At 41.2% G+C, this 69,272-nt stretch overlaps 6 protein-coding genes and 1 pseudogene across 11 annotated transcripts; 5 read left to right on the forward strand and 2 right to left on the reverse strand.

The window, feature by feature from the left end:
* The first annotated feature begins 1,110 nt into the window (after positions 1-1,110).
* On the forward strand, positions 1,111-4,480 carry LOC115684830 (serine carboxypeptidase-like 40). Its single transcript, XM_030609712.2, has 7 exons — positions 1,111-1,558; positions 2,094-2,201; positions 2,300-2,574; positions 3,272-3,532; positions 3,659-3,870; positions 3,953-4,058; positions 4,192-4,480. The coding sequence occupies exons 1-7, from the start codon at positions 1,180-1,182 to the stop codon at positions 4,336-4,338; spliced, it is 1,488 nt and encodes a 495-aa protein (XP_030465572.1). The 5' UTR covers positions 1,111-1,179; the 3' UTR covers positions 4,339-4,480.
* Positions 4,481-13,144: 8,664 nt separating this feature from the next.
* Positions 13,145-16,820, forward strand: LOC115684829 (serine carboxypeptidase-like 40). The gene is made up of 7 exons (XM_030609711.2): positions 13,145-13,613; positions 14,086-14,193; positions 14,276-14,550; positions 15,282-15,542; positions 15,677-15,888; positions 16,046-16,151; positions 16,300-16,820. The coding sequence occupies exons 1-7, from the start codon at positions 13,232-13,234 to the stop codon at positions 16,444-16,446; spliced, it is 1,491 nt and encodes a 496-aa protein (XP_030465571.1). The 5' UTR covers positions 13,145-13,231; the 3' UTR covers positions 16,447-16,820.
* A 4,616-nt stretch (positions 16,821-21,436) lies between these two features.
* On the forward strand, positions 21,437-43,034 carry LOC115684831 (serine carboxypeptidase-like 40). Of its 3 annotated transcripts, none has more exons than XM_056308368.1 (7): positions 21,437-23,873; positions 24,518-24,622; positions 24,720-24,994; positions 25,402-25,659; positions 25,786-25,997; positions 26,085-26,190; positions 42,833-43,034. In XM_056308368.1, the coding sequence occupies exons 1-7, from the start codon at positions 23,492-23,494 to the stop codon at positions 42,977-42,979; spliced, it is 1,485 nt and encodes a 494-aa protein (XP_056164343.1). In that variant the 5' UTR covers positions 21,437-23,491; the 3' UTR covers positions 42,980-43,034. The 3 variants fall into 3 exon arrangements, with proteins under 3 accessions (XP_056164343.1, XP_030465574.1, XP_056164342.1); XM_030609714.2 differs by lacking the exon at positions 42,833-43,034 and adding an exon at positions 26,338-26,842 and having other exon boundaries at positions 21,443-23,873; XM_056308367.1 differs by lacking the exons at positions 21,437-23,873; positions 24,518-24,622; positions 24,720-24,994; ... (2 more) ...; positions 26,085-26,190; positions 42,833-43,034 and adding exons at positions 32,795-33,244; positions 33,674-33,781; positions 33,861-34,135; ... (2 more) ...; positions 35,579-35,684; positions 37,367-37,824.
* A 7,185-nt stretch (positions 43,035-50,219) lies between these two features.
* On the forward strand, positions 50,220-53,011 carry LOC115684833 (serine carboxypeptidase-like 40). Its single transcript, XM_030609717.2, has 7 exons — positions 50,220-50,622; positions 51,260-51,367; positions 51,466-51,740; positions 51,830-52,090; positions 52,173-52,384; positions 52,470-52,575; positions 52,725-53,011. Exons 1-7 carry the CDS (start codon positions 50,241-50,243, stop codon positions 52,869-52,871), a joined length of 1,491 nt encoding a protein of 496 aa, XP_030465577.1. The 5' UTR covers positions 50,220-50,240; the 3' UTR covers positions 52,872-53,011.
* Positions 53,012-54,142: 1,131 nt separating this feature from the next.
* LOC115684832 (F-box/WD-40 repeat-containing protein At3g52030) lies at positions 54,143-59,708 on the forward strand. Of its 3 annotated transcripts, none has more exons than XM_056308654.1 (9): positions 54,143-54,421; positions 54,783-54,983; positions 55,484-55,538; positions 56,327-56,425; positions 56,892-56,995; positions 57,679-57,768; positions 57,918-57,955; positions 58,824-58,908; positions 59,075-59,708. In XM_056308654.1, exons 1-9 carry the CDS (start codon positions 54,258-54,260, stop codon positions 59,427-59,429), a joined length of 1,191 nt encoding a protein of 396 aa, XP_056164629.1. In that variant the 5' UTR covers positions 54,143-54,257; the 3' UTR covers positions 59,430-59,708. The 3 variants fall into 3 exon arrangements, with proteins under 3 accessions (XP_056164629.1, XP_056164628.1, XP_030465575.1); XM_030609715.2 differs by having other exon boundaries at positions 54,144-54,421; positions 57,918-58,057; XM_056308653.1 differs by lacking the exon at positions 56,327-56,425 and having other exon boundaries at positions 57,918-58,057.
* A 2,661-nt stretch (positions 59,709-62,369) lies between these two features.
* Positions 62,370-65,806, reverse strand: LOC115684952 (uncharacterized). 2 transcript variants are annotated; one of them, XM_056308594.1, is made up of 6 exons: positions 65,684-65,806; positions 65,212-65,551; positions 65,153-65,175; positions 64,019-64,927; positions 63,264-63,497; positions 62,370-63,154 (listed from the first exon to the last, which is right to left on the reverse strand). In XM_056308594.1, the coding sequence occupies exons 1-6, from the start codon at positions 65,702-65,704 to the stop codon at positions 62,975-62,977; spliced, it is 1,707 nt and encodes a 568-aa protein (XP_056164569.1). In that variant the 5' UTR covers positions 65,705-65,806; the 3' UTR covers positions 62,370-62,974. The 2 variants fall into 2 exon arrangements, with proteins under 2 accessions (XP_056164569.1, XP_030465778.1); XM_030609918.2 differs by having other exon boundaries at positions 65,153-65,551; positions 65,684-65,805.
* A 3,125-nt stretch (positions 65,807-68,931) lies between these two features.
* The window catches only part of LOC115684951 (G-type lectin S-receptor-like serine/threonine-protein kinase At4g27290), a 6,009-nt pseudogene continuing 5,668 nt past the window's right edge, over positions 68,932-69,272 (reverse strand).

Raw genomic sequence — 69,272 nt, forward strand, 5'->3', positions numbered from 1 at the left:
TAAAACTGAAAAATAAGTGGTGAAATCTTTGAGTATTGAAAATGAAAATAAAAAGTTAATTGGATAACATATGAATTGAATAATAAGTTTTATCGTTCTTCTCATATGAAACATGGAATAGTGAGCACTATTTGAAGGTTTTGACAACGCAGTTATTAAGATTATGCTTTCCATTTTATGTTTTACACTTAATCAATTAAGTCATTCTTACTTATGAACAGTGTGATTTTTGACCTAAACGAATTGATTAAGTTGTGTGTATTTATTGGAAATATTAACTCACTTAATGATATTAGATGCTGAAAAGTTGTCCAACAAATCCTACTTAGTTTTATTAGAATAACCGGTGGGAGGAAAAAAAAGGTAACAAAAGGAAGCCTAAGAAGAACATCTTGCCATTATTTATCACTCCATTATTCACATGGTAACATAACACATTTACCTCATATATGTACTAATTGTACAGACATCATCAATATTAAGCCACGACATCCATATTTAGTAACAAATCATATATTATATTTGTTTTATCATTGATTCAATTCAATTAAAGTAAAGTCCGAATAGAATAAGTGGGAGACAATTACCAAAAAAGTCCTAAACCTATTAGACTTGTGCCGATTCAGTTCTCAATTTTTCAATTGTGCCAATTGAGTCTAAACCTTTTCACATTTTGCTAGTTGAGTCCATCCAACCAATATTGGATGGAAATCACTAACGTGGATGACGACCATCCTACGTTGTTTGGCAGGTGCTAACACATGGACATTTTACAATATTTTAATATTTTTTTCAAAGTTTTCTTTATTTTTTTTTGGACTGAGGGCTAGCAAGGGTCACCACAACGCCCTCACCTAGGCCTTCACCAGGCCAAAGCGAGGGCCCTCGTCCAGATCGGGCGAGGCCATGACCGGCGTTGCAAACTATATAGGAGTCACATGGCACAACATGATTCCGAAATTAAAAAAAAAATCTCAATGGCATAGACGTTATTACGTAAATCTAATCAAGCTCACTCTGGTTGTTGAGACTTTCCCGTTCAATCAGAATTGCTATCTACTCTTTCATCCGATTCTCTATATATATGGCTAATTCGAATCCAATCTAATATTTTTAAACGTCCATTAATCTCTCTCTCTCTCTACTGGCTCAAAGAGGAAGACGCTGAGAGCAAAGAGAATGGACAGAGACCCTAGAACCTACTCTTCTCTTCTTTTCTCTTTATTTATCTTGTCGTCCCTAGTTCAAATCCAGGGAAGGAAGCAAGGAGATGCTCTTGATTCTCTATACAAAGCGAAGTCGAAGAAGTCCGGGATCGACACGAGCCTTTTTCAGGCAAGCGATCACCATGGAATTCTCAACTCCAGGATTTATCGTCAAGAAGGACTGAGGGAAAAAGATAGGATCAAAAGTTTGCCCGGACAACCGCCGGTTAAATTCGATCACTATGGCGGATATGTCACCGTGGATGAGTTGGCCGGTCGAGCATTTTATTATTATTTCGCCGAGGGGGCGAGGAATAAGGACTCGATGCCGCTTCTTCTATGGCTTAACGGAGGTGTGTCCTTTAATTTTCCCACTTTCGGTTGAGCTCCAGCGTCTTTTTCAGCTTTAGAAAGCAATGTAAAAGTTTTCTTCTCTTTCAGTGCAAGTACATTGAAAGAGAAGAAAGCTTTACTTAAAAATTAATCACGGGTTTGATAGTGACTATGCATAATTGCATAGTAGTTTCGGGATCATATTAGGCTGAAATTAAACTTGATCAATCGATATAAATACTTAATGCTACAATAAAATAATGAATATAACTTTGTCACGAAAACTAAGCATATCTCTATTTGTTGCGGTTGGCTTTTTATCACTTTTGAAACACTTCAACCTGTCACATCGATATATATCTTTCCTATTTTCACGCGGTCAAAGTATATGAATACAAGTTATTATCATGATTTTCCATTTTCTAATCTACCTTATTCGATACTCTTGTCATTCAAGCACAGATGAGCTATCAATATCATTTCTTTGGTTATCGATGTATGTCTTTATATTGTAAACCGTCTTAAGATTATTCCCTGGTGCGGCTGTTTTTTCAGGTCCCGGTTGCTCATCCCTCGCCTATGGAGCAATGCGAGAACTCGGACCCTTCCGAGTCCATAGCGACGGGAAGACTCTCTACAGAAATAAATTTGCATGGAATACTGGTGAACTATTTTAAAAAATATAGTGTAGTCTTTGCAAAAGCGTTTCACCTTTTCTTGTTGCTGACACGGCGGAGTAATCATTTGTTTTGCGAGGCCAGCTGCGAACGTGTTGTTCCTAGAGTCTCCGGCTGGCGTTGGCTTTTCCTATTCTAACACGACGTCGGATTATAACACGAGCGGAGATAGCAAAACAGCGGCGGACAATTATGTATTCTTGCTGAATTGGCTGGAGAGGTTTCCCGAGTACAAGAACCGGGACTTCTACATTTCAGGCGAGAGCTACGCGGGTCATTACGTGCCTCAGCTCGCTCACACCATCCTATCCAACAACAAGAAGGCAAACAAGACCCTCATCAACCTCAAAGGGATTATAGTAAGTTGTTTCCGTGAATCGCATGGTCTCCTATCTATGTTGAATTTTGCAGGATGCGTGTTTGAGCATTGCAAACACCTAACTTCCATACATTCATAATTGGAAATGCTTTGAGCTTGCGTGTGTTTTTGCGTTGGCCTTTTGTGTTCTAGCGAATGATTAAAAGCTAGAAGTCATCATGCACGTCTTGGCTATTAAATTTATTTTCCACATCGAATCTCATCCACATGAAGAAAAATCTCTTTAGCTGTCATAATGAGTGGAACAAGTGTTTTTGGTGGTTGTGTTCATCATTGGAGTTGCTAGCTGCCACTCAATCGTTCTATTCGCTATAATGGATTTTAACTAACAACTAAGCATGTGCTAATTATGATCGTAGTCAACTCGAGGAATATTTGGTACCAATGCTGCATCTTTTAATATATAAATGATGGGGATGCTGCGTCATCATTGCCGTAGTAGGTATTGTACTGTAAATAATCAAGCCATAAAACACACATGTGATGCTTTTAGTCTTTCTTTTTGAGGGTTGAAGTTTGCGATTCTATGGCCAAATGGGGCCCTTGGGCCTAGATAAGCACACATCCTCATGACTCACGACATCTGTTAAATCATTGCGCATAGGCAGACCAATCCAAAGTAAAAGAGGATTGATTTTAACAGAGAAAGTATATGGACTAATCAAACACGCGCGCAGATTGGAAATGCGGTAATCAACGACGAGACGGACCAGAGCGGGATGTATGAGTATTTTGCTACGCACGCCTTGATATCGGACGAAACAGGGTATGCAATTCAAAAGTATTGCGACTTCTCGCCAGATGCCACCAGTCAAGTAAGCCAGTGCAATTCGGCCGCGCAGGATGCGGCTGTCGATGTTTCTCCTATTGACATTTACAACATCTACGCCCCTCTGTGCTTCTCTTCCAACCTGACCGCACATCCCAAGAAGACCGACGTGAGCTCAAAGCCATTTGCTTTTTTCGTTTCCTCAAACTTTTTGCTCTTTTGCACAACAATCCGAAAAACCTTAACTCAAATTAACATTGGCCATTCACTTTCGGGTCGCGTTTTGTTTTCGCAGATCATGGACTTAGACCCGTGTGGCGACGTCTACGTGCATGCGTACATGAACAGAGAAGATGTGCAAGAGGCACTTCATGCTAACGTGACGAAGCTCGATCACGACTGGGAAGGGTGCAGCGATGTTATCCAGACCTGGGGAGATAGCCCTTCCACCGTCCTCCCTCTCCTCCAAGAATTCATGTCCAATGGACTCCGTGTTTGGGTGTTCAGGTGAAAAAACAAATAAAAAAAAACAAATACATGGTTCGGTCACTGAAGTGGGGGTATGTCTAACGAATATCTGAAAACGCAGCGGCGATATGGATGGAAGAGTGCCGGTGACTTCGACCAGGAGATCTCTCAGCAAGATGAGCCTCCCGACGAAGAGTCCATGGCGTCCTTGGTTCCTCGGGGGCGAGGTGAGGCGGCTCATTTGTTTCGATGCCCATTTTAGTTGCATACATCGGATTGTTTTTCTTGTGGATCCCCTCTTACTATAGAGTGAACCGACTTGATTTGAAAAGTAATCCGCACCGTCTTCGATGCATGTAGGTCGGAGGGTACGTTCAAGTGTACAAGGGAGACTTGACGTTCGCGACGGTGCGAGGAGCGGGGCATCAGGTGCCGAGCTATCAGCCCAAGAGAGCTCTCTCTCTCATCTCCCACTTCCTTGCTGGCTCTCCACTCCCATGGCAATAGACCCTTCAAGAGCTTGAAGATGATGATATAATTAATGCTCGAGGACACATGTAATTGTTTAAGTTATTTAGGGATTGAACTTCTCGATTAGTTCTCTTTTAATAAAGAAATTGGTGGGGAGAGGAATGTGGAAGCGGGGAAAATTTGGTTCTTCGAGATTATATCATGTTTAAAAATGAGTTCAAAACAATAGTAATGGTTTCACATTTTTTTTTTCTTTCCGGGCAAATTCATTCATCCTATTCTTATTAGTAACTGGAATTCCTCCTAAATAAAATTCGACGATCTAGACACTATGAGCCTTAGTGGCTTAAGAAAGGCCCGGGGTGACCTTTTCTCATGGAAACAAAAAACAAAGAACCAATGCTGCTCCGATTATAACGAAGACTTGATTTTAGAACTGTTTTGTTGTTAATCCTAGGCGAATAGCAAGGGATAATGGCAGTCTTGTGAAGTGATGAGGTATCAATTACACTAGATATTTGTTACATCTAAAATCTAATTGCCCAATTAAAATTAATTACACAAAATTTACGAGTTATTTTTTTGACCCCTAAAACAAAAATATTTTTCATTTAATCGCATGGCTTATAGACATTAGGCATATTTGCATTAATTGCACTAATTAGAACATATCTTTATTAATTTTTTTATAAAAAAATTCGGATCGAATCGGGCCGGGTCGGGCCAACCCGGCCCTCTCCTTCTTCCCCCCGGCCCAACCAACTTTTCATTTTTCCTTTTCTTCTTCTCTTTTGCACTAGCCGGGCCCAGCCCACTCGCCTTTCGCCCGAGCCAGCCCGGCCCGACCTTTCCCTCCTCACTTCCTCTCTCCTTCCTCCTCCCCTGTTGCGGTGGCCGATCCACAGCCAAAGCATAGAGGCGGTCGGAGGACAACCAAGCGAATTTTGTGCGGCCAGGCTTGAAGAGCAAGAGGAGCAGAGAATGAGCGGCCTAGAGATGTGGAGTAGGTGGCCGCCGGCCGCCATAAAAGCCGAGGAGAGAGGAGAGAACACCAAAGGGCCATTTTTCAGAGAAAGAACAGAGATATAAGAGAGAAAACAGAGAGACAGAGAGCAAATAGAGCGAGAGTGAGTGGAGACAGGGCATGAGGGGGTCCCAGGCAGGCTTGCCATCGCCTACAAGTCGGCCGACGACCCCCTAGTCCGAGTCGAATGGGTAAACTTCTCGGTCCCCTTGTTTTGCCCTGTTATTTGTGTAGGCTGGCCGGAGCTCGCGGCCGTCCGGTTTGCGCAAACTCCAGCCCATGCCGTCCTCGTCCCCGGTCTAGGCATCACCATAGGGCGTATGTCGTGGTCGCCGACGCTGGTTCGAGCCCTAAGAGAGGTTGGGAACCCCTCGTTCTAGTCATGCACCCCACTTGATCGACGAATTGCCTGAGTGAAGGCCGAAGTTTTTGGTCCTTTGTCGGCAACGTATGGACCGGTTGGGGAACCGTGGCTCTGGTGGTGGTCGTCGGGTGCCTGGGTGAAGTCGAATGGAAGCCAAAAGTGGCCAGAGCTTGGGCGCAAGATGTTCGGGCTAAGGCTTGGCTGGTGGTCACTTTGGCCAGCCACTAGTAGGCCATGGAGGGGGCTCCTCGGCCTGAGGTACCGAGGCAGTCGCCGGCCACCGGCTAGGCGAGAGGCCAGCCAGACGTTGGTTCTCGGCCCTGGCTGAGCTTCACGTGCCTGAGGCACGTGAGAGCCGGGTCGGCCGGGCCTGCGGAGCCGGAGATCTGACCTAGATCGTTTATATATAATTTTATTAATATTTTAAAAATATTTTTAATTAAAATATAAAATTTTTAAAAAATCCGATTTTTTTAAAATAAAAAAATAGTATTTGGGCTTCGAAATTGCCATTTCTTGCCTTTTTGTGTGATTAATGCCAAGCTTGATTGCCTATTGTTTGCTTTGCATGTTTGAATTGCGTGTTTAATTCTACCTTTCATATGGTTGATTAAAGACATGTTAGGCCGTTACTTGTGCACTTCCAATGCATTGATTGTTGTATCTCTAGTTTGGTTAGGATTAGAACCCTAGGATTCACAAATCGATAGGAAGACTGCATGAACACTTTAAGTGGTGTTTGAATAAGGTTAGGTATCGAAAGGGCACTAATTAGATAATTAGTATAATCAAGTCCCGGGGCTCATTTGAATTTTTGCTTTGTAGGAGTAAGGCAATTCTCCTGTCGCCTTACTTGGATTTCTAATCGACTCACCCTAAACTGATTAGTGGCAACTCCTAGATAAAATTAATTTGCATATTAATAATTTGAATCTTAAATCGCGAGTTGATACGAGCATGAGAGAGCCCAAGTTAAGTCCTAGATTTAGTAATTCATTAGCCTTAAACCCCTTGGGGCTCTGAGAGCTGCTGCAGTGAGATCGCCACAATATTACGTCAAATGAGTAATTAACTTGGTTTGTGAAGATGAAAACCGTACAAGGCCAATGCGTGTTACTTTTGTGCACGCACCAAATACTTTCCAGAAAAAGACTTCAACAGTGGGAGGAGTTAAGTTAAAGCAAATTAACTCCCTGAACCATCTCCCTTGGTTATGTTTAGGATACTTTAATGAAATTCTTTTATCATTGGGAGAATGTTGGGAGAAGAATGGCCGAGCATTACAGGTTGACGGCATTTCGGGATTTCCTCAATGATTGTTCTTTACTGCAAGGGCTGTACATTTACTTGGGCAAACAATCGAGAAGGGAATGCCTAGGTGAGGGAAAGATTAGAACGGGTTTTAAGCAATATTGAGTGAAGGAGAGTTATTGTCAAATGTGAAAGCTTATGCCTTACCCGCCATTGGCTCATTCCGTAACCTAATTTTGCTATCGCTAAAAACTGAAAATGTGAAATGTAGAAAAGAATTTAAGTTTGAAGCTTTCTAGCTCGAAAATGAGGAGAATGGAGAGACATTGTTAAATCAGCCCGGAATTCACCTGATCTGGGAGATCAAGGTTTAGTGAGAAAGCTAAGAGCTATATCAGACTCACTGATTGCTTGGAGTAAGAGAAAGTTTTCGAATGCTCAATGGCAAATCAACCACCTGAAGATGGAGCTCCTAAATATCACTAATGACACATCTACCCATTATGATGGTGAGAGGGTTAAATAGATCAGTGACAAGATACAAAGTATGTGTAGACAAAAAGAGATGTATTGAAGAATGAGATCTCGAATTATGTGGCTGAAATGAGGGATAAAAATACCAAATACTTCTGTGCAATTACGATCTAGAGAAGGCAAAATTTTTTTTTTCTATGTTACAAATAGCTGAACGGAATGGAGCAGGGATCCTAGCCGACTTAAACAGGCGACAGCAAATTCTTTCAAGTCTTTGTATTGGACACTGGGGCCTCGGGACTTTCAACCTATCTTAAATAAATGTCCGAGGTTAGTTTTTTTTTTGGTCGAACTCCGAGGTTAGTTGGGGAGGAGATGAATATATGATACATTAACAACAGATTATCACTTTACAAGAAATTTAAGATGCTTTTCAGTTAGGAGCCACGAAAGTACTATGGCCAGATGGGATGAACGGACAGTTTTTGAACATCATTGGGTGGATATTCATGCAGATATACTATGATTGGCGAAATTCTTTTTCATGAAAAATAGAATTCTGAACCCATCTCTTAAACCGATTTTCCTTATACCCAAAGTCCCCAACCTAAGAACCTAAACCAGTACGGCCTTATCAGTCTGTTCGATTTTATGTATAACATTATATCCAAGGTGTTAGCATATAGTCTAAAACCTTGGGCAAATTCAGGATAATACACTAATTTTCCAGGAGGTGCTACACCAAGTACGACTCATAAAGAGAGAAGAAAGTTTAGGTCGTGCCAAAACTGGATATATAGAAAGTTTATGATAGAATTGAATGGGACTTTCTAGAAGCTAGTATGCTGAAAATGGAATTACGTAGGAAATTGTTTCTTGGATCATGCAACGTGTTACGGTAGTCTCCTTTAGCGTAAATTTAATAAAGAACATTTGCCGTGCTTTCGGCCATCGGGGGGAATCAGGCAGGGAGACCCCTTATCCCCATATCTCTTCATACTTTTTCGCCAATGTCTTTTCTTTCCTCGTGAAGAAGGCATCAGATGATGAACGCATTAAAGGAATAAAGATAAGTAGACATTTCCCAACTCTTACTCATTTGCTGTTTGCAGATGAATTTATCTTTTTCTTGTTAGTAAGTGTTAAAATGCAGCTGTTGTGTTCAATCGATACTGTTTTGCTACCGGTCAGGCTACTAATCCAAACGAGTCAGGGATCTTTTTCAAGCTTGGGAAGTCCGCTAAATTTAAGGAGTACGGCCCTTGAATTGTCAATGTCGGAGATTGACAAAACAGGGAAGTATTTGGGCATACCATTTGACTGGGAGTACAAATGTTTGCATCTTGATCAGGATGAATATGAAATTCGAAGGTTGGAAAGAAAAACTGATGTCCAAGGAAGGGAAAGAAGTATTACTTAAAGCGGTAGTTCCGGCTTTACCACATCATGCAATGTCCATCTTTTAAGGTTGCACTCTCCATTTGTCGAGCCATAGAGCAAAAGGATTGCTTTTGTTTGGTGGAGAAAACAGTGACTGGAAATCTAGAATACATCGGAAGAGGTGAGAGTTACCAAAGATGAGGAAGGACAAAAGTGATTTGGGTTTCAGGGACTTGATTACTTTCAACAGGGCTATGCTGGGTAGCAAGCCTGGAGAATAATGCAATCGCCATCAGCACTTTAGAGTCATGTGACATGGTCAATGGGTAATGGAGAGAAGACAAGTGGATAAAGTCAGGGGCTATCGGAAGTCCGGCAAACCACAATGACCCTCGGCTTAATTTTACTTGGGACGAATAGGTTATACGGGACCTATTTGAGGAGCAAGTTGCGAATGAGATAATGTCTATTCCCCTACCGATGAAAAATGGGAAAGATAGGGTTAAAAAAGGGTACAATCAACTCAGAGAGGTGGAAGCAACAACAACGGCAATCAGTCAACAGGCATCATCCTCATATCGGGTCCCAAAAATCTTACGGAAGAAAATCTGGACACTACATGTTTCGCCCAAGCTCTGTATGTTTCTATGGAATCTATGTTGGAATACGTTGCCCACAAAAGAGAATCAACTGAGTAGAAAAATTGTACTCGACCCACTGTGTCGAATTTGCAAGCAGAGCCCTGAAACCCTCGAACATCTATTTCCTCGTTTGTTCTTGGACCGAAGACATCTGGTCAGACCCGCTATTGGAAATTCAGATCTTGGATCGAGGACGTAACACAATAGATCAATGGCTACCGAACTACGATGGCACACAGAACGAACCGTGGTCGCTGAAGCTTGTCACTACGGTGCTATGGCACATATGGAAAGTGCCATTACACTTCATCTTCAGGAGAGCAAAACCAGATCCGAGGTACATGGTCGCAGCCGCCTTCGTGATGAACAACAGTCTCATCAGGTGGTACTCAAAACATTTAACATATACGTTTTTCAGTGTTTGGACAAATGACATTAAGAAACGGTTCCCTATATGTTTTTTGAGGATGAAGACAAAATTAAGAATTTCATGGCCATTCTCTGAAGTGTAAACATGAGAGGCAAGCTAATGCAGAACATCTCGACTATTAACTTGATATAACAAGTCTTTTTTGTAAAAAGTACTTTCCATGTTTTGTGTGACTAAGATAAGACCCTGTTCAAGAAAAAATAAAGAGAATGCGTCATTTGGTTGGCCTCGGGAAGTACTGTCATAGAACAACTCCGGAAACAGTCCTAAGGTTGAATAACAAATTTGAAAAGTTGTTTTTCAAGAAGTTTTATTAATGGTTGCTTAGCCTTCGTGAATTTCTTCATGAATGGAAGAGTACATCGAAAGTCATAATGTGATCGATCAATGAGACAAGAAGTTCCATTCAAGAAATGTGCTGTCTATTTTATACTACCATTAGCTCTGCAAATGCTATAAATCAGCGGGGAGATTGAGAATAGACAAATAGCCTTCTAATTTAGATTGCAGTCTACTTTTAATCAGTGGTTTTGTAGGTTTCGGTTCTCGGTTCCCCCGGGAATCTTGAACTGAACCACATATTCCCGATTCCTAAAAATATGGAACTGGGAATTAGACCGGATCTCACCAGAATCAGGAACCAGATCGGGTATCACCAAAACTTAGAACTGGACCAGTCTGATTCCCGGATCTACTTGAAACCATGCTCACTCCTAATTAGCACGTAAATCTAATCATGCCCACTCTATTTGTCGGACTTTCCATTAATAGACATGTATACATAGCCGCAGCTACTTGGATCTTAACTCAATAAACCACCATTAACTATCTCCCCCCCCCCCCCCCGCCCCCCGAAGGACCCTAAAGGACACAACTCTTGTCTTCACACTTTTTTTTCTCTACTCGTGGCGACGTCTGCTGTTCAAATCCATAGAAAGAAGCAATGAGAAAATCTAGGTTCTCTCACAAAGCAAAGTTCCAGAATATTGGGGTCGACAAGCCATTTTCATGTGATCGATCACCATGGAATAAAGGAAGAACCCAATTCTAGGGTTTATTCTAAAGAGGGATGGAAGGGAAAAGACAGGGTTCGAAGATTGCCTGGACAACCGCTGGTCGAGTTCGAACACTCGAACACTATAAATTGGCAAACCAAGCGTTTTCCTATTTTGCCGAAGCAACGCATAATAAGGATTCTCGTCCTTTTCTTCTTTGGCTTAATGGAGGTATTATGTGTTCTTAATTCTTGCATTTGCGCGATCTCTAATGTCATTGCCGGGTTTAAGAAATAACGTCAAGTTTGCTTCGCTTTCAGCAGAAGAATATATTGTTCATTACTTGAGCCTTCCTCTCCCTCCGCGCAAAGTCAACATATCTAATAATGGCCCAGCGACGGCGAGCCGGCCCTAGCTCTTGACCGGTCCGGCCACCGGGGAAGAAGGAAAGGCAAAAAAAAAAAAAAGAGAAAGGAAAAAAATAAAAAAAATTTCGAGCTCCACCATCGCTGGCCCTCGCCGTCGCACAGCCATGGCGAGGTCGAGCTCGCCCAGTGGTGGCGAGGGCGGCTCGCCATGGCTGGGTGAGCTTGACCTCGCCCAGATCTAGCGAGGTCGAGCTCGCCTAGCCATGGCGAGCTCCACCCTTGCCGAAGTTGGGCGAGGCTTGCCCTCGCTAGTGCCGGTGAGGGCGAACCTCCCTAGTGGCCGGCGAGGTCACCTTGCCGACGAACCTCCCCTTGGCCGGAAAGAAAAATAAAAAAAAGAGAAAGGAAAAAAATATAAAAAAAAATTTGAAAAAAATAAAAATATATTAAAATAATACCACATCAACCGGCCGGCGTCCACGTCAGCGCCGGCCGGCCAAAAGTAGCCGGATGGACTGAATTGACACAATTGCAAAAGGTTTAGGACTGAATTGGCACAATTACAATAGATTTAGGATTTTTTTGGTAATTTTCCCGCTATGCTCGCGGTCGATGGATCCTTGTTGACTCAATATTCAACTTTTGTGCATTCTTCGAGTGAATTGATTATCGCCGGGTGTCATTTACTTCACTTAAATCGGCCAATTGCAACTCTTGATATATGAGCGCATTAGGTATTGCATCGATTAGCCATGTGGGTATATATTGTTGTGTCCCTCATGATCAATGAGCTTATTAAACATTTCATCGATTGGGCCTTATGGATTAATTGTATTGTCATGACCTATTTTTTTCCATTAGCATCTTCATGTTGGGGCCCAAATTTTGGGCCTAGTGTCAAATAAAAGTGATAACTGAATAGAAAAGTTGCTATGTTTACATTATTTCCACCCTCTAAATGAGTATAAGACTTTCGAGATTGTCGAGTTGACGAAAATAACCTCAAGATAACTAATTAAGCAAAATCACAGATGGAAATGGTGAAAGTTGCTATGTATTGAAGATGTAAAAGCCACACATTGTCATGAAATACAGGACAATCCCTATTAATCAAAACAATGATATTTTATTCCACCACCACATATAATGATTTCGAAAAAAAAAACACATATAATGAAATTAAGTGCTGAAAATTTTAACTCTCAATAGTAAATATGGTTATCAAGGAAAGAAAAAAGGTAAAAAAGGGAAGCTGCAGAATAAGTTATTCTTACTTGCCATTCCATTGTTTTTTAATTTCTTTTTGGTCGGAGATTCCTTTGTAGATATACTTGGTAACATATGTACCTCATATATATACTAATCGTAGATACATATGTTCAGTTTTAAACCACGACATCAATAGAGTAACAAATCATATATTATATTATATTAGATTCAATTTAATTAAATTACAGTATATCTATAATAAGAGGCATGGGTTTCATTATGAGCAAACACTATATATATTGAGTCACATGGCACAATCGCGAAAATGATATAATCTTAAGTCTCCGTTTGTTTCACGGAAAATGAATTATTTGGAGCACGTTTTTCTAAAAACAATCATTTGTATGGTCTAAAATAACTAGTCAATAAAAAATGTTTTGATTATCGAAAATAATTTATATTTAGACATTTTCTTCGATAATGAATTATCGTTCATTCATTTTTGTGGATGATACAAGTCATCGCTTTTAAGGAAAGTGTATTACAAATCATTCGTTTTCCAACGAAATAAACGGAGCGCAATTACATGGATATCTTTGCGTAGGTTGTTGAGACTTTCCCGTTCAATCACCAATTGCCATCTTCTCTTTCTTCCGATTTTTCTATATGTACAGCTAATTCGAAACCAATTCAATACATTAAAACCTCCATTAAACACACAAACTCTCTCTCTCTCTCTCTCTCTTTCTCTTTCTCTCGCGGCTCGAAGAGGAAGAAGCTGAGAGCAGAGAGAATGGAGAGAAACCCTAAAGCACGCTCGTCTCTTCTTCTCTTCTCTTTATGTATCTTTGCATCGCTTGTTCATATCCATGGAAAGAAGCAAGGAGAGCTTCTTGATTCTCTATACAAAGCGAAGTCCAAGAAGTCTGGGATCGACGTGAGCCTTTTTCAGGCGAGCGATCACCAAGAAATTCTTGGTTCCAGGATCTATCGTCAAGAAGGACTGAAGGAGAAAGATAGGATCACAAGGTTGCCTGGACAGCCGTCGGTCGAATTCAATCAATATGGTGGTTATGTCACCGTCGACGAATCGGCCGGTCGTGCCTTTTATTATTATTTTGCCGAAGCGGGGCGAAATAAGGACTCGTTGCCGCTTCTTCTATGGCTTAACGGAGGTGTGGGCTTTAGTTTTCCCAATTTTGCTTGATCTCCAACGTCCTTTTCAGTTTTAGAAAGCAACATAAAGTTTTCTTCCAATGCAACCATATCACTCTCTTTACTTTGATATTTATCACGGTTTTCATAGCCAAGATATATTTGCATGGTAGTTTCAGAGGCATATTATGCAATACTTAAACTTGATCAATCGGTAGAGGTATTTAATGCTACTATAAAATAACGAATATAACTTTGTCACGAGAGCAAAGCATGCATAGTCAAAGTATGTGAATATAAGTTATGATCACGATTTGCCATTTTCCAACCTACCTTATTCATCTTGTCAATTGCAACATATACAAGCACAGATAAGTCATATATATCATTTTTATGGTTATCTATCTACGTCATTATATTGTAATTCATCTTTAGATTATTTTCTGGTGCGTTCGAGTGAGTAAAAGTTAGCTATTTATGCTGTTTTTTCAGGTCCCGGTTGCTCATCCCTCGCCTATGGAGCAATGCAGGAACTCGGACCCTTCCGAGTCCATAGCGACGGGAAGACTCTCTACAGAAATAGATTTGCATGGAATATTGGTAAAGTATTTAAAAAACACCAAAGTATTTCACCTTTTCTTTTCGTTGATAGGGCAATTAATCATTTGTTTTACGAGGGCAGCTGCGAACGTGTTGTTCCTAGAGTCTCCGGCTGGCGTCGGTTTTTCTTATTCTAACACAACGTCGGACTATAACGCGAACGGAGACAGGAAAACAGCCGCGGACAATTATGTATTCTTACTAAATTGGCTAGAGAGATTTCCCGAGTACAAGAACCGGGATTTTTACATTTCAGGCGAGAGCTACGCTGGTCATTACGTGCCTCAGCTTGCTCACAACATCCTATACAACAACAAGAAGGCAAACAAGACCCTTATCAACCTCAAAGGGATTATAGTAAGTTGTTTTCATGGATTGCATAGTCTTTATCTATATTAAATTTTGAAATCACTGGAAACACCTAAGGTCTGAACATTCACAATTGGAAAAGCTACTTTGCTTGCGTGTGTTTTTGCGATGGGCTTTTGCGTTGGGCTTTTGCGTTCTAATGAATGATTAAAAGCTGGAAGTTATCATGCACGTCTTGGCTATAAAGTTCTTTTCCATATTGAACCTCATCGACATGCTGAAAAACCTTTTTATCTGTCATAGTGAGTAGAACTGGTGTTTTTGGCTGTTGTTTTCATGACTGGAGTTACTACTTGCTAGTCAATTGTTTCATTTGCAATAATGGGATTCAACTAACAACTAAGCATGTGCTTATTGTAGTCAACATCACATTGGAATATTTGGTAAAAAAGGTGCATCTCTTGATAAATAAATAGTTTGGATGCTGCATTACCATTGCTGTAGCAGGTATTGTAATGTAACTAATCGCGTCATAAACATATTTAGATGTGATACTTGTTGTCTTTCTTCTTTTTGGGGGGTCACATTTTGATTCGATGGATGTAACATTGGTAGGTAATTCTCTTGTTATTGAGTAACCATTATTGGTTAGCACCAATCCAGTGCATTAAAGCCATTCCTCATGACTCATAGTATCTATTAAATCGTTGGACATAGGTAGATAGATAAGAAAAATAAAAGTATTGGTTTTAACTGAGGTTATGTATGGATGCATGCAGATAGGAAATGCAGTAATCAATGACGAGACGGACCAGATTGGGATGTACGAGTACTTCGCTTCCCATGCATTGATATCCGATGAAGCAGGGTATGCAATTCAAAAGTATTGTGACTTTTCGCCAAATGCCACCGATCAAGTACGCCAATGCAATTCAGCTATGTTGGAAGCGGATAATGACGTTTCTGCTATTGACATTTACAATATCTACGCCCCTCTGTGCTTCTCTTCCAACGTGACTGCTCTTCCCAAGAAGGCCGACGTGAGCCCCAAATTCATTTGCTTTTTTTTTTTAAATTCCACTCAAACTTTTGCACTTTCGAACGAATAATATGCAAAACCTTAACTCAAATTTGCAATGGTCATAGATTTTCGGGTTGTGTTTTGTTTTGCCAGATCACGGACTTCGACCCGTGTGAAGACGTCTATGTGCATGCGTACCTGAACAGAGAAGATGTGCAAGAGGCACTTCATGCCAACGTGACGAAGCTCGATCACGACTGGGAAGCGTGCAGCGATGTTATCCAGCAGTGGGGAGATAGCCCTTTCACCATCATCCCTCTCCTCCAAGAATTCATGTCCAATGGAATTCGCGTTTGGGTGTTCAGGTAAACATTCGCGCACCGTCAATGTTAGAAGTGAAAGATCCATGGTGACTAGAGTAAGATCATGTAGATCCAATTACTGTTGGGTCATTGACAACTATCGGCAGTCCTTTGTGTGTGATTGAAGTGGGATATGACTAACGGATAATTGAAAATGCAGCGGGGATACTGATGGAAGAGTGCCGGTGACATCGACCCAGAGGTCTCTTAGCAAGATGAACCTCCCTACGAAGAGTCCATGGCGTCCTTGGTACCTTGGGGGCGAGGTGAGGCGGCATATTTGTTTTCACGACATCGACCCCTTTCAATTACATATCCTTGATTATTCTTGTCTTGGATCCCCTCCTCGTAGAGGGATCAATTGGCTCGATTTGCTGAATGAAAAGTAATCCGCACCGTCTGTAACGCATGTAGGTCGGAGGGTACGTGCAAGTGTACAAGGGAGACTTGACGTTTGCGACGGTGCGAGGAGCGGGGCATATGGTGCCGTCCTATCAGCCCAAGAGAGGCCTTTCTCTTATCTCTCACTTCCTTGCTGGATCTCTACTCCCGTCAAAATAAGACCCTTCCAGTGTTTCAAGATGATGGATTGATGCTTGAGGACTCACTTTTCTCTCCATTATCTTGCTCTTTCTGTGGTTATTCACACGGGCGCCCATGTAAATCTCCAGTTATTTAGGAATTCAAGAACTACATTGTTTCTCAATTAACGCAGAAATTGATGCGGAGGGGAATGTAAAAAAGCATGGAAAATTAGCGAAGAGAGGGAACCACAAAGAAAGAGTTGAACTTGTTCGTTCTTTAGGGCTTAAAATTGTACATGGAATGTGTTCCACTTTGGTTTTGTTTCTGGCTCAATTAACAAAACAATATCAAGAATCTATGGAGCTCACACCGAGTCTCAAATATTTCAATACAGTTCTCTCTGTAAATCTCTGACGTGGATGATTTTCCCAAATTGTTTTTAAATTTTTTGAATTGTTTCTTGTTTTTTTTTTTCCTTTTCTTTTCCTTTCCTTTGTCTTTTTCCTTTTTTTCGTATTTCCCCGAATGGCCGCCAAGGGATTACTCTCCTGTGATGGCCGGCTTCTGTAAACGGGAAGCTAACGCTTTCTTTCCAATATTTTTGAGCTGAAGATTTAGACTGTTTATGGGCCAAATCACCGCATATGGAAAGGTGATATTCAACCAACTCTGAGCGGAATTCATGGAAAGAAATCTGAGGAAATTCGGGAACCATGAGCAATTTCTAGGAATTACTTTCCACAAATGAAGGCTCCTGGATTTCTTCAATTGATCCGAAGCTTGCATAGTTCAGAGGAAAAAAGGGAAGCTCTCGGTCGAATAGAGCAGAGAGTGAAAGAGGCTCCCACAATCTCCACACTGTTTATTATTCACGCCTTCACTGCATCACCTGGGGGAGTTCCATCTCATTTAATTCAATGCACACCATTATAGATCCGAAGAGACCATCGTCGGACCGGATGGGCTCCCCTAGCTAATTTCGCCTGGCACCGCACGAGCACATCGCCAGCGAACCCCCGTCGTACCACTTGAATTCACTGCCACCTTCGTTGGTCCGCGGTCGCTGCCGCTGGTCCTCGCCATATTTACTTCGACTACTTGTTGTCGCAAGGAGTTGTCCCTGGTAGTAATTAAGCCAAATTCATTAGATAAGTTGAAGTTGCCGAGTCTGAAAGAGAATTGTCGATTCAAGATGCTCGACGGTAATTAAAAACGTTCACAACTCAAAAGAAGGAGATGAAGATGCCTTTTTACTTATTTCACCTTATTTGACCTTATCAAAAACTATTACAAGATTTGCCCATGTATAGTCTGGTTATGTGACTCTTACTCTAAATTGACTCATAAATATATCTAGCATTCCGAGGAAATAAGTTCCCGGAATTTACAAAACATTAACTAGACATAGAAACATGAACAAACTCTTGAAAACAACACTAAAATAAAATACTCTTCTTAATTCATGCGCACCGGTCTTGTGAGCTGAATAGGCATTGACATCGAACTTGTAAATCGACAATCAGGTAACCGATCGACAACCTTGAAATTGACAACATGTCGATTGAATCGATAACTCCGCATGATCGGCAACTTCAACTTATCTAATGAATTTGGTTTAGTTACTAACACCTCCCCCTTAAACCAAATTATCTTCAACCAAATTGTTTTTTTTTTCTTTTAGTGCAGCTGTTGAAACTGAAATGTGTGAACAAACGCAATGTGATTAAATATATGAAATGGCTCATTTATAAAGGGTCCCAGCTCTTCTCCTTCTTTAGACTTCACCTTTATTGCTGGTGAGCTTAATCTGTAAACGACCTTTAGTGATGGTTTTATTTATTTATTTGATTTTTCCTGTCAGAGATGTCTATCCGATGGTTAAGAGTGTTTTTGGGACAATCTCAGTAAGTGGAGCCATGCCCATGCGCCTTTCTCTTTCTTCTGTTCCCAGGTGGGAGATGCCTTCATGGACCCCGCGGAGCGACCTTTTTTTTTTAAAAGGTTCTTTACTTTTGTTGAAAGCCCCTCTGCTCAATGGACCACTACGTGGGGGTGATGATAAGCTGCTGTGGTGTGTGCCTGTGGTTTGGCTGCATGCAGCCATGCGTTATTCAAGCCACTTCTTGTGCATGACCCCTTACAATAATCAGAAGCCACTGGGTATATAAGAGTTGTGCACACCAAACCCCCGAAGGCCTGTGACTATCTCTCTCTCCTCGGCTCAAAAATTTTCTCCAATGATGCAATTGCGAAGGCGAAGGCGAAGGCGAAAGCGAAGTATTGTTTTTTCGGGGGACCGGATGGGATGAGCTAGAGGCAAAACAGGGGACGGACAAAAACTAGTTGTCTCCAGTAAGTAATATTCTTAGTTTTTTCATTCAACATGCAATCAACCCATTTGCAAGTGTGAACTGGAGAAACTCCGGTACCTATGTGCAAGTGCTCCTCTTGATAGATGCTTGGTCCTTGAAGAAAAAGTTTAGCAGCTTCCACAGACTGGCTAAAAACATCCACAAGTCATAACCCTATGTCATGTCCTTCCAAAATGATGGTTTTGCGGTATTGTCCGACACCGACAGTCTTTGTCGAGCACTCTACAAAGCACATTTAAATCGCTGCATTATATCGAGCAAAACGTTCACTAAACTATATGCATAACGGTACTTCCCAACTACAACTAGAGATGGGCAGAAGAAAAAAAGAAGTCTCCTCCATGTCCCGGCTATTTTCTGGATATGAGAAAGAGATGCTAGTTACCGACAATTACACGTGATAGAGAAGGTCCAACATTGAAAGATCAAAGGGTACATGATACACATGGTTTCTTCTCTTGCCTCAGGCACATAATTCACTCCCTTCTCAATGATAGACTTGTCTTGATACTGAATTCACTGGTGCAGACGAGTCGAGAAGAATAAGGTTGTGGATGCCCTCCGCATTCATTAGCTCATTCCCTTGTTTGATCGCCGGTCACTCCTTCATCTTCGCCGGAAAAGTTTGTTCGTCATTTGGTTCGTTACTTCGGAAGTGCGAGTCGGTGTTGTTCGTCACTGTTTAGCCGCACCGGAGGACTCCCAGACCTGTCGAGTTCCTTGTTCGTAGACGATCTTGAAGACTTCCTTCCAAACCAGGTAAGACTTCTTTCTTTGTGTGTATGTACACTGTTTTGGCCGAGAGAAGTTGATCCGATTGCTGAGTTTGTAAAGAACCTTGCTGAAATGCGACCGATCTGTTATAGAATAACTCGATTCAGATGCTTATACATCGCTTCTCGATTGAGAATCATGTTCGGATCAAACTGGAAGTTCATCCTTTAAGCCGCGCAACACCTGCTTGACGAAATGCTTACATGAAGAACCGCATTGATTTTTGTGAAATCGATGATTGGAGCTAGTTCTCTTGTTCTTGATTTGTCCTTTGATTGATGAATCAATACTGAATCCGTGTTTTTCCCTTGATCCTGTGGCACTCATGCATAACGGTTCGGCCATGGATGAGACTTCCGTCGGAGATATATTCCCCTCGCCGGAGCTAAGCCAGCGGTTTGAGGCCGCCGCAGTGAGTTCTCTATCCTTGTTTCGTGTGTGTTCATAGGTGTTTAGGTTTTAGAGTTTTGATTCGGTGACAAGTCGTTGGCATGAGATTCTCTGTGCGAGCGTTCTGGGTGAAGAAGACGTCTCAAGAAGAAGACCAGAAAAAAATTTTAAAAATAAAAAGAAACAAAAAAAGGAAATAAAGAAATAGAAAATAAGGAAAGAGGGAAATAAATCAGACGGGTTGGACTAGAGCGTAGTGGGTTGGAGGCTGGGCCATAAAATGGGATCAATATTGGTGTGATGGGGCTGGGCTGAACTCGAAATTGGGCCAACATGAACTAAACAAAAGAAGTTAGCAATTTGGGCTTGATTTTGTTGTGATGGCCCATCATAAGAGACCCAAATTCAGACTGGGCCCAAGGACCGGTCCGAATTGCGAGTCTGACCCGGGCTGCTAGAGTCCGGATCAGAGCGGCTAATTGGACCGAGTTCCTTGACCGGGTCCAAAGTAAGGGGTGATTGGTTCCTGATCCGGTCTGGTCCAACCCAAGAACCGGGAATCGGACCGGTTCCCAGTTTTTAGGATCGGGGACCGGACCGACTAGTCTTGGGACCGTGGATCGGTTCTAATGGGACCAATCACTTATTGGTAAAGGCGAGAGAGAATTGAGGAAATTAGATTAGGCTTTTTATTTTTTTCTATTTTTTAAAAAAGTAAATAAATATATATATGAAAAAATTAGAAAAATATATATTTATCGATTCGGTTCTCACTTTAGAATCAAGAATTGGATCGCCCGAAAACTGGTTCCACTTTTAGGAACCGAGAACCGGACTGATATTCCCGAGAATCGGACCAAACCGGTCGGTCCGATCCGGTCCAGTCCAGTCCCAGTTCGGGCGGTCCATCTTGCTCACCTCTAGTCCAAAGTCCTTTTTTTTGTCGAAATAAAAAATAATAATAAAAAATTTCAGAAAATTCAGAAAAATAAAAAAAAATGTGAGAAAAGCTAAAAAAAAAATGTAGAATTCTCTTAGTTTAGGGCTTTCAATAAACACTTTAGGGTTGAACAAAAATTGAATCCAAAATTCAATAAGCCTTTAGGGCTTTACTTTAGGAATTTTTTGATTGCTTTTTCTTTTAGAGACAATGCTAGGTCGTTGTTTGGGCATTTTCAATTTTTTATTTCAATTGATTGTGCATTTTAAATACTTTGCTTTGTTGTTCTCTTTGGAATGGTTAGGAAGAAATTTCAAGATTCTCGATTAGTAAAAAAGACTGCCCGGCATGTTGGTTAACAAATAGTCGAATTTAGGTACCGAAAGGGCATTAATTGAAAAGCTAGTGTAATCAAATCTCCGATCCCTAAGAATCTCTGGTTGTGTATGTATCGAGACGATACTCCCACGTCTCAATTTTGTGGTTTATAGCCGACCTTTAATCGTAACTAGTGGCGACTCCAAATAGAGCACGTAAATTTAGACAACCAACATTACGTGAGATACGGACTTAGGGAGTGTCTCGTAAAGTACCTCTAAACCTACTTTCCGAGGTGGCCCTTGAGGGTTAGGTAGCGACAATGACAAAATAGGGAAGTCCGGTCGTAGTTATCACCAACGCGGAGCCTTCATTGAGCTCTCAAACTACTCACATTTCCACAAAAAATGGCGTCGCTTGACATGTATTAATCAGAAGGGTCATCTTCGTCCTATTCTTCTGAGTTTGCAATCCCAAATTCCAAGTCATTCACTTGCTTGTCAACTCTTTTCCTCTGGCTAATCAAACCCAATGGACACACACAATAAAATAACATCTCAAGCAAGCTCGTCCACTTAGTCTAGAAATAAACAGAAAATGCAAAGGATAAAAAGAAGAATCGCACTAAAACTTTGCGACGATGGACCCAATCATGCATTATGAGTATAACAATCCCTAGATGTTGAGTGACGAAAATAACCTCAAGATAACTAATTAATTAAAATCGCAAATGAAAACGGTGAAAGTTGCTATGTATTGAAAATGTAAAAGCCACACATTGTCATGAAATACAAGACAATCCCTATTAATCAAAACGATGATATTTTATTCCACTACCGTATGTTATTTTCCATTCGTGTTGTATACGGACTTCATTTCCTCTCTTCAACTTACTAACATGTTCAAGCCGATTTCTGTAAAGGATATTTTTTCGATGAGTTTGAACCTTTATGGTAACTTTTGATAACTAACATAATTTAAATATAAATGGCAATTATAAAGAGTCCACAACATTTACCAAAGAATCCCCTAAGGAATCTTGAACTGAAGAATTATATATTACAAAGAGTTATATTCCACATTGAACTTTAGAGAGACATTGTAAATAGCTATACTTTGCTAATATTCTTTAAATTAGAGTCTTCATCATTAAATTTATTAAAATACTTGAATCTTAGATGATTCTCGTAAAAAAAAAATGAACATGTAAACTTCTTCGATTGAACAAAAAAAGAAAAAGAAAGAAAAAAGAAACTACTGTTTAGAATGATAAAATGTATATTTTTCCTCTTTCATCAATCTTACCATTCATGAAGTCTCAGACTAGGCTATTTTAGACCATTTAAATTTTTTAGGGGAGCCTAAATCTATTTCAAGGGTGGAAATAACGTGAGCCTAAAAAAAAACCAAATAATCATTGGTAATCAATTCAAATGAGAGTTAGTAAATCAAAACTAAGTAGTACATAAATTAAAAAAATAAAAGTTGGCTAGTCACATAAAAAAGTTGGTAATTTCATATACTAGGTGAAAAATTTAAAGCGTTGGTGAGGAAGGTTAATAAGCATTGGTAGAGGATCAAATAAGTTTTAAATAATGAATATTAAGCGCTGAAAAGTAATGAAAATGAAATTAATTAATTAGTTTTATTGTTTTCAAACTATACTTGGTATAATGGGCATTATCGGAAGGTTTTGATAATATAACGAGTAAAATCTTATTTTCCATTGTATGTTTTATCACTTAATTAAGTAAGTCATTCTTGGTTACCATAATGAGTGATTTTTTACATAAACCAATTAATCAAGTTGTGTGTATTTTGTGGTTATCAAACACACCTAATGATATTAAGTGCTGAAAAGTTTAATTTCAAAACTTAATATGGTTATCAAAGGAAAAAAAAAAAGGTAATAAAAGGAAGCTGTAGAATAATATACTAAATATAGAGACATCATCAATATTAAGCCACGATATCCATATTGATAACAAATCATATACTATATGCGATTCAATTCAATAAAATGAAAGTATTTCTATAATAAGCGGCATGGATTTCCCGATGAGGAAACACTGTCTATATTGGAGTCATATCACCTAGATCTAATCAAAAGCTTACTCAGGTTGTGGAGACTTTCCCCTTCAATCACCAATTGCCATCTTCTCTTTCTTCCGATTTTCTAAATCCACAGCTAATTCGAATCCAATTCTATATACTACAACCACCATTAAACACACACACTCTCTCTCTCTCTCGTGGCTCAAAGAGCAAGAAGCAGAGAGCAGAGAGAATGGAGAGAAACCCTAAAGCTCGTTCTTCTCTTCTTCTCTTCTCTTTACGTATCTTGTCGTCGCTTGTTCACATCCATGGAAAGAAGCAAGGAGACGCTCTTGATTCTCTATACAAAGCGAAATTGGAGAAGTCAGGGATCGACACAAGCCTTTTCCAGGCTAGTGATCACCATGAAAGTCTCAATTCTAGGATTTATCGTCAAGAAGGACTCAAGGAGAAAGATAGGATCAAAAGATTGCCTGGACAACCGCTGGTCGAATTCGATCACTATGGTGGTTATGTCACCGTCGATGAATCAGCCGGTCGAGCGCTTTTTTATTATTTTGCCGAAGCGGGGCGAAATAAGGACTCGATGCCGCTTCTTCTATGGCTTAACGGAGGTGAGTGCTTTAGTTTTCCCAATTTCGCTTGGTCTCTAATTCAAGTGTATTATTCTCTTGACTTAGGGGATTTATCACGGTTTTTATAGTCAAGCTATATAACTGCATGGTAGTTACGGTGTCATACTAGGCTAAACTTAAACTTGATCAATTGATATAAGAATTTAATGCTGCCATTAAATTATGAATATAACTTTGTCACGAGAACTAATTCACGTTTCTAATTGTCGGCTTTTTATTGATTCTGAAACACTTCGAGCTATCACCTTGATAGCTTAAAGAAGCATGTGTTTTGCGCTCAAGCGTTGCTGTATGTCTTTCATATTTTTAGGTGCAGCGATAGTCAAAGTATATTAACATAAAGTTGTTATCGTGATTTGCCATTTTCTAATTTACCTTATTCATCTTGTCAATTCCAACATCTGAATGGATTATGAGTGATATAGAACATTGCAGAATTGAATTGGTCCAATGAATATACCACCGTCCTCCTCTTAATTTTCGACAGCACATATACAAGCACAGATGAGCCATCTATATCATTCTTTTGGTTATCTTTCTGTCATTATATTGTAAATCATATTTAAAAAAATTTCTGGTGCGTTTGAGTGAGTAAAAGTTAGCTATTTATTCTGTTTTTTCAGGTCCCGGTTGTTCATCTCTCCATGGAGCAATGGAGGAACTCGGACCGTTCCGAGTCCATAGCGACGGGAAGACTCTCTACAGAAATAAATTTGCATGGAATATAGGTGAAGTATTTAAAATATACAGTGTAGTGGTTTTTTAAAGTATTTCACCTTTTCTTTTCGCTGATAGGGCGGATTGATTATTTGTTTTGCGAGGCAGCTGCGAATGTGTTGTTCCTAGAGTCTCCGGCTGGTGTCGGTTTTTCTTATTCTAACACAACGTCCGACTATAGCGCGAATGGAGACAGGAAAACAGCCGCGGACAATTATGTATTCTTGTTAAATTGGCTGGAGAGGTTTCCCGAGTACAAGAACCGCGACTTCTACATTTCAGGCGAGAGCTACGCGGGTCATTACGTACCTCAGCTCGCTCACAACATCCTATCCAACAACAAGAAGGCAAACAAGACCCTTATCAACCTCAAAGGGATTATAGTAAGTTGTTTCCGCGAATTGCATAGTCTTTATCCATATTAAATTTTGACCAATGCGTGTTTAACATTGGAAGCACCTAAGGTCTATACATTCATAATTAGAAATGCTTTAAGCTTGCGTGTGTTTTTGTGCTGGCTTTCTGCGTTCTAATGGATGATTAAAAGATAAAAATGATCGTGCACGTCTGGCTATTTATTTATTTTCCACATTGAATCTCATCGACACGAAGAAAAAACCCTTTAGGTGTCTTAATGAGTAGAACAGGTGTTTTGGTGGTTGTTCTCATGATTGGTGTTACTAGCTTCTCCTCAATTGTTCCATTTGCTATAATGGGATATAACTAATTCAAAGAACAGAGGATTTATTCTAACAGAGGATGTATATGGACGACTTGAACATGCGTGCAGATTGGAAATGCAGCAATCAACGACGAGACGGATCATAAAGGAATGTACGAGTACTTCACCACGCATGCGTTGATATCCCAAGAAACATGGTACGCAATTCAAAAGTATTGTGACTTTTCACCAAATGTCACTGATCAAGTAAGCCAATGCAAATCGGCTATGGCGGATGTGGGTAATAGTGTTTCTCCTATTAACATTTACGACATCTACGCCCCTTTGTGCTTCTCCAACCTGACTGCTTATCCCAAGAAGACCAACGTGAGCTCAAATCCATTTGCTTATTTTTTTTCCCCTCAGATTTTGCACTTTTGAACGATAATATGCAAAACCTTAACTCAAATTTGCAATGGTCATAGATTTTCGGTTTGCGTCTTGTTTTCGCAGATCATGAACTTAGACCCGTGTAGCGGCATCTACATGCATGCGTACCTTAACAGTGAAGATGTGCAAGAGGCACTTCATGCTAACGTGACGAAGCTCGATCACCGTTGGGAAGGGTGCAGTGTTGTTATCGAGAGCTGGGGAGATAGCCCTTTTACCATCATCCCTCTCCTCCAAGAATTCATGTCCAATGGGCTCCGTGTTTGGGTGTTCAGGTGTGTATGTGTATATATATTAAATAAGTGTATTTGTTTGTGGGTGATTGAAGTTGGGGCATGACCAACGAATGACTGAAAATGCAGCGGGGATACGGATGGAAGAGTGCCGGTGACTTCAACCCAGAGGTCTCTTAGCAAGATGAGCCTCCGCACAAAGAGTCCATGGCGTCCTTGGTTCCTCGGGGGCGAGGTGAGACGGCTTATTTGTTTTCACGACATCGACCCTTAAACTTACATACCCTTTGATTTTTCTTGTCTTGGATCCCCTCCTCGTAGAGGATCAATTGGCTCGATTAGCTGAACGAAAAGTAACCCGCACCATCTTTGACTCGTGTAGGTCGGAGGGTACGTGCAAGTGTACGAGGGAGACTTGACGTTTGCGACGGTACGAGGAGCGGGGCATATGGTGCCGAGCTATCAGCCCAAGAGAGCGCTCTCTCTCATCTCTCACTTCCTTGCTGGATCTCTACTCCCATCAAAATAGACCCTTCCAGTGTTTCAAGATGATGGATTAATGCCTGAGGACTCACTTTTCTCTCCAGTATCTTTCTCTTTCTGTGATTATTCACACGGGCGCACGTGGAATTCTTCGGTTATTTAGGAATTCAAGAAATTCATTGGTTCTCTTTTAACAAAGATATTGATTCGGACAGAAATATGAAAGCATGGAAAATTTGCAAAAATATTGAGATGTCCGTGTGAGTTGTGCTAAATAAGTCTCACACCGAAGAATTTATATGGTGTAGAGCAGTTAATATATCTATATTGTGACATCCCTGGATTAACTAACGGAGATATTGTCCGCTTTGACCCGTCCTATACCGAGTCTCACGATTTTGTCATTCGGCGTACAAGTGGGCATCTTTCCAAAGTTAAGCATTGCCGTTGATGTAGCTAGCAACGATCACCTAGAGGGGGTGAATAGGTGATTTAAACAATTTTGATCAATTTATAGCGGAAATGATTGATCACAGTAGAGTCTGAATAAAATTCAGATTCAAAACAATTTATATAGACAGTACTCTTGGTGTGCAGTATGTAAGCAAGAAATAAGGGATAGAAAAACTGCACACAAGTTTATAGTGGTTCGGTTTATAGCAAGCCTACGTCCACTCTCCCACGCTGACAGCCTACTGGCTGGATTTCACTATGTAATCAAGAGGAATTACAAATATTGAGTGACAACACTCTTGTGTATGATAGGATTCTCTATCTCACACAATCACTCTTACAAAGTATCTCTCAAGATTTTAATGTTTAGCTCAAGAAAGACAAGAGAAATGATCGGAGTATACTCAGACTTTGAACTTGTTGATTCTCGATTTCGTTCTTCTTCTTCTGCTCCTCGTAGATCTCCTTTTATACTCCTCCACTTCCAAACTAGCCGTTGGACAGTCTTTAGAGGATCATCTTCCAATCTTCATCTTGGGCAGATTTGTATAAAATGGATTGAGTAGCCGTTGGTTGACAAAATTTGAATCCCGCTGATTCTGGTCGTCCATACAATTAGAATCTTGGTTTCCATAAGTAGAGCTTTATCCGTTGTAATGCATACTTGTCATAATGTTTGATTGTCAATCAATTATAACCTTAGATTGAGACAATCAAAACTTTCCTTCTGTGAAATCCATGCTAGATCATTAGCTGTAATGTTTCGTTCTGAAAGAGTTTTGCTTCTGCGTCTGAAAAACTTCTGCGTCTTCGTCTGCATGATTTTCGCGTCTGCGTTTCTTTCAGATTTTAGATTAGTGGGATTCTTTTAATAAGATATGAACCTATTTCTCATAGGGTTTGAAGTTCCTTGAAAACTTAAAATAGAGTCTAAATGACTTTTATGGTAAAGTCTGAACTTCTCATTCTGAGTCTGAACTTTTAGTTCTGAGAATTTATAAAGTCTGATATTTCCTTATGAACTTCCAGAATATATTAACCTGGAATGGAATGCATGTCAGATTCACAAGATAAATATAGAAAGTTTTGTCAGCTTCAAAATTCATTAGGAGTTTTCCTCGGCAGCCGTCACGTCAAAAGACGTCTTTGTGAGTTAATTCCAACTTTCACTTATATTTCAAAATTGCTCTTCTCTGTTCGGTATACAGTTTGGTTTATTCCCGCCTCTTCACCATCCTAGAAGCCTACCGGGAGCCGCTCCTTGTTTAGGCTTTCTAGGCCCCGGCGACCACTCCCCGCCCTCGTCGGATCGGGTTATTACAAGTCCACCAGATTTTGCGTGGTTCATCCCCAAACCATAGACATACTGGAGGGGCTTACTTAATATCATATTGTGACATTTCTATATTAACTTACTGAGGTGTTGTTTGCTTTGATCCGTCCCTTATCAAACCTCACGGTTTTGTACTTTGGTGTATAGGTGGGTGCTTCTAAAAAAGTCACCCATCCTGGGAGTTTTAAAGTTAGGCATTGTTGTTACGTCAAAATGTGTATTTGTGAGTTAATTCTAGCTTTTACATATATATTATATATATTCAAGAATTGCTCTTCCCTTATTCATTATACAATTCGGTTCATTCTTGCCCTTTTTGCCACTCTAGATGCCTATTAGGAGCCGCTTCTTATCTAGGCCCTAGCTTCGGCGATCACTCCTCGCCCTCATCATATCGGGTCGTTACACCTAGTTAGTCCATAACTCATTGGCTTAAATTTTTTAGTGAATTGAGTCCAACTGAATATTTTGATGGACTCAGACTTGAGTTCCCTAGTGGTCTTCCGTGGTAAAGGTATTAGGCTTCTGCTATGCAAAAAAAAAAATTAGTTGTTAGGAATCGGAAAGTGAAAAATCATGATACAACGCTAAGCAATCTCTTCATTATCAGTATCAAGTTTCAGGGTTATGACTATAAAAGATATGTCCCCGAACCTATTGAATCTCTGGTTCGCAAAAGTAAAGTATTCTCTCGTACTTTGCTTGGGTTTCTAATAGACCCTAATTGATTAGTGGCAACTCATGATTGAATGAAATTGCATTTTTAAAAAGTTAATTTGAATACTAAGTTGCGATTGGTTGGTCATGGGAGAGTCCGTACTAAGTCTTTGGGCTTACTAATCGATTATCTTTCCCTTGGTTGGTTCACCCCTGGCAAGGTCGCGACATGGCAGCCGCTATTTCTACCCTTTTTGTTGCTAAACCAGTCATTAATAAATAGTTGACCAATATACCCTTCAAATTAAAATCTTTACATTTTAACGGTTTGATTTTTTTTCCTGGTTGAGTCCCTCTTTCATTAAGTTGATGCTTTAATACAATGTGATTGTTGTTCCATCAGGATGATCAAAGAGGCGCATAAGAGAAAATTTCATTGATTTTATTGTCTTCCAAAGCAACTATCAGACTCTCTTGATTTAAGCTTCAAATAGACTTGCCCTCGCCCCTACCCCCATGCTGAGCCTAACACCATATGCCACTCCCATCCCTGGCTTCTGACCGTGCACGCACCATTTATCTGTCACTCGCCTCTAATGTCGCAACACAACATCTCTCTCCTCCCTCAGATCTTATCTACTACGTTTGCATCTCTCTCACTCTCTCTCTCTCTCTCTCTCTCTCTCTCTCTCTCTCTCTCTCTCTCCATTGTCACTTTGTCACTAAAGGTGGGCATGGTTTCAAAGTTGAATCGGACATTTCTAGGTTTTAGAATATGTAGGGTAGGTTCTAGGTTCCAAAAATTTGGAATCAATTTTGAAGGGTATGTTCCAGATTTCGAGTGGAACCGGGAATCGGGAATAAGTCTTTGTATCTTTCTTGTTCTATGTCCTCACGTAATTCTACGGTAATTCATGGCGTTCGATGATGAGTGTGTAATCTGGAATCACTAGTCTGAGCTTACATTTCCGACGATATCTATGATTGAGACTTTTATTTTGTTAATGTTTCATATTTTTCGTATGTCTAAATATGAGTTGTGGTTAATGGATTGTAACAGCAAATGATGATCATTACAGGTGATGATTCACTGTAATCGTTCAATTAAGAATACAGGTAAAACGTGAGTAAATCTTGAAACTGACTCTGAAACCTATGACATGATAAGTTCTAGATTCCAGAGTATGTAGGTAGGTCCCAGGTTTCAAAAATTTGGAAACTGATTTCAATGGGTAGGTTTTAGGTTTTATGTGGAACCCGGATTGACCCGAGACCACTCACCCCTAATCGTCGCCTTGGCCCCCGACCATTGCTTCCCTTGCCTTCAGCTTGAAGCTCGTGTAACTGCAACCTCAACTCAAGAGCTCATTTGAATTAGGAGCTTTTGGAGAGAGAGAGAGAGAGAGAGAGAGAGAGAGAGAGAGAGGCATGAGTAAGGACGGGTGCCAGTGGCTGAATTTGGTGGTCGTGCGGTGGCCAGCAATGGTTTCATCGCAGGTGGCACCAATGTTAAGTGACACTTCTATTATGCACCTCTTTATTCATCTTGGTTGAGCCAAAAAAAAAAAGTACTTACCCACCCATTGGTGGCGGCGTTAGTTTGCGCTCAGTTCCTTTTACGAGAGGTCCTGGGTTCAAACTCGCCCATCGGTGATTTAAGTGGGGGGTCGTGGCGGTGGGATGCTGCGCTAGCCCCCCTCGAGGACTAGTCGGGTATCACCGCTGGTTTGAGCCCTAGCTCGCCGGCCGCGCGGACACCTCGATTATAAAAAAAAAAAAATACTTCAAATTGGAAAAGCATCAACATAATGAAGGAAAGAGAGTGAGATCCTACCATGAGGAGACAAAGGGATAGCATTTAGAAAGATGAATGTTTAATTTGTCTTTGGACGAAAATGCCCTTGACCGGCCGGCGACTAGCGAGGTCAGGACTTTATTTGAAACTTCCATGGTCATTCAGGGCCTTATTTGACATGAGGTCCAATTTAGGTTTTATTTGAGAAAATGAGAGCACTTCATGTCCTTATTTGAGAATTTTCCCTTATTTAGGTTATTAGTTAGTGATAAATGAGGGTAAATAGTGCTGCCTTTTCATTCTTTTTCTTTTTTTTTTTTGCCACCTTATCTAATTTTGTTAATTCTCGATTTTCCTTCGCAAACACTGGTTCATAAAAAACTGATATTTGAGGAAGAGTTAATACCACGAAAAACCCTAAACTGGTACACTTATGACACATTTACCTCAAACTATTTTTTTGACCATAAAAAACCCCAAACTGGTACACCTGTGACAATTTTACCCCGAACATACCACAAAAAACCCCAAACTGGTACACATGTGACAATTTTACCCCAACTAATTTTTAATATTATTTTTTTATTTTTTTGAATTTTTTTGAATTTTTTCTTTTTTCTTTTCTTTTTCTTTTCTTCACTTCAACCTGTGGCCGGTCACTGGTCCGGCGACCGGCCAGAGGCGGAAGCCGGCGAGGGCCACCCTTGCTCGACTCGGCAAGGGCGGCCCTCGCCCGACTCAGGCAAGGGTCGTCCTCGCCCGCCCAGGCGAAGGCTGCCTCGCCCGAAGCCAGCGAGGGCAGCCCTCGCTCAACGCAGGCGAGGGTCGCCCTCGCCTGAGTCGGACGAGGGTCGCCCTTGCCTGGGCGGGCGAAGACAGCCCTCGCCCGACGCCGGCGAAGGCAACCCTCGCCTGACGCAGGCGAGGGTCGCCCTCACCAGATCGGGCGAGGGCAGCCCTCGCCTGAGTTGGGCGAGGATTGCCCTGCTCCCGGGCGGGCGAGATGCCTCGTCGACGCCGCCTCGCCCGACGCAGCGAGGCGGCACTCGCCCGATACCGGCGAGGGTCGCCCTCGCCGGATCTCGGCGAGGACGACCTCGCCCGACGCCGGCGAGGGCGGCCTCGCCCGACGCAGCGAGGGCGGCCTCGCCCGATACACGGCGAGGATCGCCCGATACCGGCGAGGATCGCCCTCGCCGGATCTGGCGAGGACGGCCCTCGCCCGACGCCGGCGAGGGCAGCCCTCGCCGGCTTCCGCCTCTGGCCGGTCGCCGGACCGGCGACCGGCCAGGGGTTGAAGATAAAGAAAAAAAAAATAAAAGGAAAAAAATAAAAAAAATAAATAAAAATTCGAAAAAAATAAAAAAAAATAATATTAAAATTTTAATTCAGGGTAAAATTGTCACATATGTACCAGTTTGGGGTTTTTTTTGGTAAGTTCAGGGCAAAATTGTCACAGATGTACCAGTTTGGGGTTTTTGATGGTCAAAAAAATAGTTCGGGGTAAAATTGTCACAAGTGTACCAGTTTGGGGTTTTTTATGATCAAAAAAATAGTTTGGGGTAAATGTGTCACAAGTGTACCAGTTTAGGGTTTTTCGTGGTATTAACCCTTTGAGGAATGGGGATATTTTTTTTTGTAAGGAAAGATGATAGACTAGATTTCTTACAAACGAGCACTTCCTTACATCATAGATCAATATTAGACTATTAGTGTAGGCTATAGATCCACGATCCAAAATGAGCCAGGACATCCATATCTAGTCGTATGCCGTTACGTACAGCACGTATTACGTACGTATAGCACGTATATCTTGTACTGACATCCAATATTAATTAACAAGCAGAAAAAGCGGCATTTGTTTCCAAATAACCGAACAAAACGTACACCGGAATCACATGCTAAAACATGATTGGGATCATATAAATTATATTCAATTGCATGGATTATTGCGTAAGTCTAGTCAAGCCCACTCTGTTCGTTGCGACTTTCCATTTATAGACATGCATCCATTGACACAGCTCCTTGGATCTAATCTCAACAAACCACCGTTAGACGCCTCTTTGCTCTCTCTCTCTCTCTCTCTCTCTCTCTCTCTCTCTCTCTCTCTCTCTCTCTCTCTCTCTCTCTCTCTCTCTCTCAAGCGGGCTCAAAGAGGAAGGAGAGGGGACAGAATGGAGAGGAACCCTAAGGAACATAACTCTTGTCTTCTACTTTTTTCTCTACTTGTGACGACGGCTCTTGTTCAAATCCACGGAAAGAAGCAGGGAGAAATTCTAGGTTCTCTCTACAAAGCAAAGTTCCAGAATTTTGGGATCGACAAGAGCCATTTTCATTCGATTGATCACCATGGAATAAAGGAAGAACACAATTCTAGGCTTTATTCTCAAGAGGGACTGAAGGGGAAAGACAGGATCCGAAGATTGCCTGGACAACCGCCGGTCGAGTTCGATCACTATGGCGGTTATGTCACAGTTGATAAATTGGCGGGTCGAGCGTATTTCTACTACTTTGTCGAAGCGCAACGGGATAAAGATTCTCTTCCTCTTCTTCTATGGCTTAATGGAGGTATTCTGTGTTCTCGACTCTCACATCTGCTCGATCTCCGATGTCATTGCCAGGTTCAAGATATAATGTCAAGTTCGCTTCACTATCAGTAAAGTATATATCGTCCATAATTTAAGCATTTCTATGAAGATTTCTCCCTCCCCGCAAGGTCAACGTATCTAAAAATGGCCAACGAAGTGGAATATTTTAACTCTATTTTTTATCTTTCACAATTATCTTGGAAGAATGCCTTTTTCATAGTCAACCCATGATTATAGGGATATGAATTACGACTTATCATGATATGCTGTTTAATAATGCCATCTTCTTGGGCTGGTTGCACAAAAAGTAAGCGCTAGCTATATTATTATTTATTGTCTACTATCTTAAAGCAATTCACGAGTGCATTCGGATGAGATATTGATCAGGAATTTCATGCTGTAATCTCAGGTCCCGGTTGCTCATCCCTTGCCTATGGAGCAATGCAAGAACTCGGGCCATTTCGAGTCCACAGCGATGGCAAAACTCTTTATCGAAACAAATTCGCATGGAATATTGGTAAAGCACAACGATCATATGTTTGGTTCTAGTAATTGTGAGATATTTGACTTACTATGTTAGCATTGTCAAATGGCAGCTGCGAATGTGTTATTTCTAGAATCTCCAGCCGGTGTCGGTTTCTCGTATTCGAACACAACATCTGATTATAGCACTAATGGAGATCGGAAAACAGCAGAAGATAACTATGTGTTTATTCTTAATTGGCTTGAAAGATTTCCCGAATACAAGAATAGGGATCTTTATCTATCCGGGGAGAGCTATGCGGGTCATTACGTACCTCAGCTTGCTCACAACATCCTCTACCACAACAAGGAGGCAAACCGGACCCTTATTAACCTCAAAGGGATTATTGTAAGATCTCTCTCCCCCTTTTTAAGAAAATTATCCTATGTTATACAATTATATCCCACAACGTGTTGTCAATCGGAATTCACGAATTGTCAAATTCAAATGTGAATTTTTCTCAATTATTGTGAGATCTCTCTCCACTTTTATTAAAAGAAGGGCTTTGGTTGTTGTCACCATGATTGGAGTTGCTTGCCATGATGCTCGTTAATTGCTCCATTTGCCAATGGTGGTCAACTAATTAACAACCACTCAATATGAGTACGGGCATGTTGATGTCAACTTCGCAAAGAAAGATTGGGGTACCGATGCTGCGAATTTATTATTATTGCTTAAATAGGTAGATGTAACATCATATGTATTAGTATAGTAGGGTGCTGCTACAAAGATATGATAAGATGAAAGCGGCATCAATTGAATGTTGTCTTTCCGTTCCCCTAATACAGAGAAAGGTGATTAATGGAATGGACACTGATTTGTCCTCTCGGGCCACTTGATCCATTGCCTCAAGACTCCTCATGATCTCAATTATTAGATGTTAAACACTTTAAAAAAAAAACCAGGATCGATAGGATGCATGTGGACTTTAATTGACCGGTTATGCAGATTGGAAATGCTGTGATCGATGACGAGGCGGATCTGAGAGGAATGTACGACTACTTGGTAACGCACGCTTTGATATCGGACGAAACATGGAACGAGATTCAGAAGTACTGCGACTTCTCTGCAAATGCCACTGCTCAGTCAAGCGGGTGCATTTCCGCCGCCGATGATGCGGACGACGATGTATCGTCCCTCGACCTGTACAACATCTACGCTCCCTTGTGCACTTCCTCCACCCTCACTTCGCTTCCCAAGAAGGCTTCCGTGAGTTGCATTTTAAAGTTCATTGTTTCGATGGGCTGTACATATCAACGACGTGTGCGGATATACACGTGCTATTCAATTATCAGCAATGATCAAATTATTTATTACATAGTTCTTGCTGCCTTTTCTTGTTATGCAGATAATGAAGTTTGACCCATGCAGCGAGGACTACGTGCGTGCGTACATGAACAGAGCAGAAGTGCAGGAGGCGCTTCATGCGAACGTGACCCATCTCAAGTTTGACTGGGAACCATGCAGCGACGTGATCCCGAAATGGGGAGATAGCCCTCACACCATCCTCCCTCTCCTCCATGAACTCCTCTCCCATGGATTTGGTATCTGGGTTTTCAGGTGAAAAATAATTCACACGTCTTGTCTTGTTGCCACATTAATTGCACAAATTTTCTTTTTTCTCGCATAAGAGTTAATGGTAGGGAAATCGAAATAATCACGGTGACATCGATCGAAATCGAGTATATATAGTATGTGGATTTGGGTGAACAATGGTGAAGCTAATGCATCGATTTATGTACACGGTACGTAGTTTTTCGATCGATGCACTAATCCGATTCGGAAATGCAGTGGGGATACAGATGGGGTTGTGCCGGTGACTTCGACCAAGAAATCTCTTCACAAGATGGGCCTCCCGACAAAAAGTCCATGGCGTCCTTGGTCCGTTGGGGGCGAGGTGGGTGGCTAATTTTTTTCCCTGAATTATAGAGAAATCGATATCGATCCTCTCATCTTAGCGACAGCTAAATGCATTTCGTTCGAAGAACACTACAAAAAAACTGGATTTTTGCCACGAAAATTTGCGACGAAAAAATTTTCGTTGCAAATTTGCGACAAATTTTCCAACGAAAAGTAAAATTCGTTGGAAATTTCCAACAAAAAATTTTTCGTCGTAAAATTCGTTGGAAATTTCCAACGAACTATATTTCGTCGCAAAATTCGTTGGAAATTTCCAACGAAAAAATTTTCATTGGAAAATTAGTTGGAAATTTCCAACGAAACAAAATTCGTTGGAAAATTCGTTGTAAATTTCCAACGAATTTTTTTCCGTTGGAAATTTCCAACGAATTTTCCAACGAATTACAAAAAACCCGGTACTGTTCGGCATTTTTTATATTCGTTGGAAAATTTGTTGGAAATTTCCAACGAATTTTCCAACGAATTTCAATTTTCCGGGCAATTATTTCAGTTTGTGCAATTTTCGTTGGAAAATTCGTTGGAAATTTCCAACGAATTTTCCAACGAATTTCAATTTTCGGGCAATTATTTCATTGTATACAATTTTCGTTGGAAAATTCGTTGGTAATTTCCAACGGAAAAAAATTCGTTGGAAATTTACAACGAATTTTCCAACGAATTTTGTTTCGTTGGAAATTTCCAACTAATTTTCCAATGAAAATTTTTTCGCCTTCCACCTTCTCCTCGCCGCCCCCCCTCCTCCTCCGACTCGGCTCCGGTGCCATGGACACCAAGATCGGCATCCAGGTCATCCGCGACGTCGGCTCCGTCCCCCCGAAGGCGTCGCTGCGGCCATCCAGGGCCAGGCCCCCGCGGCGGTCGGCGCTCCCGACGCCACCATGGGCCGCCCCGACGCCCCGACGCCTCGTCGCCGGCGAGGGCCGAGCTCGCCCGGATCCGGGCGAGCTCGAGCTCGTCGCCCGCCGAGGGCCGAGCTCACCCAGATCCGGGCGAGCTTGAGCTCGCCGGCCATGGCGAGCTCGGCCCTCGCCATGGCCGGCGGGGCCGCCACCCATCGCGCCTCACCGCCACCGTCCAACCGACCTCGATCTCTCTCTTCCTTTCTCGGCCGCGTGAGCTGCTTGGAACCGCCGCTCGCCGGCCATGGCGAGGGCCGAGCTCGCCATGGCCGGCGAGCTCGAGCTCGCCCGGATCCGGGCGAGCTCGGCCCTCGCCGGCGAGAGGGTGGCCCTCGCCGCCGGCGAGGGCCATTTTTCGGCCAAAAAAAAAATTTTTGAAATTGAAATTTTTCGACCAAAAAAAAAAAATTCGATGGAAAAAAACTTTCCACGATTTTTCGATCAAAAAAAAATTTGTAATTTCCAACGAAAAAAAATTCGTTGGAAAAAAAAATTCGTTTCCAACGAATTTAGTCACGAGTTTTCCAACGAAATTTCCAACGAAAATATTTTCGTCGCAAATTTCCAACGAAAATTGAAATTTTTCGTTGGAAAATTTTCCAACGACCTATTACCAACGAATTTTTTTTCGTTGGAAAATTTGTTGGAAATTCGTTTTCCAACGAATTTTCCAGAATTTTTCGTTGGAAATTTCGTCGGAAAAAATCAGTTTTTTTGTAGTGGAATGTGTTTTAAGGTTATTTATGTATGGGATGCGTAGGTTGGGGGATACGTGCAAGTGTACGAGGGAGATCTGACGTTCGCGACGGTGCGAGGGGCGGGGCATCAGGTGCCGAGTTACCAGCCCAGGAGAGCCCTCTCTCTCGTCTCTCACTTCCTTTCTGGCTCTTCACTCCCATCTCAACAGCAATAGCACAGCCCCAAGTCATGAAGATGATCAATTGCTTGCACTTGTTCTATTGCCCTTTTCGTCGATTACTACTTAGGAATTTGATTCTTTGTCCTTCCGTCGACATATCTAATAATAGCCAAAGTAGTGCAAGATCTTAACTGTATTATTTTATTTTATTTTTTCATATCTTCCTTGAAAGGAAGCATTTCTCATTGTCGAGATATATTCATAGGGATAAGACTTATGAGTCATCATGTAATTATGCCATCTTCTTGGGCTGGTTGCACAATGAACAGTGCCCTAGGTTAAAATATTTCTTCTTACCCCGCAAGAATCTCTAACTGTCTTAACTTGTGTTCTACTCAAAGGATGATTTGCAATTGCTCCCGTTCCTTTAGTTACAGTTATCTATGTTGATTGATCCTCGTTGACTCAGTGTACAACTTATGTGCAAGCTTCAAGACCTTCTCACTTGAGAAGGGGGAGGTGGGGAGTTCGAATGTAACGACCCGGTCCGACGAGGGCGGGGAGTGATCGCCGGGGCCAGAGGGCCTGGACAAGGAGCGGCTCTTGGCAGGCTTCTAGGATGGCAAGGGGGGCATGTCTCCTGTCTCACATCGCCTAGGGGGGAGTCCTGGGCTAGTTTATAAGGGCTTGGGAAGCCTTAACTTGCGAGAGGCCTTTTCTGGGGTAATATGGGCTGCCCTCGGAGGAACAAAATCGTGAGGACATAGTGTCCAAAGTGGACAATATCTTGCAAGTGGGACCCAGATCGTTACAAATGGTATCAGAGCCGACTCCCGACCGCGTGTGGGGCCACAGCTGGGACGCTGTGCCCAAAGGGGGGGAGAATGTAACGACCCGGTCCGACGAGAGCGGGGAGTGGTCGCCGGGGCCAAAGGGCCTGGACAAGGAGCGGCTCCTGGCAGGCTTCTAGGATGGCAAGGGGGGGCATGTCTCCTGTCCCACATCGCCTAAGGGGGAGTCCTGAGCTAGTTTATAAGGGCTTGGGAAGCCTTAACTTGCGAGAGGCCTTTTCTGGGGTAGTATGGGCTGCCCTCGGAGGAACAACACCGTGAGGACTTAGAGTCCAAAGCGGACAATATCTTGCAAGTGGGACCCAGGTCGTTACATCGAATCCCCACCTTCGCAGGGGGTAGGGGTGGGGCCGCGTAGTTTAAGATGTGGGTTTCGACGACCACGCCCTGCAAGAGGTGGGGCGCAAGTCTGAGTGTGTATCGTGAGTGAGAGATAGAGTAGGACCGACCAAAAAAAAAAAAAGTCAAACGATTGACACACGTGTCATTTGCTTCACTTAAACTCTGCCAATTGAAAACTCGTGATTGACGAGCTCATCAAATATTTCATCGTTGGGCTTGTGGGTAAATTATATTGTTATGACTCTCATTATCGATGAGCCTTTTTGGCATTTCATCGATCGATCTTATGGATTGATTGTATTGTCATGACCTGATTTGGGCTATTAGCTTCTCTACATTTGGGCTCAAATTTTGGGCTTGGTGTTGAATAAAAGTGATAACTCAATAGAAGAGTTTCTAGGTTAAAAACAAAAAGCCTACTAATCATTGGTAAGCAAATTGAAATGAGAGTTAGTAAACCAAAACTAATTAGTACATAACTTAGGCAGATAAAAGTTGGCTAGTCACACAAAAAAGGAAGGTAATTTCATATATTAGGTGGTATATTTGAGGTGTTGGTGAGAAAGATAAATGAAAATTGGTAGAGGATCAAAGAAGTTTTAAATAATGATTATCAAGCGCTGAAAAGTAATGAAAATTAAAATTAAAATTAAAATTAAAGAAGTTATTTGATAACATATCAAATTAATTGATTAGTTTTGTTGTTTTGATACTAAACGAGGAATAATGAACATTATCAGAAGGTTTTGATGATATAACTAGTAAATTTTTTATTTTCCATTGTATGTTTCATCTAATTAATTAAGTCATTCTTACTTACCATAACGAGTGATTTTTTTTACCTAAACCAAGTAATCAAGTTGTGTGTATTTAGTGGTTATCAAACGCACTTGATGATATTAAGTGCTGAAAAATTTAACTTTCAACACTTAATATGGTTATCTAAGGAAAAAACAAAGGTAACAAAGCTGTAAAATAATATCTTGCCATTCCCTTGTTCACAAGGTAACATATTTACCTCTTAATTTATACTAATTGTAGATACATCATCAATATTAAGCCACGCCATCCATATTGAGTAACAAATCATATATTACATTCGATTCGATTCGATTCAATGAATTTAGATCTATAATAAGTGAATTGTGTTTCCATATGAGCAAACATTATCTATATTAGAGTCACCTGGCACAACATGATTCCGAAAATAATAGAAAAATTCTTAATTGCATGGATATAATTACCTAGATCTAATCAAAAGCTTACTCAGGTTGTGGAGACTTTCCCCTTCAATCACCAATTACCATCTTCTCTTTCTTCCGATTTTCTATATACACAGCTAATTTGAATCCAATTCTATACATTAAACTCTCTCTCTCTCTCTCTCTCTCTCTCTCTCTCTCTCTCTCTCTCTCTCTCTCTCTCTAGTGGCTCAAAGAGGAAGAAGCTGAGAGCAGAGAGAATGGAGAGAAACCCTAAAGCTTGTTCTTTTCTTTTTCTTTTCTCTTTATGTATCTTGTCATCGCTTGTTCATATCCATGGAAAGAAGCAAGGAGACGCTCTTTATTCTCTATACAAAGCGAAGTTGGAGAAGTCGGGGATCGACACGAGCCTTTTTCAGGCGAGTGATCACCAAAATCTCAATTTTAGGATTTATCGTCAAGAAGGACTCAAGGAGAAAGATAGAATCAAAAGATTGCCTGGACAACCGCCGGTCGAATTCAATCACTATGGTGGTTATGTTACCGTCGATGAATCGGCCGGTCGAGCGTTTTATTATTATTTTGCTGAAGCGGTACAAAATAAGGACTCGATGCCACTTCTTCTATGGCTTAATGGAGGTGAGTGCTTTAGTTTTCCCAATTTCGCTTCTTCTAGTCAGTGTTGACCGTCCTACGTGGCGGTGCGGCCACCACCGACCTGGACAATTTTTAAATTTTTGAAAAAATTTGGGAGTTTTTATTGTTTTTATTATTTTTTACTATCATTCTTTTGGTTATCACATTTATATAGTAATTATATAGTAAATCATATTTAGATTATTTTCTGGTGCGTTTGAGTGAGTAAATGTTAGCTATTTATGCTATTTTTTCAGGTCCCGGTTGCTCATCCCTCAACTATGGAGCAATGGAGGAACTAGGACCATTCCGAGTCCATAGCGACGGGAAGACTCTCTACAGAAATAAATTTGCATGGAATATTGGTAAAGTATTTAAAAAAATGCAATGTAGTGTTCTCAAAAGTATTTCACCTTTTCTTTTCGCTAATAGGGCCAATCGATTATTTGTTTTATGAGGGTAGCTGCGAACGTGTTGTTCCTAGAGTCTCCGGCTGGTGTCGGTTTTTCTTATTCCAACACGACATCGGACAATAGGTCGAACGGAGACAGCAAAACAGCGGCGGACAATTATGTATTCTTGATAAATTGGATGGAGAGGTTTCCCGAGTACAAGAACCGGGATTTTTACATTTCAGGCGAGAGCTACGGGGGCCATTACGTACCTCAGCTAGCTCACAATGTCCTATATAACAACAAGAAGGCAAACAAGACCCTTATCAACCTCAAAGGGATTATAGTAAGTTATTTTCACGAATTGCATAGTCTTTATCTATATTAAATTTTGAGCCATGCGTCTTTCAGTATAGGAAACACCTTAAGGTATGAACATTCACAATTGGAAAAGCTTTGAGCTTGCGTGTGTTTTTGTGTTGGCCTTTTGCGTTCAAATGAATGATTAAAAGCTAGTAGTCATCATGCACGTCTAGGCTATGAAGATTTTTTCATGTTGAACCTCAGCGACATGTAGAAAAATCTTTTTTGCTTTAGAATGAGTAGCACAGGTGTTTTCATGATTGGAGTTACTAGCCGCTACTCAATTGTTCCATTTGCTATAATGGGATTCAACTAACAACTAAGCTTGTGCTTATTGCGGTCAACATCACATTCGAATGCTGCATCTCTTGATGAATAAGTAAGGTGGATGCTTTTTATCTTTCTTTTTTTTTTTTTGGGGGGGGGGGGGGGGGGGTGTGGTCAAATTTTGATTCGATGAATGTTATATTAGTAGGCAATTCTCTTGTTATATCTAACCATTATTGATTAGCACCAATCCAGTGCATTAAAGCCATTCTTCATGACTCGTAATATCTATTAAATCGTTGGACATAAGTAGATAGATAAGAAAAATAAAAGGATTGGTTTTAACTGAGGTTATATATGGACGCGTGTAGATAGGAAATGCAGCGATCGATGACGAGACGGACCAGAGTGGGATGTATGAGTACTTCGTTTCACATGCATTGATATCCGATGAAACAGGATATGCAATTCAAAAGTATTGCGACTTTTCACCAAATGCCACCAATCAAGTACCCCAATGCAATTCGGCTATATTGGATGCGGATGATGATGTTAATCCTATTGACATTTACAACATCTATGCCCCTCTGTGCTTCTCGTCCAACGTGACTGCTCATCCCAAGAGGACCAGCGTGAGCCAATATTCATTTGCTTTTTTTTTTTTTCCACTCAAACTTTTGCACTTTCGAACGATATTATGCAAAACCTTAACTCAAATTTGCTAGGGTCATAGATTTTCGGGTTGTGTTTTGTTTTGCCAGATCATGGACTTCGACCCGTGTGAAGACAACTACGTGCATGCGTACATGAACAGAGAAGATGTGCAAGAGGCACTTCATGCCAACGTGACGAAGCTCGACCACGACTGGGAAGCGTGCAACGATTTTATTTTGGCCGCCTGGGGACATAGCCCTTCCACCGTCCTCCCTCTCCTCCAAGAATTCCTGTCCAATGGGCTCCGCGTTTGGGTGTTCAGGTGTGTGTGTGTATATATAATGAATGTATTTGTTCGTGGGTGATTGAAGTTGGGGTATGGCTAACGAATGACTGAAAATGCAGCGGGGATACGGACGGAAGAGTGCCGGTGACTTCGACCCAGAAATCTCTTAGCAAGTTGAGCCTCCGCACAAAGAGTCGATGGCGTCCTTGGTTCCTCGGGGGCGAGGTGAGGCGGCTTATTTGTTTTCACGACATCGAACCCTTAAACTAACATACCCTTTGATTATTCTTGTCTTGGATCCCCTCCTCGTAGAGGGAACAATTGGCTTGATAAGCTGAACGAAAATAACCCGCAACCGTCTTTAACGCATACAGGTCGGAGGGTACGTGCAAGTGTACGAGGGAGACTTGACGTTTGTGACGGTGCGAGGAGCGGGGCATGAAGTGCCGAGCTATCAGCCCAAGGGAGCCCTCTCTCTCATCTCTCACTTTCTTGCTGGCTCTCTACTCCCATCAAAATAGACCCTTCAAGTGCTTGTAGATCATGGAATAATGCTTGAGGACTCACTTTTGTCTCCATTTTCTTTCTCTTTCTTTGGTAATTCACAGGAGCGCGCATGGAATACTTCATTTATTTAGGAATTCATTGTTGTTCTAACTTCTTGATGTGCGCTTCGAATATTCATTGGATAACCGATTGTAGAGAAAAGGCCTTTCCCGATGTCTCACTGATAATAAATCGAGAGAAGTTGCACTAAATATAAATCCTCATAAGTTGGCCACCATGAACAAGCAATTCGGCATAGAGAAACAAAATTTGCCCATAACAAGGAGGCATTATGACTTTTGATTATTTTATTTAAAAGAATTGAATGATCGACAAATTATTCGATTATTTTAAAAGGGGGCATACGTCGATATAAAAAACCAATCAACTTATAGTTATAAAGAACAGGTGACAGATTTAGTGGATAACAGTAGAGTTTGGTGAACAACAAGTCATCGATGAAAAGAATAGTCGACGATTTGAAGAGCATCAACAACTTGCCAAGGAAGTTGTCGACAGTAAACATCAATTCTATGGGAGTGTAATTGCCGAGTAGTGATAGTTTTAGATTTGTAACTGGATAAGAGTTTTTTTTTTTTTTAAAGGAGAGCGCGAGTAGAATTTTGGAGCATGCAACGACGCTAAGACACCGGGTTGAAGAGAACACACTCAAGGATTGAGGCATGTATCCATAGACACAGCTACCTGGATCCTATCTCAATAAACCCCCATTAAACCCCTCTTTATTCTCTCTCTCTCGAGCAGCTCAAAGAGGAAGAAGAGTGGAGAGAATGGGGAGGAACCCTAAAGAACACAAGTCTTGTCTTGTACTTTTTTTCCTCTACTTGTCGCGACGTCTTTTGTTCAAATCTAAGTGAAAGAAGCAAGGAGAAATTCTAGGTACTCTTCCAAAATTCTGGCATCGACAGGAGCCATTTTCATGTGATTGATCACCATGGAATAAAGGTAGAACCCAATACTAGGGTTTCTTCTAAAGAGGGACGGAAGGGCAAAGACAGGATTTGGAGATTGCCTGGACAACTGCCGGTCGAGTTCCATCACTATGGTGGTTATGTCACTGTTAACAGATTGGCAAATCGAGCATTTTCTTACTACTTTGCCGAAACGCCACGTAATAAGGGTTCTCTTCCTTTTCTTCTATGGCTTAATGGAGGTATTATGTGTTCTTTACTCTCGCATTTGCGCGATCTCTAATGTCATTGTCAGGTTTACGAAATAATGTTAAGTTCGCTTCGCTTTCAGCACAAGTATATGTTGTCCAATATTTGAGCATTCCTATGAAAATCTCACCCCTCACGCAAAGTCGACATATCTAATAATTGCCAAAGAAGTGGAAGAAAGCATTTTTCATTCTCGAGATATTTTCATAGGGAAAATACTTATGAGTTATCATGATTTGCAATTTAATAATGCCATCTTCGTGGGCTGGTAGCAAGATGAACAACGCTTAAATTGTTCTTTCTTACCCCCCACGAGATTTTCTAGCTATCTTGACTTGTGTGCTCCTCTAAAGATGATTTGTAATTGCTCCTGATTCTTTTAGCTATGGTTATCTGTTGGTCAATGATCCTCGTTGGCTCGGTCTTCAACTTTTGTGCATGCTTTGAGTCAATTGATCAATGCCATGTGTTGTTAACTTCACTTAAAATCCAATAATTGGAAACTCCTGATTGACGAGCTCATAAGTACTTGGTCGATGGGCTTTATGGGTAAACTTAATTGTTCGGCTCGTTAGGCATTCCATCCGTCGGTCTCATGGATAGATTGCATTGTCATGATCTGGTTTGGGTCATTAGCTTCTCTACATTTGGGCTTAGCATTAAATAAAAGTGATAACTCCATAGAAAAGTTGCTAAGTTAAAAACAAAAAGCCTAATAATCATTGGTAAGCAACTCAAATGAGAATTAGTAAACCAAAACTAGCTAGTACATAACTTAGATATAATAAGTACACTAAGAGTACCATAACTTTCATACGGCGCTCACTTAAGTATCATAATTTTTTTTCGCTCACTTGAACGCCACAAATTTGAAAAAACGATCAATCAAGTGTCATTGGCGATTTGCCTTGCCGGAAAATCCGATGTGGACGCTAGTCGTCCTACGTGGCATCGCTGACGCTGACGTGGATAATTAATAAAAAAAAATCAAAAATAAAAAAAAATCCACATTGTAATGGAAAATTAATAAAAAAAATTCAAGTAGGATCATTTACCGGGAATGACACTCAAATGATCGATCTTACTCCGATTTGGCACTCAAGTGAGTGCCGTACGAAAGTTATGGCGCTCCTACTGTTTTTATCCCAAACACTTTTATTGGCAAAAGTACACTAGAAGTGCCATAACTTGTGTACGGCGATCACTTTGGTGCCATAACTTTTTTTCGGATCATTTTGGTGCAAAGTCGGAGGAAAATCGATCACTTTAGTGACTCCGGCCAAAATTCTGGCCAAGAAGCTGACCTGGCATTTATATTAAAAAAAAATGGTCTGACTTGTACACAGTAGAAATTACGTGGCTTTTTTTCGAATTTTTTAATTTTTAATTTTTTTAAAAAAGTTGCAGCAGCGGCGAGGGAGGCCTCGCCGCTGCTGCCGCCAACCCACCACCGCCGGGAAGGGCCGGCGGTGGTGGTTACAGTGGTCGGCGAGGGTCGCCGGCCCCTGGCCGGGGCCCAGCGACCCTTGCCGAGCCCAGGGAGGGCCGGATCCGGCAACCCTCGCCGAGCCCAGCGAGGGCCAGATTCGGCGAGGCGAGATCTCGCCGTCGCCCGGGTCGCGACGACGAGGTCGGCCTCGCCTTCGCCGGGCGAGGCGAGACCTCGCCGTCGCGACCCGGCGACGACGAGGTCTCGCCTCGCCCGGCCGAGCGAGGCCGCGCCTCGCCGTCGCGACCCAAGCGACGGCGAGGTTTGGCCTCGCCTTCGTCCGGCGAGGCGAGACCTCGTTGTCGCGACCCAGGCGACGGCGAGGTCTGGCCTTGCCGTTTGCTGGGCGAGGCGAGACCTCGCCGTCGCCTGGGTAGCGACGACGAGGTCTCGCCTCGCCAGATCCGGCCCTCGCTGGGCTCGGCGAGGGTTGCCGGGCCCCGGCCAGAGGCCGGCGACCCTCGCCGACCACTGCGCCCACCACCGCCGGGCCTTCCTGGCGGTGGTGGGTTGGCGGCAGCAGCGGCTGCCCTCGCCGCTGCTGCAGGTTTTTTTTTTTTTTTCAATATAATATAATTTTTTTAAAAAAAAGTACACGTCAGAGGGCTAAACGGCGTCGTTTTTGGTTTTTAATGCTGACTAGACCTCTTCAGCGAGCCGTGGACCTCTCCGGCGAGCCGTGTCAGCGCCACATCGGATTTCCGGCGAGCCACGTCAGCATTTGCACTAAAGTGATCGATTTTCAAAAAAGTTGGCACCAAAGTGATCCGAAAAAAAGTTATGGCACCAAAATGATCGCCGTACACAAGTTATGGCACTTCTAATGTACTTTTGCCCACTTTTATTTATAAGTGAAAAGGTTGGGGAGGGCCCAATTAATGCAGTTATCCCTTTAAACTTTACCATAAGGGTCCCATGTAGACAAATGTCTTGCATTAATTAATTCTTTATATGATATATGTATAGAAGTGGGTACTATATATACAAAACTAAGTACTTCTAATGAATGAGGCCCAATATTGCATATAAAATCCAAAATATTTTAAAGGGAAAATTTCAAATCAGTACCCAGAGTGGGGTCATTTTCTCAAAAAAGGGTCAAAGTGGACATAGTGTTAAATAAGGGCATGAAGTGCCCAATTAATCTCAAGTAAGGGGCTGGGTTCGTCGGCCGGTTAAATGCTCACCCGCCGGCAAGCATGTCACAGTTCCGGCGATCGGAACAAGGGCAATTTTGTCTTTTACTTTTTAAATTTTTTTTGTTTCTTTTGTTTCTTTTTTCTTTTCCTTTTCCTTTTCTTCTTCTTTTTTTTTTCCTCTTTTCCCTTCGCCGGCCATAGCAGGGGCCCACAGAGGTTGCCGGCCTCAGGCGGAGGCTGTCCTTGCCGCCGTCGGGGGAGGGCCGCCCTCGCTGGGGTTGGGCGGGCAAGGGTCGACCCTCGTCAGATCCAGCGAGGGCGAGGGTTGCTCTCGTCGCATTTGGCGAGGGTCGCCCGACGCCGGCGGGGGTGATGGTTGCCTCGCCGCGGAGGCTTCGCAAAGAACGCCCGATGCACTTAGTCCCCGTTCCGAGCGAAACCACTTCCAGTTCTGAGAGAGAGATTCACGAGACAAAACGGAATCATGCTCGATCCTATCAGAACCAATAAACGAATCGAAGCAACAGACTCGAGCTCGATAGAGAAGAGAACCTTGAGAAGGAGAGGAGAAGAGGAAGGCACTGAGGACGGTGACCTCGCGCCCTTGGGGCTTCCCCTTCTTCGGCGGCGAGCGGTAGCGAGCTAGGACCATCTCGGAGGGTCTCTCCACGAAGGCGGAGCCGCCGGTCGCCCGAGCAGACAGAGCGCTCGCTTCCCCGGGCGAGCTCATCGGCAGGCTTCCGCTTCAGCTCATCGGAATGCGAGAGCCTGAGAGCGAATTTCAGCTCACGATGAAATGATGGAGAAAGACGGGGAAGCGCTTGTTCTCCTCGTGCGGACGTTGCTTTGAAGTAATGGGTCGGGCGAGGTGACCATCGCCCCCGCCGGCATCGAGCCTCGCCCTCGCTGGATCTGGCGAGGGTCGACCCTCGCCCACCCAGCCTAGGTGAGGGCCGCCCTCGCCTGATTCCGGCAACCTCCGCCGGCCCTAGCTATGGCCGGTGGAGGGAAAAGAGGAAAAAAAAAGAAGAAGAAAAGGAAAAGGAAAAGAAATAAATAAAAATAAAAATAAAATTTAAAAAGTAAAATACGAAATTGTCTTTGTTCCGATCGCCGGAATAGTGATGTGCTTGCCGGCCGGTGAGCATTTGACCGGCCGGTGAATCTAAGCCCTTACTTGAGACTAATTGGGCACTTCGGGCCCTTATTTAAGACCGATTAGGCACTTCATGCCCTTATTTGATACTACGTTCACTTTAGACCATTTTTTGAGAAAATACCCCACTTTGGCTACTGATTTGAAATTTTTCCTATTTTAAATATAATTTTCAACAAAGATCAAAATTAAAATATCATCAAATCAATTATTATGTACTAATACATAAGCAATGTAAATTATAAATTACATCATTTGCCTCTCCTTTTTCCCAACCATCATACGGCCCTTGACTCCAAAAACCCATAATACTTTCTCCTTATTTTACTCGCATCAACTCAAATATAAATAAGTATGTTAAGTTTAACAAATAAACGAGCAATTATGTGATAAGGTTAAACGCATAATAGCCTTTTTTCTATCCATTTTTTGACTTCCGACGCCCCCTATTACCTTAAATTGACCATAATATCTCTTGCACGTCCCATGTTTAAGATTATTTATTACATTTTTTTCTTTTGTTTCTTTGGAAATTCTGGTACATTTAGAATTAGCAAAAAATATGTATTTGCTAATGATTTGATTGGATTGTCTAATAATGCAATTACAATTGTCATAATTTTCTTGTCAATAACTAACCATTCCACTTTATCAGCCTTACTTTTTAAGTTTTGTCAATGTAGTCCTGAATTTTTGGGCAATATTACAATGTAGATTTTTTTGCTAATTGCTGGACGTGGCATTTAGTCATCATCGGCAATCCTAGGTGGCATGCTGGTGTGGGCAATTTGTTGATTTCCACGTTGCAATTTGCGACTGCAATTGGCAGGAAAAACTACTTTTCAATATCGTGCATATGTGTAGGAGTATATTGACAAAATTGGAAAGTTAAACTGAATTGATGTCTGTACAATAAGTTTAGGACTAAATTGATAATTTTCCCAAATATTTAAGTAGTGACTCCTTCAATGGGCACATGTATAATCATTTTTGGGATAAGTACACTAGGAGTGCCTTAACTTTCGTACGACGCTAACTTGAGTGCTCTAAATTTGAGAAAACGATCACTTAAGTGCCATTGACGATTTGCCTCTTCGGAAAATCTGACGTGGACGCCGGTCGTTCGACGTGGTATCGTCGGCACTGACGTAGACAACTAATAATTTTTTTTTAAAAAAATCCACGTATGATGATTTGCCGGAAATGGCACTTAAATGATCGATTTTACTCCGATATGGCACTCAAGTAAGCCGAAAAAAAAAGTTATGACACTCAAGTGAACACTATACGAAAGTTATGACACTCCTGCTATTCTTTTCCCTAACCTAGACATATAAAAGTTAGTCACACAAAAAAGGTAGGTAATTTCATATATTAGATGATATATTTAAGGTGTTGGTGAGAAAGGTAAATGAACATTGATAGAGGATCAAAGAAGTTTTAAATTATGAATATTAAGCTCCGAAAAGTAGTGAAGATAAAAATAAAAATGTTATTTGAAAACATATGAAATTAATTAATTTGTTTTATTGTTTTCATGCTGAACATGGAATAATGAGCATCACCAGAAGGTTTTGATAATATAACCAGAATGATTTTAGTTTCTATTGTATGTTTCGTCACTTAATTAAGTAAGTTATTCTTATTCAACATAATGAGTGATTTTTAACTTAAACCAATTAATCAAGTTGTGTGTATCTAGTGGTTATCAAACACACCAAATGATATTAAGTGCAGAAAAGTTTAATTTCAAAACTTAATATGGTTACAAAAGAAAAAAAAGGTAATAAAAGGAAGCTGTAGAATAATTTAATTAAAGATACATCATGAATATTAAGCCACAATATCCATATATAGTAACAAATCATATATTATATCCGATTCGATTCGATAAAATGAAAGTATTTCTATAATAAGCGGCTTGGGTTTCCGTATGAGCAAAGACTGTCTATATTGGAGTCATATGGCACAACATGATTCCGAAAATAAAAGAAAAATTCTTAATTGCATGGATATAATTACCTAGATCTAATCAAGCTTACTCAGGTTGTGGAGACTTTCCCCTTCAATCACCAGTTGCCATCTTCTCTTTCTTCCGATTTTCTATATACACAGCCAATTCGAATCCAATTCTATATATTACAACCACCATTAAACACACACACACACACTCTCTCTCTCTCTCTCTCTCTCTCTCTCTCTCTCTCTCTCTCTCTCTCTCTCTCTCTCTCTCTCTCTCTCTCTCTCTCTCTCTCTCTCAGAGCAGAGAGAATGGAGAGAAACCCTAAAGCTCGTTCTTCTCTTCTTCTCTTCTCTTTATGTATCTTGTCGTCGCTTGTTCACATCCATGGAAAGAAGCAAGGAGACCCTCTTGATTCTCTATACAAAGCGAAGTCCAAGAAGTCTGGTACTGACATGAGCCTTTTTCAGGCGAGCGACTACCATGAAATTCTCAATTCTAGGATTTATCGTCAAGAAGGACTTAAGGAGAAAGATAAGATCCAAAGGTTGACTGGACAACCGCCGGTCGAATTCGATCATTATGGTGGTTATGTCACCGTCGATGAATCAGCCGGTCGAGCCTTTTATTATTATTTTGCCGAAGCGGGGCGAAAGAAAGACTCGATGCCGCTTCTTCTATGGTTTAACGGAGGTAAGTGCTGTAGTTTTCCCGAATTTGCTTGATCTCCAATGCAAGTATATTATTCTCTTCGCTTAGGAATTTATTACGGTTTTTAAAGTCGAGATATATAATTGCATGATAGTTACGGCGTCATACTAGGTTGAACTTAAACTTCATCAATCGATATAAGTATTCTACCATAAAATAATAAATATAACTTTGTCACGAGATCTAATCATGTTTCTAATTGTGGTGGTTGGCTTTTATTGATTCTGAAACACTTCGAGCGGTCATATTGATATCTTAATATGATGCAGGTGCTTTGCGCTCAAGCGTTGCTACATGTCTTTCGTATTTTTAGGTGCAGCCTATAGTCAAAGTATACTAACATAAGTTATCATGATTTTCTAATCTACCTTAATTATTCATCTTGTCAATTCCAACATCTGAATTGATTATCAGTGATATAGAACATCGCAGAATTGAATTGGTCCAATGAATATAGCACCGTCCTCTTAATTTTCTACAGAGCATATACAAGCACAGATGAGCCATCTATATCACTCTTTTGGTTATCTATCTGCGTCGTTATTTTGTCAATCATACTTATATTATTTTCTGGTGCGTTTGAGTGAGTAAATCTTAGCTATTTGTGCTGTTTTTTCAGGGCCCGGTTGCTCATCCCTCGCCTATGGAGCAATGCAGGAACACGGACCGTTCCGAGTCTATAGCGACGGGAAGACTCTCTACAGAAATAAATTTGCATGGAATACAGGTGAAGTATTTAAAATATACAATTTAGTGTTTTTGAAAGTATTTCACCTTTTTCTTTTCGCTGATAGGGCGGATCAATTATTTGTTTTATGAGGGCAGCTGCGAACGTGTTGTTCCTAGAGTTTCCGGTTGGTGTTGGTTTTTCTTATTCTAACACAACGTCGGACTATAGAACAAACGGAGACAGCAAAACAGCTGTGGACAATTATGTATTCTTGTTAAATTGGCTGGAGAGGTTTCCCGAGTACAAGAACCGGGATTTCTACATTGCAGGCGAGAGCTACGCTGGTCATTTCGTACCTCAGCTCGCTCACAACATCCTATTCAACAACAAGAAGGCAAACAAGACCCTTATCAACCTCAAAGGGATTATAGTAAGTTGTTTTGACAAGTTGCGTAGTCTTTATCCATGACTCATAATTATAGTAAGTTGTTTCAACTGAGGATATATGGACGCATGTAGATTGGAAACGCAGTTCTCAACGACGAGACAGACAACAGAGGGATGTATGAGTACTTCGCTACGCATGCATTGATATCCCAAGAAACATGGAATGCAATTCAAAAGTATTGCAACTTTTCACTAAAGGCCAGCGATAGAGGAAGCCAATGCCTTTCGGCTACGTCGCAGGCGGATGGTGATGTTTCTTACATTAACATTTACGACATCTACGCCCCTCCGTGCTTCTCTTCCAACCTGACTGCCCATCCCAAGAAGACCGACGTGAGCTCAAATCCATTTGCTTCTTTCTTTTTTCCACACGAACTTCTGCACTTTTGAACGATGATATGCAAAACCTTAATAGATCATGGACTTCGACCCGTGTGAAGACTACTACGTGCATGCGTACATGAACAGAGAAGATGTGCAAGAGGCACTTCATGCCAACGTGACGAAGCTCGATTACGACTGGGAAGCCTGCAGCGATGTTATCCAGGGCTGGGAGTGGGGCCCTTCCACCGTCCTCCCTCTCCTCCAAGAATTCATGTCCAATGGGCTCCGCGTTTGGGTGTTCAGGTGGGTGTGTATATATAGAAAATAAACGTATTTGTTTGTGGGTGATTGAAGTTGGGGTATGACTAACGAACGACTGAAAATGCAGCGGGGATACGGATGCAAGAGTGCCGGTGACATCGACCCAGAGGTCTCTTAGCAAGATGAGCCTCCGCACAAAGAGTCCATGGCGTCCTTGGTTCCTCGGGGGCGAGGTGAGGCGGCTTACTTGTTTTCACGACATCGACCCCTTTGAGTTACATACCCTTTGATCATTCTCGTCTTGGATCCCCTCCTCGTAGAGGGATCAATTGGCTCGATTTGCTGAACGGGAAGTAACCCGCACCGTCTTTAATGTACATAGGTCGGAGGGTACGTGCAAGTGTACGAGGGAGACCTGACGTTTGCGACGGTGCGAGGAGCGGGGCATCAGGTGCCGAGCTATCAGCCCAAGAGAGCTCTCTCTCTCATCTCTCACTTCCTTGCTGGCTCTCCACTCCCACCAAAATAAGACCCTTTCAAGTGCTTGAAGATGATGGATTAATGCTTGAGGACTCGCTTTTGTCTCCGTTATTTTTCTCTTTCTTGGGTAATTCACATGGGCGCATATGTAATTCTTCAGTTATTTAGGAATTCAAGAACTTCATTATTTCTCTTTTAACAAAGATAATGATGCGGAGAGGAATGTGAAAGCAGAGAAAATTGGCGAGGTTGTTGATATGCACACGTGAGTTGTGTTCGATAACACGTCGGAGAAATTAACTCATTGGCTTAATGAGTCCACCTGAATATGTTAACGGATCTGAATTTAAGCTCCCTCTTGGTGGTAAATTGGCAAATCATCAAAAAGGTTTAGAATTGCATTGACATAATTAAAAGGTTTAAGACTAAATTGGAAAATCACCAAATGATTTATAACTAAATTGACACAACTGAAAGATTTATGATTGAATTACTATCCGTAACATAGGTTTATGATTGAATTGACCTCCGTACGATAGTTAGATAATGGACTCCAGCCTGGGTGCAACGACACCTACATGCAAGGCCTTCTACTTGAACGTATTACAAGTTGAAGCAGCATATCAAAAGTTATTTGACAACTATTAAAATTAATTAATTAATATAGTCGATTTTGTTCAAACATGGAAATATGGGTTATTTGAGTCGATCTGAATGATCTGTCGACGCACTTATTTGACACCTTTAGGTAATTGCAATTTCATTTCCGTTCTTATCTTACTTTCGAAAATCTCCGGAGGGAAGGCACTATTCCAAAAGTACAGACCTATATGTTTTTGCTAATTATCTTGTGGGTATGAATCGATCAAGCATTCTTTTAAGGATTAAGCAGGGGTTTAAAAAGTCCAAAACCTATTAAAAAAAACAGCCTAATTTTAAATATCATATGTCACTTTCACACCCCGTCTATAACTCGATCCTTGAGCTTATCCATGCAAGTGGTTTTGTTCGTCAATGCAATGGTAACCTATATTTCCATATTGCTCATGTACAACGAGAACCCTTAGCTTATGACACGACCCAAGCAATATAGCTCCCCTACCGATTTAAGAAGCCGGTTTATAGAGTCGTCCATTCGTTAATAGCAACAGTTTAAGAAGAAAAATTGTCAATAATTGGAATCGAATTGAATGGCTTATGAATAGCTAATATTATATTACATTAAAATTGTTCAATTTTGATCGGATTACTTTCGACACAACCGAGTTGGATCCAACTTGACAAACCAAAGAAATTTTCCAAGTCTTAAATTTGGGTTACGTGACTTTGCCCGAGTGCGAGTGCTGTCTGAGTAGTTGAAGAGACATACTTCGAAAGCCTTGGTCTCCCGCGAACTGTCGGATTCGGGCCAAGGGAATCTACCGCCGCCGGTGGCATGACGGGACCGTCGCTCGCCGACGGGAGGCCGCCGACCAGGAAGAGGAGCGGCGGCGAGAGAACCACCTCCATAAACTCTCTCGACCACGACATTCTCTGCGTGGTCTTCTCCTTCCTTGGCCCCTTCGACCTCGCTCACTGTTCTTCCGTCTGCAAATTCTGGTCTGCCTCTCCCTATCCCTCTCGTTTGGCACTTTAGTTCAATTTAGTGTCCAAAGTTGGAAAATTTCTCGGAATTGTGCTTCTTAAGGTGTCTTTAACCCTTCGCTCGCCATCTAGTTGATGATAATATAGTGGGCGGTGTATTGGAACGAGTTGAATTATGAGGGGTTCGGATTGGAAATGCTGGAAGTGCTGCAAATGATGCTTGTGTCTTGGGGATTTTGGGGAGAGCATAGTCATAATCTTGGTGTGGCCGTTTTTGGGTTGGGCTTAAAAGCAGCCTTTGTTGTTTTCGGTGAATCAAAGAGTTTGGTGGGATATGCTTCATTTTGAAACGCCTTTTACCACTTTGGTTTTGCAGGAACAAGATTGTCAACAAATCCAAGTTGTTGCAGGACTTGTATCATAGGCAGCGTGGCAGCTATGCACATTCTTCCGATATGCCCGCACTCTCGCAGAAACCACTGAGATACCATATGCGGGAATGGGCGATAGCACATCACCAATCTTCTTTGAGAGTAGGCCATGTTGAAGTTGATCAATGGAAAGGGCATTCAATTGGGTAAGATTTCCATCACCACTGCAGTCTCACTTTCTCTCCTCCATGGTTGAATTTGAATGAAACCGTGATCCATTTGTTGCTTTGGTGATTACCCTCTGTTAGCATGAACTTTTGCTCATTATCAGGAGCAATTTCTTTCTGCTTCTTTACGAGCAAGTGTTTCTGGTCGTTTACCATTGATGGGACAGGGTAATCGCATGCTTTACTTACCATGACATAGTGTTTAGTACCTTTTGGTGAGCATATGGCATATGATCTGTTAGTGAGTAACTGAGGAAGAGATCGAAAGAATTGCAAGGGTTAAACAATTCCTCAGTTTTATATGATTTAATATCTGACGGAGTTTATTCGGCAAAGAGATTAATTGAAATCTTAATCAGAACAGGGGAATTTGATATTTACCAAGGTTTTGTAAGTAGTCCAAAATAAGATTTAGAATTTTTTATCCACTGTTCCAAATTTTTTTTGTTAGACTAACTTTTAATCATACTCTCTGTTAGGGTCAATCAGTGCCGGATGAAGATGAGTTCAATCCTCACTGGTGTAGGTGACAAGGTATGGTCTTCTTTAATGCTATCCTACTTTATTCTCAGGGTTTTCTTGAAAGAGGTACCATTATGAGATTTACTTGGATGATTCCTGGGGCGGCATAGTCTACAGCTAATAGCAAGGAAGTCATGAAAAGAATTTGAATTTTATGAGTTGTTTTCCTTTGCTTTTCTTGTTGATAGGATCTTGTTGTGTGCAATACATTTGTGGCATGAGCTACAAGCCAAACAAAAAATATTTGTTCTCATATCATGTAATATTATGGGGTTTTCTTTTTTCTTTTCCTCTGGCCAGAGGTACGATAGAATTAACCTGAAATTAGAAGAAAAAGTGCAAACTTTTTTATACTGCGTTATCCTATTGTATTTCTCTACCTTCTCATAAGCTGGTTACATGATTAATAGGTCGGGGACTTTTTAATTTCTATCTTGTTTCTCGCCCTTGTGACTTGTTGCTAGCTTCTCACTATGGTGGCACATTAAACTGTACAAATTAATCAAACAGCTGTCTTGAGAGTTGTTTTCGAACGATTCATGCTGGTGGGGTAAACTTATCGTGTCTAATTTCTGACAAAATGTCAGTTGAGGTCTAAGGCAGTGATTAATCAGCTCTTGCGCAGGGGTTAACTCTTAATATTCTCTCTCTCGTTAAGTTTTATTTTAATATATCATTCATTTTTCAACCGAAATATATACACCATTCACTTGCTAAATTGCGATAATGTTCTTTCAGTCTTTTTCTGGTGGCTGACTTCTCTTTTTGTCATGGGCACTAACGATGTGCTGTGATGTTAGGTTATGCGTCTCTGGTCAGCTGAAAGTTACAAATGCCTTGGAGAGTATGCTATTCCACATGCAGTTTCTTTAATCGATTATGATTTTGATGAAAGCAAGGTACTATTAAGTTTTCTCCGTCTCGAGATGGTGGAAGTGGGAAGACACATTCTTGCACAGATAAGACCGTATATGTAATACAGTTATGTCTGTGCATAGGAGGTGCTCTTTTGTCTTAACAGTCTAATTTTCATCAAGAACATGATATTGCAACTTTAATTAAATTTGAGATACCCTTTCATTCAGAAACATATGCTGGCAATTTCTCTGGACAACCCAAAATTTCCATATTAAGGTGCTTCCTGCACAGAAAGGCATCATGGCTTGCCATGTTTCTATTGTAATTATTTTTTCCTCTTGCTGAACATCATATAGCTAATACTCTCCAACTTTATCATGTGGTTGACTAGTTGCTGGTTCTTGAGATATTTGAAGGTCTAATGACGATTAAAGTTTGCTCAATTGGATAATATGTTGCAGCTATATACATAAGAAACTCTAAAATTCTCCAGTCGACTTTCTGCAGATCGTTGGCTTAATTGGCACTCGCATAGGCATATGGAGGCGTGGGGGCCAGAGAAGCATATTTCCCTCCCGTGAAGGAACGTTTCCGAAGGGCTTGTGTCTGCGGTGCGTTGAAATATACTTACTTGGATATTATTTGCCTTCTCTGAGTAATAGGTTCATGAAAACCTGCTATACTTTCAATATCCATGGGAAATAGTCTATCAGGTTTGCCAGGTTAAATATACTTATTATTAGCCTTCTCAGAGAAATGGATTCATGAAAAACCGCTATACTTTCAATTTCCATGGGAAATAGTCTATCGGGTTTTCCAGATTTTTATTAACAGAGACGTTTTTGCTTCATTGCATGGAAATAGGCATTCCATGTTATGGACTTGTCATGTGGCTCAGTATCTAATGTTCATATTGGAAGTGAATTTGGGATGTCTTTCTCGTGATTATGTGGATCAGCATATTCCAATTTTATATGGATGAGAACAAATTGAACTTCCATTCTGATCAAGAACACTAGGAATTATTCTGGACTGTCCTTGATCAGGAAAGTAGCAAAATAGTCATACCTTTGAAGCATTGAACAATTAAACAGCAGCTCTTTTGATCTTATAACATGACTCGGTGCAATTAACGTTGCTTTATCATACGTGTTCATTCTGTCATTTGTCTCTAGGATGCATACCTATTGAAATATAGGCTCCATTAAGTTAGTTTCTTTATTTTTCTCTCAAGTGTATTTGTTGGTGTCATGACACAGATTTGGTCATTGTAAGACTGACATCTGATCTGCAGTTACCTTGATCCCGAGGCAGTTGTTGGATGTGAGGATGGTACTGTTCGTGTGTTTGACATGTACAGTAGGAAATGTTCTCGAATCATTAGGTATGTTATTCTGATTTGCTTGTTGAAATGCAATTTCTGTCGATAGAATTTCTTCGGTGAAACTAAGTTCGATGTCAATCCTCTTATGATGCATCAGGGAGGTAATGATATTGTAGTGACTTGCTAATGATTGTTCTGGTTGACTGCAGGATGCATTCTGCCCCAGTGACCTGCTTATCTTTGAGCGGTGAGCAGTTGATTTTTAGTGGTTCCTCGCTTGGGAGCATCACAATATCAGGTCTTTCATCTGATGAGCGAGTAGCAACATTGAGGCCAAATGACCGCATAGGTTGTTTCCTTGTTTGTTTAGCTAATTTTCCAAACAGCATATATCTGTAGAATTGGTTTTGTTTGAGTGGGTTTACATGGGGAGTTTCAAGTTGTCATGTTCAATTTAGATTTTTATCAGTTACTGTCTAGACCTATGAATTTCTAATGCATTTTCATTCTGCGAATTTCGAGCATTGGTTTAGCACAAGGTTCTGCACGCATGTTGTAGGAACGCAGGTGATGGAAATTCTCTCTGGTTATATAGCCAATGCCTTTAAGAATAATTCTGGTTTGTCCTCCAACTTTTTAGTTGTTTCTGAAACTAGATTCCATAAGCTCTTGATTGTAACTTGTCTCTCAGCTAGTCCTTTTCCCTTTGCATGGGGAAATATTTCCTGAATATTTAATATTTTGTCGCAAGTGGCCATGGTGGTATCAGTGCGGACTGGTGGGTTTTGGTTGTGTAGGATTCAATTGTTCATGGTTCTTTCTTTTGGTCTGCAATGTGATACTGATGAATGTCATGATGGATCTTCATAGCACCGTCTCAAGAGTCTAAAATATGGTCAAAGTGGTCTCACGATTGCTGATCTTCCTCTTTGCTGCATGATTTTAGGTTGCATGTGCACTTAAACATCAAAACCTTTGTCATATCATGAGTCAAATTTATCTTGTTTGTCTACACTGAGAGTTTCTTTTTCTTCCTTCAGCCGGATTCTATAGATTGATTCAGGAGATGCTTGCACCATATCTAAACTACTTGAACTTAAATCTATTTTTGACAGGCATAAAGACATTGTGTTTCAACCCTTGTTCAAATTTAGTGTTTGCTGGATGTGCTTCCGGATATGCATCTTGTTGGGATCTCAGGTACTTATAGTTGATGACTGTCACTTTCTCTGCTTTGGGTACCTTAATGAAATTAAGAATGTCCCCCCTTTCTGAACATGTAGAATGTGTGTGGGCTTTATTTGGTCTCGATATTCGATACCCTAAAATAAAGCAGCTGATAAATGAGAAGATGCTAATTATTCAGGAAAATGGGGGTTCTGTGGGAAAGACGGGTGAGCCCGAACGTGCTGTACTCGCTCGGACACATGCAGTATGACACGTCAACGATAGTGGTCGGTGGAATAGACGGCGTGCTGCGTGTTTTGGATCAAAGCACGGGCGAACTAGTCTCGAGTTACGTCATGGACCAACCAGTATCATCAGCCTCTTCTTCTTCAGGAGGGATAGAGAAAAGAAATGGAAGAAGGCTCTCAGAAGATGCTCGGATCGACAATATTCCCAGAGCTGCTCGACCTCCGATCATGTGTTTGGCCGTGGGAATGAAGAAAGTTGTCACCACTCACAACGGGAAGCAAATAAGATTGTGGAAATTTCACTAGAAGCTGCTCCTTCTTTGAAGATCGTTATAGGTTGTGGAGAAAAGAAGAGAAAAGAACTAAGAGAAAAGGCAATTTGTATTGACATGATTGTTGTTGTTCAAGCGAATTGAAAGAAAAATTATGATGAGATCACTAAATTAGAGATTTGATATACCTGGCCCTCTTGTAATTAGAGAAAAGACTATGTTTATTCGAAATTATTCAGTCCAAGTATCCTGTAGAAATTTCTGCACGACTAAACCTGTTTCGAAATAAGCAAGATGTGTGATTTGTCTTGTATTTTTCCTTTTCTAATTCTTTTTTAGTCGGAATTTTCCTTTTTCTAAATTAACATTGCAATTATAATACCCATTTATTGAGTAACTACTCACTTTTTAAATAGGATTAATATCACGAAAAACCCTAAATTGGTACACTTCTGACAATTTTATCCCGAACTAATTTTTTTACCACCAAAAACTTTAAATTGGTACACTTGTGATAAATTTGCCCCGAACTATTTTTTTTACTACCAAAAACCCCACAATGGTATATTTGTGACAATTTTACCTCGAATTAATTTTTTAACCACCAAAAATCTTAAACTGGTATATTTATGACAATTTTACTCCGAACTAATTTTTTTATCATTAAAAACCCCAGACTGATACATTTGTGACAAATTTACGCTCCATTAGTGTCTGTTAAATTGGATTAATATCATGAAAAATCATAAATTGATAAACTTATGACAAATAGAGAGGTAAAACCCCAAACTAGTACACCCGTCAATTACCATGTGTCATCAAATTTAACAATTTGACAGTAAAATTTAACGGAAACTAACGGAGGGTAAATTTGTCACAGGTGTATCAGTTTGGAGTTTTTCGTGATCAAAAAATTAGTTCGGGGTAAAATTATCACAAGTGTATCAATGTAGGGTTTTTGATCGTCAAAAAAATAGTTCGGAGTAAAATTGTCACAGATGTACCGGTTTTGGGTTTTTTGTAGTAAAAAAACAGTTTGGGGTAAATTTATCACAGGTGTACTAGTTTGGGATTTTCGTAAAAGTTACAATATTGTCGTAAAAGCAAATGTACACGCACGATGTGTGACAACTAATTTAGATTAAACCAAATTAATATTACATGGCCTGTGATTTACAAACATTTAAGAAGCAAAGGAAACATAATCAAATATGTTAAGAAATATAGTATTTATACATATTAGATCATAATCTAGAAATGAATGTAAATGGTTATCGATAACAAATTATCTGATTTCAATTTTTATAATTTTGGAGATTTATGTTTTTGCATGTGAATTATTTTGGCGTATTTAAATTACTGCTTTCATTATAAGAATCATGATTTTTAGATTGAAATATGGGTTAATACCATGAAAAACCCCAAACTGGCACCTGTGACAAATTTATCTCAAATTAATTTTTTGACCATAAAAAACCCCAAGCTTATACAATTGTGACAAATTCACCCTCCATTAGTTTTCGTTAAATTTTATTGTCAAATTTCTAAGTTTGATGATATGTGACAATTAATGGGCGTACCAGTTAGGGGTTTTCACCGGTTTATCAATTTGTAGTTTTTCATGGTATTAATCTAATTTAACGAAAGGTAAATTTGTCACAAGTGTACCAGTTTAGGGTTTTTGATTGTCAAAAAATTAGTTTAGAAAAAATTTATCACAGATATATCAATTTTGAGTTTTTTGTGATTAAAAAATTAGTTTGACGTAAATTTACCATAAGTATACCAGTTTGAGATTTTTCGTGATATTAACCCCTTGAAATAATACAACAAGGGCCAGTTGATTGAATGAGTTCATGTAGTCATGGCCACGGGCCGATTTTGGCCCGGAACCGGCCCGGTCAAACCCGGGCCCGGCCCGTTGACCGGGCCCGCGGTTCGGAACCGGAACCGGCCCGTGGCCTACGGGCCCGATTCCAAATTATTTTTTTTAAATGATATTAATGTTTTTATAAAACAAATTGAACTCTAATTGCCATGCATTGTAAGTGCATTGATCTCCAATTGCAATGCTTGGCTTGGGTGTATTGAACTCTAATTACAAGGCTTGGCTTGGATTTTATAAACAACCCCTTTGATGGTCTCTTCATTCTCATTCGATGTAGGACTCTCGGTTTGCCTTGAACGCCTTCAATATGAGACTCTTGGCTTGTCTTCATGCAAATGCCAAGAGTTCCACATCGAATGGGAATGAAGAAACCATCAAAGGGGTTGTTTATAAAATCCAAGCCAAGCCATGAACATGTGAAGTTGTATGCCTTTTGTGGCTACGATCCTTTGCTAGTTAAGAGCAAAGGATTCCATTGGACCGCCTAGAATCGGACCGGACCAATGGTCCGGTTCCCGGTTCTATGGTTTGCCGATCCGGTTCCTAGTTCTAAAATTAAAAGACCGGTCTTACCGGTTCGGTTCCCGGTTTCGACCGGGAACCGATCACCCCTACAATTTTCATTTTGATTATAATTTATATTGAATAATTCATTATTTCATATTTTTATAATTATTTATTTTTTTATTTCATAATTTATTTTTAAAATTTTTAAATTACGAACCGGATCCGGCCGGTTCGGAACTGGAACCGGCCGGATCGGAACCGGAACCGCTAGGGGCGGTTCCGATTCCGGTTCACACATGGCCACGAACCGGAACCGCCGGTTCCGAACCGTGGCCATGACTTTGTTCATGCTCCAATGTGTGAAAAAAAATCTAATTTGAAGTCAAGTCACTAGTAAAATCAAAACATATTGGACTTTAGAATCAATATTGGAGGATTATGTGGGAATGGGATTATGCTTGGGTCACAGTCCGAAGGTTTTCGATGCACAAACGATCGTGAATCATCCAAAGAAATCAGGCAATGCTTCTCTAGTGTTGTCTAGAATATTTTGCGGCTAAAGGCTATTGGCCGAGAGAATAATAAAGAAAACAGCCAAAGCCTCTCTCCGGCTACGTGCATAATTCGATTTTCTTACAGGGAAAACAAGATGAGAATACTATTTACAAGTTGAGTAGAATTCACGAAACTGACCTATCTGAAGAAAGGAAAAACAAGATTTACGTACAGAAGTAATCTTGAATGAATCGATGGTGGTGGGGTGGGGTTAACGGACAGAACTGGGCACAGCAATTACATAATGATGGTGGGAGCCCTCTCTCGCACCGTATATACTTTAAGGATATGCGACATCATATGACACCTTGGAGCAAAGCAGCGCCAAAAGTAACTTTGCTCTCCTTGTATTGTAGCCTTGTGGATAAGAATCTTGAGTGGGCTCTCTCTACAATTCCTCGAATATCAGTACTTCAATAATTGGTCGACTTTCACTATTTCACGCATCCTTGTGTTCTTCACCATCCTCTTGGAAAAACCACCTCCGCTCTAATTTGACCCGGATCCATATCCGTATCGACACACGTATCGGCGTCCAGGATGAAAATTTGGCCACGGTTCTAAGATTCCCGTGTCCATACGATTGCTTTTTCACATGTCCGATCCTCGGAGATTCATGGCTCTGCAGGCTATGCTCTTCGGAACCGAATAGGCACTCTTGGGGTTGGCACGACCACCTCCTGTTCCGATTTTATCATGTTTAGATGGTCCTTTATCGTTTTGTCAAAGAGCCTATTCTCTGGGTTCTCCGCATAACACACATAGTAGCAACTCACACAAGCATGAGGCAGTGCCATGGCAATTCTGGTCTGCCAACAAATTGCATAAGGAAAAAGACAAAAAGCACTATTAGATGTCATCAATTAAGTATCTCGGTGATTGTTAAACAATCAAGATTGTCAAGTAAGGTGCACCTACCATTAGGTACCCAACGAAGAATGCAAGTAGGGAAATTGTGGCAGTGAAGCTTCCGCGTACTGTGACAGTCCAAGCAGCAACTACAATGACACAGATTGAGCCACTGCAAACTCCGGTGAGGAAGCAAATTGAGCTGGTGATGTCTGAGTCAACAATGGACTCCATTTCTTGTTTTTCAAATAGTTCCCATGTATCTTGGGATGCTTTCACAAAGCCTTTTCCATACGCTGCTATCTGTTGCACGAGTTTGATTAACAACACCGGCTTGAAACAATCAAGGTGAACTAGTTCACAATTGATGACTAGGCACATCACTGAGGAGAGGTTTGGGGCTAAGATATCTATGAAGGATATTTTATTCAAGATCTTAGCATCAACAATCAAATTCGGCAGCTTAAATAACAATCAGAATTCCTAAGTCACGAAGCACAAGAGAGTGCTTTCTTCTAGCCTCTAAGACTATCACCCAAAATCATCAACATTATTCTTTCAGATACCATGTAAAACCCAACTCATCCAGTTAGAGACTACTTCAACAATATTAACCACCAAATTCACAGCTTACGTCAATGTGTTGAATGGCAGAGGAAGTATCATCTAACACTTGTTAATATATTGATTCCTAGGTGACAATGATGCCCAGATGTGTTGCAGATATTATTTTTGCTATAACAAGCTATCCTCCTAAAAATTTTATAATAGGAAATGGAACAAAAGCGAACTTTACAGCACAAAAATTTCTCTCGGAACATTACCTGCACAAAGGCCCAGCCATTACCGTGTCTGAAGATAAAGTCCATCACTCTGAGACAGCAATGGGCACAAGAAAACATGAATTCATCTTCTCCCTGAAGCAAATTCAAACCTCGCGCAACAATTCTCAGTGCTTCGATGGTCGGAACAAAAAGAGATCCAAAACAAGCACTTCCCAAATTGTACGTCAATGCTCTCTGTAAGCAAATATGAGTAGTAGATTGCATTCCTCTGAGATAATACAGAGCAATGACCCGGCTTACTGTTATATTCGCTATATTTCTCATAACTTCAGTCACCCAAGCCAAGCTCAACACCAATACAATGATGATCAAAGGACGCAAGTAGAAGTTCAATGCCCCTATAACAGCTAAAAGCCACAAAGACATCCAAAGAAATCCAGCTCCAAGCATTGCATACGTGGGTTGGTTTATGTCTGGGAACTTTGAAACAGGTTCCAGCGATTTCAAGAATATGCTGCAACAGAACCGAGTCCGTTGCGAAACCCAGCATGCGTATAAGCCATTGCCAATGGCAAATGCAATGAAACAGACTCCTACGCCATCAGTAGGAGCCGTCTGGAAGCAAAGCAGCAGAACTCCAGCCGACAATGACATGCCGAAAGTGCTCCATAATATGAAATGGACCATGAACTTAGGCCATACCCTCACAGCTTTTTGCCAAGCAAATGCAAGAGTAATACTTAGAAAGGATGCAACTTCTGCTTGTGGAACAAAGTACTTCAACAGAGCTTTTTCCTTTCTTTTAATGTCCTCTGATGCCTCTATAAGACCTTGAACCCCCTTGAACACGAGAAAACCGACTAAACCGACTGCTATCACCAAGTGCAGGAGGAACAGGAAGAGAGATAGTTTGTTTGTGCAATTTCTTGAGTTCAGTGTTGCTATAGACTGCCCCAGAAAACGCAAAAAAAAATTAATGAGGAAAGTTAACTATAAATGAAACAGAAGCATCTAACTCTTCATCTCCATTCAGTAATTTCATCAGAACTCAAAGAATTAGAAATGCTGTACTTTTGCATCTTCCCTTTTGATTTGTCACGCACAAGAACACACGAACACACACGCACTGTACAGAGCGAGCTAGACTAGAAGATATCAAGGTGAAGCTTTTACCTGAGGAGTAGGTGTGGAGCGAGGTACGGAGCCATGAGAAGGGGGAGGCGTGGAGCGAGGTACGGAGACATGAGGTGGGGGAGGCGTGGAGCGAGGTACGGAGCCATGAGAAGGGGGAGGCGTGGAGCGAGGTATGGATGCATGAGCGGGAGAGGGAGTCGTCACTCTCCTCCCTCCATTGATGACAATCCTCAAAGGGTTCGTTGAGTCCAAACTCTGCAACATCGAAGCACGAAAGTCTGTCGGGTTCTGATAAGAACCCGCCACTCCTCCTTGAAATCCCACCTCACCTCTCTCCACATCCTTCGATTCCTCACCGCCCGATTTCACCTCTCCCTCCACCTCCTCCTCCTCCTCCTTAGCTCCTCTTCCTCCACCTTCACTCTCTCTCTCCACCGCCTACAACCACAACACACAACAAAAGAAAAAGCTTCAAACAAAGTTTCAAACTTTATCCACCAGAGCATTAGAAAAGACAGAGACAGAAAGGGATATGGAAATGGAAGGAGCCCCCAGAAAGACTAAAATTACAGGTTCTGCAGCAGCCCCCATGACGGCGGCTGCGGCAGCGGCGATCTCGATTCACCGGCGACGGCGAAAGCGGCTGCGGTGCTGGTCGTGGCTGTGGTGGTGTCTGGAATGCTGCCTTTCTTGGAGGCCGGGTGCGTGCGTGTGAATTGTTTTTCTTGTTTCGGGAGTGATGTTGGTTATCGCTATTGGCCGTACCTCACCCTTTTTTTAAGACAAAAATGCTTTTTGAATCTTACCTCACTGTGTATCTGAAAGACGAAGTAGGACCACCCTCCCCCACCACCCACACACAACAAGAGAACCCCCATCGCCACGCGCCTCGAGCTCCACTCGGCGACACGCGCCGGTGACCATTGCGCCGTGCTAAAGGAGATTTGTCAGACACGGGTTTAGAATTTCAACAGCACGTGGTAATGAGGGGTCTGGATCCCCTGCGCGCCACGCGAACAGGTTTGGTCAAGGGATTGGACGGCCGAGATTGGTCGGGAGAGAGTTCTGACCAGATCACGAATCACGATGAATCATCATACATTTCTCGCTGTCTGGCAGGCACCAGCACCTCCACCACACCAACCCGTCCACGCAACTCCAACGTTCGTGTTGGACCGTAATTAGGGAACGTTTCATGAAGATTCTGGATGAGCAACTTATGCAAGAGTAACGAGAGTCTAATGTTACTTGCAAAACAACAAGCACATTGAGTTCGCTGAAAGTTCATCATCTCTTTCCTGAGTTTGCTGCTTAAGTAAATTCGGCAATTACAGAAAATCCCGTTGCTGATACGAGCTCTCATCGACTCCCGACATTCGTGAACGCGTTATTGTTATCATACAGGTTGTCAATATATGATGGCGCAAATCCCAAAATTGATTCACAATACGACCTTGATCTTTAGTTGTGTGTAGAGAGATTGAACAGAGAATGACGTTGTATTAGATGAGTCCTACCAAAGGTTGAACTAGCGACCACTTCAATAAGCGACGGCCAACGGGCATTCGGCCCTACTCAGAAAAAGGCATTGGGGTGGGATCGGAAAGTATCAGGTCTGAGGTTCAATTTCTGTGACCACCGCATATATATGTACATAGAAGAAAAAAGTGAGACAAAAAAACAATAAATATTAAGCAACGAATTAATAGTCCAAAGCTAGCCGATGTGAGACCATTTCTTGTTAGAAAGACGACACGAGCAAGCAACTCTCAGGCTTTTGCTTTTCGTTCAAATCCTGTCATATGCCCATGATGCCTTAGAGGCCAAGAAATCAACATTTGGGTCCATTAAGAGCGATGTAAAAGTACGTGTGAGTTTTATCCAATTGAAAAAATTTAAAAAAAAATTACGTGTAAGTTTAATAATAATAATTTTCCAAAAAGTTCCCACTTTGTACGTAGTCGCACAAAACAAATTGATTACTATCGTCCCCATATCACTTACATTATGATATCCTGGACGATGAATAATGTATTGGCAAGTGGGGGTGTTGCAAATACTAAAGTATACAAAGTCGTACTAGACTCAAATTAATAAATAAATCATTTTAGATTTAAGAGATACGGTTGCCAAAAATAACTGGGTAATGATGGTCAAATGATTGATTTGAGACCGACTAATCAAATATTCATCTCGTGAACTATCTCCAACCTTATACATTGACAAATGTTTCGAAAGGAATGGACTTTTTGGACGCCAGAAGATACGTACGCTAAATCAATTTGAACCGTATACACTTTTTAGGACCAGATGCCCGAGCTACCCAACAACGTCGTTTCTCTTGCTTCGGAGCGTGCCGGTCAAAATCGCCCACATGCTCAATTGGGCATTAAAAATTAGGAAAATAGTCAAATCAAAGGTGGTGGAGGGGCAACATTAATCTGACGGCCATCATCATCATCACCATCACGTGTTGGCTTCTGACTCCTTGTCTGAACACTTTTTTTTGGGGATGTGTGGTGGGAGGAACGTGACAAAAGGGGACCGTCTGATCTGATGACTTGGATCCACCTCAGCAGCTCGTCAATAATTGACCAACAAGTCAAGAGCTCCTCATTTGTCCTAACCAAACTGAGGAAGAAAATTGGACCGACGTACATGCATGCATTGGGTCAGTTTAACAGCGAGTGATCCCTCAATATGATTAATGACTTTTAATCTATAAATATCACAATTTAAGTAAGATAAAATTTTCGTAATGTTAGCACTGCTTGCTCCCTCTCTCTATACAGTGCATAACCTCAGTTGGATAGCAAATTTTCTTGAACCGAAGACACAAGAAACGTGGCCCTAATGTGGTTAACAACATCATCTAACTAGGAACAGCCAGTGAGTGATAATGACATGAGGGCAGAGTGATCGTTGGGGCAAGGCCCAGATGTTACGCCCTCCAACTCGAGCTGAACACCGTCCAGATCCGTATAAACAATACCTGCAACGCTCCTACTCAAAAGTACTGGAAGCTCGTCAAATGTAACTACTCTTCTAAAAACAGGTGAATTTAATTTCGGGCACACAATCGATAACCCCGCTGAGCTTGTGCATAACGTAAAAACATGCACTTTTTTACCCTTCCATCGAGTTTACCATCACTCATTCACATATAACATGGACAACAAAATATTCTAATAATAAAATAATTCGTAACATTACTTAATCACACTTTTTCAGGAGTTCGATATCCAATCGCAATTGATGGGGATCTTTTCGCCAAGTAGCTCATCGTATTAGGCGCATTTGCAATCTAGGACTAGATAGCATTTTATAGGCCGTTTCTTATAATGTTTTGCTCGTCAGCTTTGCAACTTGTTGTAGTTCACTCTGGAAAAGCTGTGAACTAGTCGGACAATTTTCTCAAGTCGTTAATGGACACCCCCGTAAGGCTATTACCTGTGATACAAGTATACAAGTGAAGTGCTGTGTTCATTGGCGATAGATTTGAGCTGTAAAATGCTACGTTGATCACGTGAGTCGTAGGAGTGATTGACGGCACATTTCATATTTCATGAGTTGCACCATCAAAAGTTTTTTCTTTTCCCTAGAGATCCTTTGATGCCAGACAGTGAGGAAACATGATTACCACAAGTCATTTCCTACACACACGTTATGCAATCAGAGTCTTTTGAGGAAAATCTTTTCAACCCTGCAGTAGCTAAACCTGTTAAGTAAAGTTAATGACCCCTCATTTGAAGATTCAGAAGTGACCTGCCATAACATTTTGCCACAAAAAACATCATTTGCCTTCTTGGAGAATAGTATGAAGCAAGTAGGATACTTCATCCCTGATTAGAAACACCCATTCAGAGTTTCTGGTATAGTGCTATTCTTGAAGCATTAATAAATATGAGAGGTGCCATGAAGTACAAATTCTGATCTTAATATCTTCTGCGCCTTAAAAAAAGGAGCACGTGGAAAAAAAGGATGCATATCTTTCACAGTCCCAACACTTTGCCCATCTATTTTTGTAAGTCACGCGACAACCGAAGCATCTTTTATCGAGGAGACAACAATGTCATAGTGATTTCATTTGAAGAATGCAGCAGTTTGCTAGAAGTGTGTTCTTGAACCAGCTTCCTTTCATGGAAAAAACCTGGCTCCT

The sequence above is a fragment of the Syzygium oleosum genome, unplaced genomic scaffold, assembly GCF_021117445.2.
Source record: "Syzygium oleosum isolate NSW1041296 unplaced genomic scaffold, Sole_v2.1 Sole_v2.02, whole genome shotgun sequence".
NCBI classification, from domain to species: domain Eukaryota; kingdom Viridiplantae; phylum Streptophyta; class Magnoliopsida; order Myrtales; family Myrtaceae; genus Syzygium; species Syzygium oleosum.

What these genes read in the sequence shown, in the direction of transcription:
- LOC115684830 (XM_030609712.2), top strand. Translation starts at nt 1,180, where the DNA reads ATGGACAGAGACCCTAGAACCTACTCTTCTCTTCTTTTCTCTTTATTT. An exon ending in TCTTCTATGGCTTAACGGAG is followed by an intron (nt 1,559 to 2,093) that starts GTGTGTCCTTTA and finishes CTGTTTTTTCAG; the next exon opens with GTCCCGGTTGCTCATCCCTC. An exon ending in CTTGGTTCCTCGGGGGCGAG is followed by an intron (nt 4,059 to 4,191) that starts GTGAGGCGGCTC and finishes CGATGCATGTAG; the next exon opens with GTCGGAGGGTACGTTCAAGT.
- LOC115684952 (XM_030609918.2), bottom strand. Translation starts at nt 65,704, where the DNA reads ATGGGGGCTGCTGCAGAACCT. An exon ending in ATGGCTGGGCCTTTGTGCAG is followed by an intron (nt 63,498 to 64,018) that starts GTAATGTTCCGA and finishes CTCGTGCAACAG; the next exon opens with ATAGCAGCGTATGGAAAAGG. An exon ending in TCTTCGTTGGGTACCTAATG is followed by an intron (nt 63,155 to 63,263) that starts GTAGGTGCACCT and finishes ATTTGTTGGCAG; the next exon opens with ACCAGAATTGCCATGGCACT.
- LOC115684833 (XM_030609717.2), top strand. Translation starts at nt 50,241, where the DNA reads ATGGAGAGAAACCCTAAAGCTCGTTCTTCTCTTCTTCTCTTCTCTTTA. An exon ending in CCCATCCCAAGAAGACCGAC is followed by an intron (nt 52,091 to 52,172) that starts GTGAGCTCAAAT and finishes AAACCTTAATAG; the next exon opens with ATCATGGACTTCGACCCGTG. An exon ending in CTCCGCGTTTGGGTGTTCAG is followed by an intron (nt 52,385 to 52,469) that starts GTGGGTGTGTAT and finishes CTGAAAATGCAG; the next exon opens with CGGGGATACGGATGCAAGAG.
- LOC115684832 (XM_030609715.2), top strand. Translation starts at nt 54,258, where the DNA reads ATGACGGGACCGTCGCTCGCCGACGGGAGGCCGCCGACCAGGAAGAGG. An exon ending in TGGAAAGGGCATTCAATTGG is followed by an intron (nt 54,984 to 55,483) that starts GTAAGATTTCCA and finishes ACTCTCTGTTAG; the next exon opens with GGTCAATCAGTGCCGGATGA. An exon ending in GAGGCCAAATGACCGCATAG is followed by an intron (nt 58,058 to 58,823) that starts GTTGTTTCCTTG and finishes TATTTTTGACAG; the next exon opens with GCATAAAGACATTGTGTTTC.
- LOC115684829 (XM_030609711.2), top strand. Translation starts at nt 13,232, where the DNA reads ATGGAGAGAAACCCTAAAGCACGCTCGTCTCTTCTTCTCTTCTCTTTA. An exon ending in TCAACCTCAAAGGGATTATA is followed by an intron (nt 14,551 to 15,281) that starts GTAAGTTGTTTT and finishes GGATGCATGCAG; the next exon opens with ATAGGAAATGCAGTAATCAA. An exon ending in CTTGGTACCTTGGGGGCGAG is followed by an intron (nt 16,152 to 16,299) that starts GTGAGGCGGCAT and finishes TAACGCATGTAG; the next exon opens with GTCGGAGGGTACGTGCAAGT.
- LOC115684831 (XM_056308367.1), top strand. Translation starts at nt 32,851, where the DNA reads ATGGAGAGGAACCCTAAGGAACATAACTCTTGTCTTCTACTTTTTTCT. An exon ending in CGCTTCCCAAGAAGGCTTCC is followed by an intron (nt 34,997 to 35,135) that starts GTGAGTTGCATT and finishes CTTGTTATGCAG; the next exon opens with ATAATGAAGTTTGACCCATG. An exon ending in CTTGGTCCGTTGGGGGCGAG is followed by an intron (nt 35,685 to 37,366) that starts GTGGGTGGCTAA and finishes TGGGATGCGTAG; the next exon opens with GTTGGGGGATACGTGCAAGT.